Source organism: Phocoena phocoena, chromosome 3, assembly GCF_963924675.1.
Source record: "Phocoena phocoena chromosome 3, mPhoPho1.1, whole genome shotgun sequence".
NCBI classification, from domain to species: domain Eukaryota; kingdom Metazoa; phylum Chordata; class Mammalia; order Artiodactyla; family Phocoenidae; genus Phocoena; species Phocoena phocoena.
The window spans coordinates 39,571,004-39,643,092 of NC_089221.1; positions in this window are offsets into that span (position 1 = coordinate 39,571,004).

Here is a 72,089-nt window from a genome sequence, read left to right on the forward strand (position 1 = left end):
TTTTATTATGGTGAATATAATAACAGAGGAAAGCAAGCAAGCAAGGCTGGAATAAAGTTACATGCACACCTATTCAAGTGTAGTAAGTTCCCAATAATCAATTGACTTTATCAGTGTATTCTAAAGATATTAAGAAATTGCTGGAAAAAAATTAGTATTATATTAAGGTTGGAACTGGCCTCTGAAATTATACAGACCTCAAATGAAATATCAGTTTCCAAGTTTTTTAGCTGTGTGGTTTTGGAAATTTCTCTCAGCTCTCTAAATCTCAACTTTTCATTTGTAATGTGGGGATAAAAATAGTCTTTAACATATGGTTTTGGGAATAAATCAGATAAACACATGAATATGCTTAACATACAACAGCTTGGTACACAAAAGACTGCAGTGAGTAATGCTTATCATTATGATTATCACTATAATTTTTTATAACAGAGCTACCCACAGGCTAAGGGATATCCTTCATCCACTCATTCATCCACTTAATATTTACTAAACAGCTACCATATGCTGGGTGATGTGCTAAGCAGTGAAGGAACAAAAGTGAGCAAAATGAACAGGGTCTCTACCATCATAGGTCTTAGTCTATTACAGGATACAGAAATATACCTACATGACCCTAACAAGGTACCTTATGGAGGAGGGACAGGGTGTCATGGGGGAACACCAAACCCAGATTTTGAAGGTGGGAGCTAGAGTCAAAAAAACGTTCTGGTGAAAGTGATGGACCATGTGAAGCTGTCGACTAGTCAGAGGGCAAGGAGGAAAGTGCCAGGATTCCAGACTCGGGGAACAGCAAATGCCCAGAGATAAACAAGTGGGCCACATACTAGGAACAGACAAGACTTCAATAAGGCTGAAAGGAAAAGCACAGAGGCAGGACTGGCAAGGTTTGCTTCTAGAAATGTAAGCAGCTGCTCATCTGTATTAAGAGGCAAGCAAGCCTGGGTCTTTAACTGAGGAGTGACTTCCTCTCTCTGTTTCCAGGGGCTTCTACTTTGTGACTCCCTTTTCCCTTCAGGGTCATTACTGATTCTTATCCTATCCCAGGTTTTCTCTCTGGGGAGACTTCCTCTCTGTGCCCCACAGTCTACCCCTCTACTTCCTCAAATGTGGAATGGCTCACGACATCATTTGGGTTTAAACCACTTGATTGCCTCTCTTTCTAATTATTTTCTTCTCCTAACATAAAAGGCAATGCTCAGTTTCATCTGTCTGAGATTGATACCAGATAACAACCATTTCTCTTGAGCAATTTTGGGTCTGATGGTTCTGTGTCCTGACTTGAGTGTGAGGCGATCCTGTCCTGGCAGGGATTTTCTGGGAAGTGGCCACTTGAAACCAGTCTGAGAGAGAAAGGAAAATCTCCCAGGCAGTTTATTGTCACGGTGGGGTGAGCTACCAAAATTTATGATTTAAGGGGACTTTCCACTCTTCCAGGAGGACATGGAGTGGAATGGCTCCAGAACACAGCAATACAGAGGTTTTAATTTTGAAAAAGATTTTGATTTGGGGGTAGAGAGGGTAGGGGATTACGCATGTGATAGCTTTTGCATATCTTATGCTTACTGTGTCAAAAATTTTCTGTATATTAATCAACTTCCTTTAGTGTTCTGGACCTTAACGTTACCTATATTAATTTTGCCTCAGAATACAAAAATATTAATATAGGACATGGTCTTCCTTTTTTATATTTTCATTGTTAGAATAAGTATTCATCATTAAGCTATATAAAAGTACTGCCAGAAGATTTTCAGGACTGTGAGTGATGAACAGAATAAGAGTGTGGATAATCTAGTGGAATATGCATTGAGTATACAATGAATAGAAGTGAGTTTTATAAGAATGGAAACAGAGTGAAAAAGATCAGGAATTTTCACCCATCTTCACCATGCAACTAATTTCATCTCATTCTGTACCAACTTTCGTCCACTTTTTAGAATCTTTGTCATTTAATTTCCTTGGCTTAGAAAACTTTATTAGCCTTCTCCCACTCACAGCCATTTTTTTCCTTCTTCAGATATAGATCAAAATCCTCTCCAGAGAGTCTTTTCTCTTACTTTAGGCTAATAACTCCAAATGCATTTGTCACACACATGTACTATACATTCTCTTGCTTTGCTAGTGTGTATGTGTATGTGTGTGTTTCTCTCAGTTCATTGAGAGCATAGAGGACATTCTATGTTTTGATATCCACACATTTTTTAGCACAGAGAAGATGTCATAAAATCTTACTGAATGCACAGGCAAACCTGTATATTATTCCTAAAGATGCTAGATATTTGCTTTGTGAAGTAGGGGACGCTAATTAATTGCTCCATATTTCTGTTTTTACATCCCTAAAGTAATATTTGTTAGCTACCTTGCAGATAAAGCTTTATGATTATTCTAATAACATGTTTCCTATTTGGGTATATGTGAGGATGTACGGGTGGAGGAGGGAAATTACACAGACTCTTCCATTGCATCAACTACTTCCAAATAGAGGTTAAGCTCTTGGGGAGAAAAATTAATTTTATAGTCCACATTGGCCCTATTAGTATAGTCTAGTAATAATTCATTAATTATTTTGTCTTAAGGCTCTTAAAAGTAATTAACGGACCTTCTAAGGAGCTTAACTTACTCAAGTGAGTAAATTGTTCACATCCACATATGGCACACTTATTTGCCCTCTTCCCCAGTAAGTGCGGCAGAGTGGAGATCAATGTGTAAACTTGATTAGGGGCAAACATTTCTAGATGTAGCTGACTGAGAACGTTCCCTCTTGCATAGATTTTGACTTTGCATTATTGTGCGGTGCAGTTTTGACTACTAATTCAGCTCTATCTCACTGAATAGTGGGGACGGGGAGGGGTCTTCGTCATGCAAAGCTGTGTTTAAATCTGGACTCACTCTCTCGAGGTGTTCTAGGGCAAGTTAGAAAATTTCCCTGAACCTCCACTTCCCCTTCTATGAACTAAACATGACAATGATACTGACTTCATGGGTTAGTTGAGAGGATTATAAAATGCTAAGCACAGAGCCTGGAAAACAAAAACTATTCAGTGAAAGAAAACTATGATTACTATCACCACTCCCACTACTATTATGACTTGTATTCCCGCTACAGTCATTTAGGGAGAAACAAGATCTTCTTGGGCTGGAGAGCTCTTAGTGGTCATCTAGTTTAACTCTTCTGTTTTCTACTCCATCAAATACGTAAATTTCTTCTACAATATCCCTGATATATGATTATCCAGTATAGTCTCTTTACTTGTCAAGTTTTACTTGAAACCTGCCCAAACTGGGAACTCTCTAATTCCCATGAAAGCCCATTTTATCTTTGGAGGGTTCTGATTAGGAATAAAAACTTACATGCGGAAAAACATAGAGACATAATGCTGTGTGTTCAGGGGACTCTAAGCACTTGGATATGTCTGGAGAGTAGGATGTTGGTTTGACATATGTATGGTGGGTGCTGGGGGCAGGGGAGTCATGGTGAGAGAAATGGATCTAGATGGTAATCTGTGGCCTGATAATGAAGAAACTTCACCATGTTTCACCTTTATAAGAATAAGATTTTAAGAAAGGGAGTAATGCGATCAGATGGGTGTTTTAGAAACAAATTTGCACTGCATTACTCAGGTTGTATTGAATGTGTCTGAGAAGGTTGGAGACACTGACCTGTTTCACCCACACAGGTTCACTTTGTACAATTCACTATGGACATGATACAAACTTATTCATGGTGACTGCCAAACCCCAAGGTCAAGGGACTCTGTAAGCAGCAGATGTAAACTCTAAAAGCTCAGCAGAGTATTATATAATCTATGTGTGCTCTATAGAGTTTTAAACAACTTATCTTTTGTTCTAGTCGATGTCAACATAGTCAACTGACCTATTGTGAAGAATCACGTAAGTTTCCAGACCTTCTTGGTGATCTCCAAGTGTGAATTTTTGCCAGTTGCTTTCCCCCAGAAACACTTTGAAAAACATGTCTATAAGCTGTTGCATAGAAATGTTTGCAAAACTATTTAGCCTTTTCTGCACATATAACAGGAAAAAACTGTTTGCTTTAATGAATAAATAACATTATCTTTTTCAGACAAGCAAAACTTTTAAATTAAACTAAAGCAAGTAGATAGTTATAATTCACTTGTCTGGAGGCCATTTATCTGGCCTACTTGGAACAGCTAAGAACCTACAGATAAGAAAAAAAGTTCTCCTGAGAAGTCAAATAAATATCCTAATGCTCTACTCCAAAGCTTGTGTAGCTTCCTAAGTCTTCACATCTTTTCATCAAGTCCCACTTTTTGTGTGTTTTACCAAAAATCTAAACAAGTTCGGTATTTATGATTTTCTGATCGTGAATGAGTACATTTGTGTCTGGGGGATGACTGTATGTGTGCTTTGGATTTTTATTGATTTGCATTTTGTAGGCATAGACTAAACAGTACTGATGACAAGAGAGAAGCAAAGATTAGAGACAAAGAAAAAATCCTGAAATGAGACAAAAAAAAATCTCTCAAATGGCAGTAAACTGTAGCCATTTATATCTGCCCCAAACAGGCATCCAATCCATTATGTTGACTTTTTTCCAAGAAAATGTGGAAGTGTCCATTTTAAAAAGGATTTTTGACACCAATTGACCAAAATATATTACAAATATTAAGAGATAACCTTCAGTTAGCTGCTAAGTCACTCACATTGGATACCTTCTCCAAGATACTGAATGGATAAAATGAAGTTCTGCAGTTTTTGCTTAAATAATAATTTCCGTTGTACATGTTCAATATTACTTCTAAGTAACACATTCATTAAACAGTAATTTATTGCTGCATTTCCCAAAGTATTTTTCATAATAAAAATCAATGATTCTAGTAAATGGCAGGAACCCAGAGCTAAAGAGCACAATAATGCTGTTTACCAAGTGCTACTATGTGCTTTTCACTTTGTACTGTACATAGGTGGTTTCATTTAATATTTATAATACACATACGAGGCAGGTATCATATTATTCCTATTTACAGATGTGGAAGCAGAGGCTTGAGAGTATGACCCAAAGTCACAAAGCTAGCCAAGTAAGTGAGCCCATTTCCAAACCTAGGTTTGCCTAAGCCCTATGTTGTCTCTCATTGCACTGCCATATATCTCCAAGGCTTCTGAATTCCAGTGATCGGCATGCCTGCAAATGACACGTTGAAGTCCTTTAAGGGATATGTATCAGGTTGCAATTGGCTGCTTCTCCCCCAGCATCCAGTTATCTACTCAAGTGCCAAGCTGCTCTATCCTTTATCTTTTTAACACTTTCCATTGTCAGAGTGTCTGCAGTTTGCTGCCTGGCACTGGTTGGAATACGAAACAGTTGCTGTTCTTGCAGCCACTGGCCTTATTATAAATCATTTTCCTTGTGTTCAGAGCTGCCACCACTGTTTCTCACCTCCATCGCTTACCATATCAAATGATCACTTTCCTCCCTTCTTGAAACTTCTGTCTACCATGTAGCTTTTGTAGATGAGTTGTGGATTTCACCACCTAATGCAATGGGTCCCACATTATTCCATAAGAATAAGGATCAGAATTCAGCCTCTATTTTTCCACCATTTTGGAACAACTCTTGTAATTGTTAGATACATTAGGACCACTTGACCCATTAAGACTCTTCTTAGGTTGTCTTCATGTCAGACTAATTCTGGAAACCAGAGGGTTTCTGAAGGCTGAAGTCTAGATAGCAAGTAGTGTGTGTGTGTGTGTGTGTGTGTGTGTGTGTGTGTGTGTGTGTGTGTGAATATGTACAGAAAATGAAAAGCATAGCAAAAAAAAGGATGAGGAAATTTAGGGATTTAAGACCAAGATTACTCAAGTCTTAATTAATAGATTGATTAAATCCCAGGAAACTATTTACCTCCTTAATTTACGTGGTTCATTTAAACACAGTTCAATTGCCAATAGTTGACAAAGCAATGCTGTGATTATAAAACAATATATAGGTAAAAGTGAACTCATTCATCAACAAAATCGCAGGGTGTTAAACTGGGTAGAGTTAAGGGTGAGTAGCATTTGAAAGTGTGACACAATAAATAAACAGACTAATAGAAATTCTTTAAAGTATGATCCAGTCAAGATAGTATTCTGCTCCAAAGAGCCAAGGCAACTCTATAAATCTCTCTGAATAAATTGGGTCCGACATAGATCGTCATACCTCTTTTGCAAAATTCTGGGGACAGAAATGGGCAAGGCCAAGTCCAAGCATAGGCATTTGTAGACTTAGAGACAAGAATCCTTTCCATTGGGCATTGTGCTCCTGACACAAGTTAAGGGTCTGTATAATAGGAACGTATTACGATCTTCTTTGATAAAGGAGAACAGGAAGGAGACTCAGTGTTAAATGCTTAAAAGGACAGGGAATGGGCAGAATAGAGACAGCTTCCTCATCCGTAGTTAGCTCAGATTTTCATCAACCCTTTAGTGAGCAAATATTGAAAATTAACACCAAAAACCACACGGTGGTCACATTACCATATCATTTTAGTTTATATACTTAGAATCTCTAGAGAAGATTTCCTCATGCATATTCCTTACCATGACATTCCTTTACTTTGGCATTCGTGTAATGGCTTCACTCAAGTCCCACTTCTCCTAGGGACCTTTTCAAAGCACCCTAGGACATAGTGATTTCTATTTTCCTTAGAGATCTTATGATCCACACTATTTATTTTAGTCCTCGTTTATATGTCGTCTTAAAATATGTGGTATCTTCAAAATTTAATATGATACAGGTGGGACAGCTTTTGATGAGGGAATGATTTGAAGCAAAGAGACTATTTTAAAACATATGTTGCCAAATGCATGATGAAGAGAAACGGAAGAAGGGAGAAAAAGAGTATTTCTATGAATTCTTGCTATTCATGAAATATAGAATTTAAACCATGCTGGTCAGTTTTTTCAGAACTAATTTCTAGAATGTTTTCCATAGCAAGGTCAAGTCCTTAGGAAAACTTCATTTTCTCTGAAATTTAGAACCATCTGCACTGTGGTCTAAAGCTCTGTTTTTTTCCCAAGTTGCTTTCTGTATGTACAATATGTGTCTTGCAAGATATAGACCTTGTCATCTACTGCTGTAATAGGATAGCATTTTCCAACATGTGTTTCACTGAAATATTGTCCAAGTAGACATTCTTTGAATAAAGTCTCTAAGTCATATGACTTTGGGAAACATTGCATAACCTAAGCTTTCTTTGACCAGTATTTTAAAATGTTTGACATCCTCTAATATGATAGCATGCATAATTTAAAACTATGGCAAAAATCTTTTTAATTAGAGACTAATTTTCACTGAAAAAAGTTAATTCATGATCATATAAGGAATTTTTGATATTACACACTATTTGTCAGACTTAAAGTCTGGAAGACATATCACAAAGAACAACGTATTTTTAAGGGAAGAATTTAGTGCCATCACAGCTTTAAATATAACCCATAGAGATAGTCTGTTATCACCACTGTAACCAGTTCCCTTCCTTCTATCTCTCTAATTCTTTAGTCACTTTGGGAAAGCAAATCCCAATAGTAGCACACCATTACAACAGAAGATGATAACAAAACTGCTCAAGTAGAGAAAGCTCAAAGTTTAAACTGCTTTTTCTCTAACTTTTTCTCTCTCTACTGCCTATATGTTGCTAAAACAACTAATTGATTCAAAGGGAAGGAATCCGTTATATTACTTAAATTTTTTTTTAAAAAGTGAGTGAGCTCAACATAAGCAACTTGAAAGAGACGTTTAGGGAGTCTTGGAGCATATTAAGTCCTCTTCTCTCCTGCTCCCACATAAAATATATTCCGATGAAAAGACATTGCAACTTCCATAATATATCAAAGACAAATCGACAACCTGGGCATATTTTGCCTTTTGTCTTTGCTTTCCACAGATTTATGTGAAAGCTGTTCTGTCAGTTCCTGTAGACATGTGCATTATATCCTGGGTGTGGCTAAGTCACTAGAAATCTCCAGATTACACACTGAGAAATATGAGAAAAAGAAAAAAAAAATTTAAAAGATGTATTTAATTCCAACCTATTCAAACCTTGATGTCCAGTTCTTGGTACAATTTTTAGTCTGAAATGCGTTCACTTCTTACACTATCCACTTTTATTATATTTTGGAACATTATTATAATGCTTTCCAGAAGTTAGTATTTTTTCAACTTCAAGCACAGGGCAACATGATACAGAGGCAAAGTTTCTCTATGGACTTAGGGAAGAGCTTTCAAGATTTTAGATAGGACAATGCTTAAATGGATGGGATGGGGATAGAGTATGCTAGAAAAATGCTTTTGGGGGCTTTATTATCTTAAATATACAAAACAGGTTTCTTAGACCCTTCTAAGTGAAGTAAAATATAGGACTATAAAATGGTATCTTAAATTTTTCTAAGTTTAAGAATAAAAATTTCTTTTAAACACACTGTAAGTGTTTCTCAGGCCTCTTCAGAACTGAGGTCATGGCTGTGCTGGCAAACGGTGCAGTTTTAGTTGCACTTAGGGTGGAAAGCCAGGTTGTTAGAAATGCTGATTTTTCTAATTCACTGCTCATTAGAACCAATGGCATGAGTGGCACTCCGAGGAGGTCCATGTGTCTTCTATTCTCAACACTTTATTCCCAGATGAGTAAATAATCAACTATATCTTTTGCTCATATCTACATCAACCCTGCCCAGAGAAATGCTTTATGTTACACATTTTACAAAATATATAAACATATAAAATATTAAATCATTAGTATATTCAACTCCAGTGCAATTCGATCTTTCTAAAATTATCAGCTATGATATATCCTCTTTCAATAATATAGACAGAACTACATATTTGGAGTCCAAATTAAGAAAAACAACTAATTTGCCACAGTTTTACTTTGCTGGTATTTTAAAAGCCAGATGATCTAAGAATACACACATTTACTTATCTCATGAAGACATAATCACACTGTCATCCATTTTTGAACCACAAAAGATGGATAGTATAACATGTGCTTAAAATGGATTCATTAATTATCAGAATAGATAAGTGTTTCATCAGGTATATACAGCAGATAACATTTATCTTTTCTCGTAGAGGAAAAAGATTAAAGTAATTCTTCTATACATATTGGGAAGTAAAAAGCCTGTTCCACTGAGACTTTCATAATGTGACACTAGATAATATACTTTGCTACAGATGGTAAAGTTACACAAACATAGATACAGATGACTTATTTCATATTCAGCTAAGGCAGCTGAATGCTAGAGGAAAGCCATTCATTCCCACCATAAATATTACATAGAGTTTATTTTGTTTCTTTATAAATATGGAGTCACCATAAAAATCTCACGGTAGTTATTAGGGATTTTCTTCTCAAAAATTGCAGAATTCTCCCCAATATTATACAGCAGGTTGTCAATACCAATGGTGAGATGCCACACATCTAATCTCAATGGTGACTACTGTAATATAGGACTTCGGACTTATAAGGGAGGAAATCAACTGTTACTTATTGCTTCCTTCTGTATATTAAGGGTGATAGATTAAAAATAATTTTATGTTTTTCTGAAATTTAAATGTACCTATTAAAATCATTATTTCCTATTCATTTTTTTGTCTATGAAAAAATTTAATTTTTTTCTCATAAATTGTTTAAAGCTCAAGAATTCTATTCATCTATGTGTGTTTAAATGCCTCTGAAAGGAGAAATATTATTACTGTCAATTTTTGCCAGAAATAATTTTGGGTAAAATGAGCTAGTAAGTAAAATGGAAGTGAAATAGATTTTTCACTGGAAAGTAACGATGCTATTTAACAGAACGCATGAACATGATGTATTTTTTATGGATTCCTAAGACTACTGATAAAATAGATTTCACAAGTTCACTCATTTGCTTTCTCATGAGTACCTGAAATTGCTTGATTGTTGATGAGTAAATGCTTCTTGACTATGTTTGTTCCTTATTTCACATTGTTGAATTAAGGAACACTTAGATCACATGACCGAGCACAGCTCTACCCCCTTTCAAGTGCCTTTACTTTGGAACTGGGAATATCTAGCGATGTTTTCTAATAAGTTAAAAACAAATTTTATGTACAAGAATTGTATGTTTCTATTTATACACTTTTGAATTGGCTTATCTTTTGTAATATATTGTAAAATATTAAATTTAGTTTACTTCTGCCATTTGCTAACTGTAAGCCACCTGGTTACACAAGCACCCTATAGGAATGCTCATTAGGAAAGCTGAAAAAAAGATTTTTTTTTTGCTTATTAGTTTCTAAATATCTGATAGATGTAACATTTGTTTGTTCATGGCATTCAGTTTAACTGCATTATCTCACAGTCAGATTTACACTTACAAAATTCTATGAAATCAAGTAAGCTTTTTTAAAGCTAGTGTGATTTTGATCATGCCAAACATTTTGAATCATAACACCATTGACTGGATAACATACTGTTCCCTACGTATGCAATGCACTGAATAATGTATTACTGCTTAGGGTAGAGACACATGAAATAATTCAGTTGTTAGTAAACTACTTAAATGCACTTTGCCAACCTGAGTGAAACAAATGGTTAGAGATGTTAAAAGGAAAATACCAGAAATGAAAGCAGTCAGATTTGTGTGTTGTTTAATTTTAACTGCACTCTACTAGCAGAATGAGAGTTTGTCCTATTGAAATCATTATCAATTCATTTGAGGACTCATATAAACATTGATAAAGGGCTCCAGGGAAACATAAATGGCAAGAACGCTCGGAACAGGAATACAGATGTAGCCCACTGTTTTGGGACGACAAAGCTTTTCTTGCAAAGGTTGTGCTGACAGTTTGTGTTTCAGCAGATTGTTAAGAATGTTTTAATGGCTTAAAAAAAATCTTAAGATAAATTAAAAGTTAAAGAAAGGGGATAGAGTTAATCTCTTGCTATTTTGCTAAAGCTGAGGTAAATTTCTAAAAATATTATTTTAAAGTCATTGAACATTAAGTGCACAATTGCTACTGGAAACGAGAAACACAATTCCAAAAATTTAAGAATTTTGAACCATTCTATGAATAATCAGATATATTTTGGCTAATACCAACCATCTCATCCAAAGTAAATTATCCATGGTTTACCTACCCAACAGTATTGTCCATGTTAGTTTAATTGAAAATATTCAAAAGCTAATTTTGGGAAAAGTGTTTGTTAAAAATAAATGTTAAAATAAATGTATTTAAATATAAAATTGATAATGAACCATAAATATAAAATAATAAATAAAAATAAATTCACTCTGGAAATAATCTTTCTAAAAACATTGGAACTTTTTTCTTTTATAACAGCAAGTCATACTTACTATTTTTATCCATGTGTACATAGCTGAATATTTTAGTCCTAATTCAATGGTTAACGTGCATGAGATTGTGAAAATTTAGGATGAGAGTTATTTTACTGATTTAAATGCATATTTATCCACAGCAAGTATAGTCCTTCACTCTAAAAGTCAGTGTAAATAATGAGCAAGTACTCAGTTCTCCAATTATGTTAGATTTAGCTTACAGCCGATTGAGTGACAGCCGTTTTTCTGAGTCTCTCTCCTCCAGCCTCACTCCAGATTAGAACTGGCAACTTCCCCTATGCAAATGAACATCTAATTAGAGACACCTCCCAGTCAATGAGCCACTTTCTTATCACCAGTTATATTACCTGACAAGCCCTTTCTCTCCAGTCCTGGCCCACCAAGAATCTTCATTCATTTTCTCTTCTTCTTCTCTGCAAAATGAACTGATCCCGCATAATCCCTGGAATAATGTAGTTTCTCTGTGGAAGAGCAGCTTCCCTCTCCCTTTTTTACATCAAGCTAATGGAGCCAGTAGGTATCTTATTGATCTTTTCTCTATATGGTTTCCACAAGGATTTGACAGACTTCCTTACAGGTTAATCATCCAGGCTTTCTGAAGTGGCTATAAAGCTTTGTTTTTGATTTTTCTAACATTTTTTTTGAAACCCTTGCTCCTCTGTAATCTTTAAAAGCCCAGTTGATGCCATGCAGAGCAAAGCCTTATTTCTTTGCAGAACTAATCTAGACACTGTCTAGTGTTGAGTACAGTTGTCTGATTCAAATCTTCTGTTACAAAGCAGATGACATCTAGCTAGATGTCACGAGAAGAGCCTAACAATGACAATTCACTTATCCTTTAGAAAGAATCAATTCTCCCACAATGCATCTGTCAGAGAACTCTCACTCAGTAAAAGCAATTTTTCTAGCTGTCTGACACTGTAATTGCTCTTAAATTTTCAATGAACGTTTTACAAGGACTCCCCTGAACCATGATGAAAAACTTAACTTTTTTCTAAAAATGAGAAGCTGACAGGATGAAAGAGGTCTTTCTCTCTAAAGCCTTGCTTGCTTGAGTAGGAATTCTTTCATATCATCAACAAGCTGTTGAATAGAGGATAGATTACTTTCCATTTATTTCATCAATCAGATTAAAGGCTCTCCTTCACAATGCCCTTTAAACAAGAGCTGTTTATGATGTCCTCGCAGGTTTGACTTTAATGTAGTATTAAATCACTACGGACAGTGGAGTCGGTAAGGAATATAAATATGACGAATATCTGACAACATTTAAGCATTGCATATACTATAGTCATTATCTTCATTCTTGTCATAAAAGAGAGGTAAACAGAAGAAGAATAACAGCTATAGATTTGTTATACTTCAGTCTGGAAAAAAATTCAACGCAATTTCCTTTTATGGATCAGAAAGCAGAAATGCCAAGCATAGCAGTGACTTTTTTTCTCAGACGAGTAATTTAAATGAAAAAAAAAATTGAAAAAGAAAGTAGAGATTTCTTCATTTCTATTCTTTTCTCAATATATATTTACAAGCTTTAAAAATAGAACACTGAGTCCATGCCTTCCTGGTGAGTTCAGACTAAAGATGTTAGGTGGTATAGATAATACTCTATTTTAAGATTTTCCCAAAGTAAAACAAGGCCAAAGAGCTGTTTCTGATTTTATCAGTAACATGATAGTCTTTTCAGAGAGAGGTGTATGTGTTAAATAGGTTAAAATAATTGCTTTAATATGTGTGTGTGTGAGTGTGTGTGTGTGTGAATGTGTGCATGTGGTGAGTAAATGATTTAAAAAAAATTGAAAGGCATCAAAATTCCTTAATTCAAATGTATGACATACCTGTGATCAAACCTTCTGTCTGAGGTGCATGGTGATACTGCAGTTGTTTTAAGATAAAAATACAGTTTAAATTTCAATCTCTAATATGAACTACACCAAATAAGAGGGAAATTATATTGTAATTGTAGAATAAAAAAATCAAATGGTATAAAGGAATTTCATAGCTATCTTGCCCCATCTTCCACCCTATACATGCAGCCTTGTATTTTTCCATCTTCAGCTGGAATATCTTTAATAACTGGAACCTCACTACATCCCCTGCAATATATCCCCAGACAATTCTGTTTGTCAGAAAATATTTTCCTAATCTTGAGTCCAAATTTTTATTCTGTGATATATTACCCATTGTTCTATAGGCCATTGTTTCTATCTAAACTAACTTTTAATATATATGATACTTGAAACAATAAATATTCAAGTATGCAGACAGTTGCTTTTTTGAAGACAGTTCTCTTGTCCTCTCCAACTTCCCTTTATGAAGCTAGTCACTGTCAGTTCCTACAACAGTTTTTCATGTATTCATTGCAACAGTTTCATAGGCTTGGGTAAGCCATTTGGAGAAATCAACCTCAATTGACTATTTTCCTTCTATTAATCTGTTCAGTTCTTCATTGTTTCCTATTTTACTAAGAAAACTGAGAATTTCAGGTGAGAGTTTCCTTTATCAATACCTGCCAAGTTATATACACTGACCTGTCTGAGACTCATTCTGCCATCTTCTCTTATGGCCACCATTCCTCTTTATCTTTGGGGTACTTGTTTCGTTGATGTTCCTCTTTCCTAGGTCTGCAAATTCCCCTTATGACACTTTATTGCTCTTGGCAAATAAACTGGATTAAATTTCTACCATTAAAAATATATAAAACCTGGGGTTCCCTGGTGGCGCAGTGGTTGAGAGTCCGCCTGCCGATTCAGGGGACACGGGTTCGTGCCCTGATCTGGGAAGATCCCACATGCCGCGGAGCGGCTGGGCCCGTGAGCCATGGCCGCTGAGCCTGTGCGTCTGGAGCCTGTTGCTCCGCAACGGAAGAAGCCACAACAGTGAGAGGCCCGAGTACCGCAAAAAAAAAAAAAAAAAAAAAAAAAAAAAATATATATATATATATATATATATATATATATATATAAAAACCTATGCAATGAAAAGTCCACTTCCTCTAATTATTCTCATTTCCCCTTCTTCCCTATTACAGCCAAAATTCTTGAAATAGTAGATGAACCTCAGTATCACTACCTTTTCTCTCTCTCTTTCAGTCTTCAATCTATTAGAATCCAGCTTTAGATCCAGGTCACTAAAATCTTTATGTCCATATCCTTCTCTCTTCTTACCTTAGTTAATTTTTCTTTGGTATTTGACACCATAACCAAGGAGGTTGAATTCTGAGTTCCTGTGTTCTAGTTACTTCTTAGGAAGCTCATCTTTTTCTCCTCGCATTTCAAATAGGAGTTTTCACTAGGGTTTCATTGTCAGTTCTCTACTTTTTTTCACACTATAGCTTTTCCCTAGATGATCTCATTTAGTTCAAAATTTTAACCACTAACTATGAAATCTTTGTCTCCATCTCAGGCTTCTCTTTGAGCTCTAGATCCAAATATCTAACCATACATACTGTACAATTTCCCTGATTTTCTACTGCCAGAAAGAATAAAGCTGATACTTCTTTTCCTATTTGGCTTCTTGTTTCTATTCTTCCTGGGTTTAAACCCAGAAGAGAAGAAGTATGACTGACACCTAATGAGCATACCATGGAATTCTCTTGAAATTAAACCAGGGGCTTACATTCCTGGCCCTTAGGATCAGTAGAAATAATAAAATGAAATTCATCTAGTTTTTCCAACCATACTATACCCATCAATCTACCCAAATTTGCCAAAATCTCTGCCTTCTATCCTATTACAATGGTTAGTGGATGACTTGTGTCAACTCCGATCCAAAGCAATCAATCACCTTCATCACACTCTGAGATATCAACTGCTCTCACCATCCCAACAGCTTTGTTCCTGCACATTTTTCTTTTGTTTTGCACCATCAATTTCTTTCTCTCCACACTGGATCATTCCCAGTATCATGCCCACCTTTTTTGTACCTTCCAACCTTAGAAAATGTTACCTTGGCTTCACAGCCTTCCTCAATAATACCTTCAGTTTTTTGTTTGCTTTGCAAACTAATCTTGAAAAATATTTTTCTCCTGTAACTATTTGTATTTTCTCATTTTGAAATTTCTCCTCAACCTACTCCATCTACACCATACTCTGAAACTACTATGTAAAAGTCATCAATTAGTTCAGTGTTTGTTTGCTATAGCTAGATGCAAGTTTCATGAAATCAGAAACTTTGTCTTTCTTGCTCACCACTGCATCTCCGAAGTCTAGAGTAGTTGTACACAATAGGTACTCAATAAAATTTTTTTAATAAATGCATGAAAGACTTTTTTGTTGACCACGCTGGTGTGTTAATAGCACTTTTATTTTTCCCTTCTAGTGTATTCTAAGTGACATTGTCATAGTTTGGACTCCATTTCCACATGCATTAGGACTCCTGATTCAATCTCACAGATCATTAAAACTCTATTTTCCTTTTCAGTCTTCTATTCTCTTTGTGCTTTCACTTGTATAATCTCTATAGATCTGTATTACTAGGTCATTGATTCTTTGTGTGTGTATAAAGCCCACCTAAAGAATTTTTCAGTTGCAATACTACATTTTTGTGTTCTAAGATTTTCATTTGGTTCTGTTTTACAGTTTCCATATCTGCCCTGAAATTCAGTTTCTACACCCATAATATCCATCTTTTCCTGTAGGTTCTTTAATATATTCATCTTAGTTATTAAAAAATCTTGTCTTCTAATCTCAGCATCTCAGTTATCTTGTCTGATAATTTCAATATCTTTGTTGTCTCTCAGACTGCTCCTATCTCTACTTCTCACCCTGCTCCACTCTTGTCTATAGCATAAATTTTCCTGTTTCTTTCCTATGTCTAGTAGTTTTTGATTATATACTGAACATTGTGAATATGTTACAGAAACTGTGAATTCTATTATCTTTCTTTGGAAAATAGCGAATTTTGTTCTAAAAGGCCATTAAATTACTGGCAGATTACCTTAATAACGTGAAGGCTTGCTTTAGGCTTTACTAGAGAGTGTCTGTTTCAATTGTGCCTTTATTCTTAGGCTAAATTCCTTTTTCTTAGAATTTGGACTTTATTTCTTACTTCTGTGCCTCCAGAGTTCAATGTTAAGTCAAGTTTATCATTCTCCTCTAACTTAGTGAAATTTTAAATCTAAGCTCTGTCTTTTCAACAGATTTTTGAAATCTCTTTTCAACTCATTCAGGTTTCCAGCTATTATTTTATCTGGTTCTTGGTGTCTCACCTCATGTATAGATCATTCAGGTATATTAGCTTTGAATTTGAAGAGAGAATTTTTGCAAATCCCTTCCTCTTTCTGGCTTTTTTCTGGCATCACCATTTCCATTTTCTACCCATCATGGCTACTTCAAATTCCACCTCTGGCTCCTCAAACTCTTTCTGTATGCATATATGAACTAGCAAGTATCCCTAGGTGCCAAAAAATGTATAATTGTGCATCTCACCTAGTTGGTCCTCTACTTTTAACGACTGTATTACCTCCAGTTTCTATTTACTGCTGGTTGATTTCCAGGGTCTTTCTAGAATTTTTATAAAACATATTTTGTCCAGAGCTTATAACTATTATCAGTGGTTACTATAAAACAAACTACACTCTCATTATTCTGTTAATAATTTATAAAATTTGTGATTCAGTAACTGTAACTTATTATTAGGAATCACTTTTAGTTTATTATTTTTGTATTATTAATCTATAATACCGTATTACAATAGGTAATTTTACCATATGTTTTTTGTTTTTTTTGTTTTTTTTTGTGGTTCACGGGCCTCTCACTGCTGTGGCCTCTCCCATTGTGGAGCACAGGCTCCGGACGCGCAGGCTCAGCGGCCGTGGCTCACGGGCCCAGCCGCTCCGCGGCATATAAGGATCTTTCCAGACCGGGTCCGAACCGGTGTCCCCTGCCTCGGCAGGGGGACTCTCAACCACTGCGCCACCAGGGAAGCCCTATTTTACGTTATTTATTTACTCTAGTTAGTGTGGATGTCTATCTATCTATTTGTCTATATGCTAAAGATATAGTAATGCTTTTAATTACAATATCCTGCTTCACACTTTGCTGAGGGGATTCTGAAGTATAGTAGATATGAATCACATTTTATCTCTAAAATATAGAAAACTCCAAATTTCTAAACATATCTGGCCCCAAAGTCTTCAGGTAAGTGATTGCCAAATATATCAAGTTTGAGCAAGAAAAAGAAATGTTCTGCTTTTGATCTAGATTAGAGACATGGTTACAAGTGTCTTTGGTAGAAAGTATTTTTAGTTTTGTCTGAAAATCAGCAAGTACTTGATTTGGAAAAGGGCAGTGAGGAGCTGACAAAAAGCTAGTGTTAACATACTTGCCCAATAGAACAGTCTTTGCTAATAGATGTTAGTTGTGAGCTACTCACTTGAGTCAAGCAATTTGTCCATACTTTATTTTTCTGATTATGTGACTGTTTACATAGACTAGGTAAGTGAAACTAAGTCCAGTATAACCAGCTGACCTTTCCCTTCTAAAGTCATTAATTTGCCACTCAGTGAGCTACTGTCTGTTATCTCATATTACTGCCTGTGACTGTATTTTTAGGAGTATCATTTTCTCTTTTCTTAGGCAATATTTAATCTAACTGAACAATCTCAGTCTGCTAATTTTTTTTTTAAATCACAAATTTTAGAGCATCTCTAGTATAGGCATTTCCAATTGTGAACACTCATAACAAATATTTAGGGATCATAGATTAATCCTGTTGATGGCTTTTTATTTATTATGGGATGAGGGACGTTTCTGAGATGTCTTTTTGAAATTACAGATGTGTTTTTCTGTTTTAAAATTTCCAAAGGAGATTCTTGGTTCATTTACGTTAGGGTACTTTCAAAAGTCACCCAGGAACATTCTAGAAATGAAGAATGTGTAAGTCCAAATCCCCTTATATTACTGTTAAAAAAAACCCAAAAAACTGCAGTCCAAGCAATTAGAATGCTGCAGTCCTTAAAATATGAGGCCATATTTCTACTACAGCTAATTGATTTTACATCTGGTATGTTAAAAGAATTTATGAAACTTGAATAGTGTCTTTGTTTATACCCTAAAGGCTCAAAATGAATTCTCTAGATCATCATCCTTAAGCAGAAATAATCTGCTTTAAAAATGTAATACAATTTCGGGGCTTCCCTGGTGGTGCAGTGCTTGAGAGTCTGCCTGCCGATGCAGGGGACACGGGTTCGTGCCCTGGCCTGGGAGGATCCCACATGCTGCAGAGCGGCTGGGCCCGTGAGCCATGGCTGCTGAGCCTGCGCGTCCGGAGCCTGTGCTCCGCAATGGGAGAGGCCACAACAGTGAGAGGCCCGCATAATGCAAGGAAAGAAAAAAAATGTCACACAATTTCAAAAGTAAATCTAACTAAATTTTTTTAAGATTCTAAATAGGAATGATTTCTTTTAAATGTATGGAGGTTTAGGAAATCTTTTATGTATAGAAAAATAACAATAATTTAAATTGTGATTTAAAAAAAGACCAATGTGAAGTATCCAAGGGAAAAATGGTATTTAAGTGTATTAAATAGTATAAAAGAAGCCAAGAGTTTACATTGATAATTAATTATATGACTTCTCTTTGGGATAGCAGGAAAAGGCTAACATTTATTAAGCACCGTGTACATACTAAGTGAGAATCGCTAATATTTACTGAGCCCTTGTAATGGGACAGGTGCTGCTCTAAACATTTAACATGCATTTAGTATTTTAATCCTCACAACTACCCTATGAAGTAGCTTGATTATTATCCTCACTTCACAGATGAAAAAAAAGAAAAATACGTGAGGCACAAAGAGGTTAAGTACTTGCTCAGAGTCACATGGGGAGATGTGGTAGAACTGGGACTCACACCCAGGCAGTCTGGCTCCAGAGCATGTGCACTTAAACTTTATGATATATGGCCTCTTCCAGTATTGAATGCTTACTCTGCCAGAACAGTTTTAAGGGATTTACATGCATTTATCTTTTAAATTCAATAGAAGAGAGGTAAAGCACAGGATCACTGGTCTATTCTACATCAATGCATTAGTTAGCTGCCTATGTCCGTCAGAGCTGCCACTCTGGCTTCAACCACAAAGCGATTAGGAGAAAAGTAAGATGTTTGTAGAACGAGAAGTTTCTGGCACGCTATTCTCAAGAGCCTTTCCTGAACATGGATTGTGGGTAGTTCTAGTAAAACATATACAATCTTTCCAGGTACCTCTTCACTAAAAACTACCTTGAACTCTGTTGTAGAAATCCAACCATCTTGATTTGGAAAAAAATTGTCTTTGACTCAGTCAAAGAAACAGACATATAAGATTTCTTATTTTTCTTGACATTCTTTTAAAAGTTGTTTAAAGATAAGATTGAATGATTCACCAGGTATTCACTGGATTATGGTGCAAATTCTTCATACCAAAAGTAGAACATCCTGATCCACCAACATCTTTTCCTAAATCTTTTTATTTGGCTTGAATATTCCCTGGAACCATGTATCATTAACATAACTTATGAGTACTGATGGTATGTGCATATAGATTTTTATAAACTTTTATACGTATAAACTATGTTGGTAGCATTTTTTGGTCTTCTGCCTTTTATATTCCACAGATATGAAAAATATATGACAGTTAAAGGAAGTTAAATGATCTTTCCAATAAATTACTCATTCTAAATAGTTTGTAATTTTTACTTCAATTTGTGAAATTCATTTTTAGCTTTTGATTACAACTCAATAAAGGAGTGTCCCTTAAACTAAAGAAAAGATTTAAATAAATTCCCTCAGAATAAATTTCCAAATAGAACTTTAAAAATGACATTTCTGAGGGTAGCCAATCATGATAACTATTATTGCATTAGAAATAAATTAACTTTTGATAATGACAAAGTTTGAATTTTAAACTGTTTTTTGACATTGGCTGAACTCTCTGTGTTAGATCTCAAAAACTAACACTTCCACATGGTGTGGAGAAATAGTAAGAATATATCCAAATGCTCTCACCAAAATCAGTGACTTTTCAACCTTCTAAACTTGAATTTAGGTAAAGTTGACTGAGATCATAATATGCATACTATAAAGGCTAATAACTTCGAGATGATTCAATATCCTGAATACCATTGAATCACATATTCTAAATTTACGATTTTAAAAATTTAGGTTGAACACTATCTTAATTAGAAAAAAATAGCTGCTGTGATAAATAGTTCTTTAAAATTTCAGTGTCATAACAAGCACTTAAGTTTGATTGTTGCTCACATAATATATAGTGAGGTCCATGTGGTGACTCAGAGACCTAGGCTCCCTCTAACAGGAAGCTCTGCCATGACCCATGGCCCACATTTAATGAAAAAAAGGAGAAAAAGAGTGTAGAGGAATCTTACCCATTTCTAAAAATACCTCAATTCATTGGAATAATTAGTCATATTTCCACATCTATAAGAGAAGGAAGCTTCAAAATACAATGTCTGTCTGGCCAATCACTTCCCAGCAGTGACTAAATAATAGAGGAGAATGAGTATTTGGAGGGCAGCTAGCTGTGTTTATCAAGAAACCCACTGAAATGTATAATCTGTTTTGCAATTTTCATTCAAATATTAAATAATATTCTTTCATTGCTTACTTTTATTTTTTGGTGCCTTCTATATACCAGGCACTCTACCAGGCGTTGGCGATATAAAGATGAACAAAACACGAAGCTTACCGTATATAGTAGTCCCCCCTTATCGGTAGTTTTGCTTTCCAAGTTTTCAGTTACCGGCGGTCAACCTGACCCAAAAATATTAAATAGAAAATTCCAGAAATAAACAATTCATAAGTTGTAAATTGTGTGCCCTTCTGAGTAGCATGAGGAAATTTTGTGCTTTCCTGCTCCATCCCACCCAATACGTAAATCATCTTTTTGTTCAGCTATATCAGGAATCCCCTGCTAGTCATGCTAGCCACTTAGTAGCCATCCGGGTTATCAGATCTACTGTCCCTGTATTGTTCTGGTAACTACTTGTGTTCTGGTAACTACTTTTTTTTTTTTTTTTTTTTTTTTTGTGGTACGCGGCCCTCTCACTGCTGTGGCCTCTCCCGTTGCGGAGCACAGGCTCCGGACGCGCAGGCCCAGCGGCCATGGCTCACGGGCCCAGCCGCTCCGCGGCATGTGGGATCTTCCCGGACCGGGGCACGAACCCGCGTCCCCTGCATCGGCAGGCGGACCCTCAACCACTGCGCCACCAGGGAAGCCCTGGTAACTACTTTTATTTTACTTAATAATGGCCCTAAAGCACAAGAGTAGTGATGCTGGCAATTTTGTCATGCCCAAGAGAAGCCATAAAGTGCTTCCTTTAAATGAAAAGGTGAAAGTTCTAGACTTAATAAGGAAAGAAGAAAAAATCGTATGGAGAGGTTGCTAAGATCGATGGTGAGAATGAATCTTCTATTTGTGAAATTGTGAAGAAGGGTAAAGAAATTCATGCTAGTTTTGCTGTCACACCTACAACTGGAAAAGTTACAGCCACAATGTGTGATAAGTACGCAGTTAGGAAGAAAAAGACGTTAAATTTGCACAATAAGATATTGTAAGGGAGAGAGAGACCACATTCATATAACTTTTATTATAGTGTATAGTTATAATTATTCTATTTTATTATTGTTTCTGTTAATCTCTTACTTTGCCTAATTAGTAAATTAAACTTTATTATAGGTATGTACATATAGGAAAAAGCATAGTATATATGAGGTTCGGTATTTGAGGTTTCAAGCATCCACTGGGGGCCTTGGAACATATCCCCCATGGATAAGAGGGGACTACTGTATTAGAAAAAAAGTAGCTCTTAATGCTGCAATTGTAAGCCAGTGTGATAGTTACTATGATAGATGTAAGCCATGAGGGATATGAGATTACATAGAAGGGGCAGCTGTCTCAAACTGAGAATAATTTGAGAAGTGTGTTAGTTCGGATTCATTAGAAAAACAGAAACTATTCTAAGAAAAAACAAGTCATGGCAAAACGTAGACCAGAATGGTGGTGGTTTGAGTGAAGTTACTGGCAAATTTACTGAAGGGCTGACAACAGATTAAAAATAGACAAGAAATATTTGTCCAAACTATGCATGAGTGATTCGGGGAAAGGCAGGGTGTCTGGTTTGGCAGCTGAGTAGGTGGAGCCACTCACCTACATTGGAGCAAAGGAGGAGAAACAGGCTGGGAAGGGAGTGGAAAGGAAAGCAATTTGGACATGAGCCTAAGTCTCCACTTGATCATCTGTATGGAGAAGCACAATAGACAGTTAAGTATCTAGATATGGAATCAGGAGAAAGGTAAGGGCCGAAACTATAGATGAAAGTCATTGCTATACGAACCAGTCAGAGTTCTGCAGAGAGAAACAGAACAAACAGTGAGTAGTGTGTGAGTGTGTGTGTGATTTATTTTAAAGAATTGGCTCACACAATTATGGGGGCTGGCAAGTCAAACATCTTTAGGGCAGTCTGGCAGGCTGGCAATTCAGACAAGAGTTGATACTATAGTCTTGAGGTCAAATTTCCTCTCCTCCAGGAAACCTCAGTTTTTGCTCTTACGGCCTTTCAACTGTTTGGATGTGGCCTACATACATCTTCTAGAGTAATCTCCTTTATTAAAGTTGACTGATCATAGATGTTAACCACATCTACAAAATACCACCCCAGAACACCTAGAGTGAGTACTAGAGCCTAGCTATAACTAGTACTATAACTGAGTACTATAGCCTAGCCAAGTTGACACATAAAACTAATCATCACCTATGTAAGTGACAGATGAAATCATCAAGGAGAGAAAAGAATAAATAAGTGGTATAAATACCAAATAAATATTAAATGGCCTCAAATTTCAGTTTTACTACTTTGTGAGTGTGGTTTATTTCTACAAGACCATTTTAGTATCTATAAAGTGACAATACTATTATACATCTCTGAGTTATTGTGAGGATGAAATGAAATAAGATATGTAAAGGACTTGTTCCAGAGCCTGGCATGTATTAAGTGCTCAATTAACATTTGATACAAAATGGATTCATTTTATGTGAAATTTATAAAGATAATTATATTCTGATGAGAAAAAGTCAGTATCAAGAAAGAAGTTGAAGAGAGCTAAGAAATAACTGATCGAGTAAAGGTTGATGTAGGGGGTGGAGGGAAGAAGGTGAAACTTGAAAGATACCTGAAAGGAATTAACCTTGAACAAAAAGATGGGGAAAAAGTTAAATATTTTTATACCTGCTGGCCTGGATTTTTCTCAGTGAAGAAAGGTGAAAGGTCATTTGCTGAGAGATCTTGATGGCTTCAAGAAAGGTGATGTTTCTGTGATGAATGGAAGAGAGAGTTTAATAAAGATTGATTAAAAATAAAAAGGGCTGTGGGCTTCCCTGGTGGCGCAGTGGTTGAGAGTCTGTCTGATGATGCAGGAGGCACGGGTTCATGGCCCGGTCCGGGAAGATCCCACATGCCGCGGAGTGGCTGGTCCCGTGAGCCATGGCCGCTGAGCCTGCGTGTCTGGAGCCTGTGCAAGGGCTGTAAAATAATGCTCAAGTCAGCTAAGCTAAGATCTGCATGCTGTAAGTAATTGGCAAATATTTGCTCAATTGAAATTCTATTTTCTCTACCTGCAGGCAGTTGGGGTATGAAAATGGCAAGGCTAAAGGAGTGATTGATCCAACTTTGAGGCTTTGTCAGATGGGGCAGTTGGAGAATACAAAAATGAGGATATTGAACATACTGGTTCTTGTCTTTGAAGGACTATGGTATAGGGTTGATAAGAAAGGAAAAACACTAAGGAGGGAGCAATGAACATAGAAAAGGGCATTCTATGAGTGTTGTGTTGGAGACCAGTGTTGGAGACCAGGAAAGATAGGAGACAGTAGTTGGAAACTGGTGTTGGATCAAAAGATTTCAGAAGGAAACAAAGTGAAGGAAATCAATAAGTAATGCTATGGTGAACGTGGGATTGAGAGAAAGGAAGGAACCTGGTGTCCAGAAAGTCAAAAACTGGAGCATAAGTCCAGCCAGGATGAAGGGCAGTGGAAGGCAGAGGAGGAGCCCTGTCCAGTGATGGCCTAGCAGGGAGAGCAGTGGAATCGGTAGCCTGGTACATGGCTCCAGGCCTTTCGGCACCAGGGTGAAGGGCACTTGCTCAATCTCAGTCTTGCATTCCTGGGTGCTGTGGATTGTCTTCACTAGTAATGCCAAAATGGACATATCAAAACAATGGAGAAGAGACCATATGATTTATTACCTAAAAGTAATTTGAGATAAAGTCAGAGGGAGCATTAACAGGTCCCTCAAAGTTCTATATCCTTCTAACAAATGTTCCCTGAAATTACTGATTTAGCTGCTTCTGTCTCACGAAACCAACCCCAAAGCTCTTCCCTCCTAGAGCTTGAGTACCATTTTTAGCAATCGTTCTTGCACAATGCTAGGCTTTGCAATAAAAGAAAGACCAGTGGCTGTGTTTCCACTCTGACATGAATGAGGGTAAGTGGCTGGGAATAATACAGAGGAGTTAATAGTGAAACAAGAGAGGAGGTTTTAAATAAGGGAAGAAGAGTAAATATAAGATGCCGTACTGAGAAATGAGGAAGATCCTGACTCTATGGTAGGGAAAGGTCCTCAGAACAAGCTAGGCTTCAGTTAAACAAGGAGCTGGTGGGGGTAGTCTGACAGGACAGTGACAATCAAGGAAATATTATTTTTAAAATTAAATTTGGGCTCAGAGAGCATAATAAAAGCAGAAGGCAGCAGTGGAAGAAACTGGGGAGGATAAGAGTGAAACTAGTGTTTCATAAATAGTCTTATCATCATTTCAATAATATTGTAAAACTATGTAACTTCACACTAACTGCTATTAACAGGAAAATTACGTGTCAAGATTAATGGTCTACACAGACAGTACAAAGAGTCGGCCTGATATACTTTTATGTAGAATCTTCCTTTGATTAACAGATATACTTCTTATATGTATGAATGCTGATGGATATATATATATATATACACATATATGTCAACATGATATTATTGTTTTCATACCTTTAAATCATCATTCAATGTATCATACTTAAATCCATTTAGAATATTATGGAATGAATTTCCATTTGTTAAATAGTACCCTAGTGACCTGAAAGAAAATCAACATAGCCTGCAAAAGTACTTAACTTACAACCAGGAAGTAGCTAGAAGAATTTGCTAGCATATGTTATCAAAAAAATATTCATTAGGAGAAATAAAAAAAGGAAAACTACATAATTTTCCAAAACTTGACAGGCGATGATAATCAATTATATATAAATATATATAAATTTGCTCATCTTATTGGTAATAAAGATAAAATTCATTGCTCATAGAAAAGATTGATATTCCTCAATTGATTGGTCACTTTTGTTATTTATAATTATTTATGTGTTATCTATTTATCTTTCTATCACCATCATTTAATAATTTTATCATGTTTTACATATATGTAATCCACCTCATCAAAGCAACTGTAAGTTTGTGAAAAATCTAATAGAATTCCTGGAGTTTAACTCACAGAACTGTGGATGGAGGTAAAACTAAAAAAGACATGAAGCATAAGGGCATAGTTAATTTCATACTGAATAAACGTGGCACATTCAACCTGATATTCTGTCTCTGGAAGTAATACAGCTGATTTGTAGAAAGCCAGATAGATATTCATGATCATTTAAGAATTAAGACTATATTACTAAAGTCCTCCTACTTTCTGTTAATAACTGTCATCCTATCCATATACATTTTTCTCATTATTTCATAAGGTGAAGAGTTGCATCTACAGGCCTCTTTAAACTGTTACTTTGTTTTATTTTCCAACTGGCTATTTTGAGTTGATACAAGTGTCTCTTCACTTTACTTTTCCCCAGGAAAGGATATGTAAGTCACACTGGATCCCCTTTCGTAAGGTTCTGGTGATAGCCCGTCTGCATCCTTGCCTTCTCCATACTTTGGAGTCCTAGTATGATAAACCTATCTTTTCATGAACGGTTCTCCATTCATTGGTCACATTATTTGCTTTTCCTTGGGATGTGTCCAGTTATTCTAGGTGCAGAGGCATCATGGGAGAGCAATGTTTTGTCTTCTGTTTCTATCGTCCTTCCCCAAGTGCTGCTTAGGAGTTAGAGAGCTGACATTTTCACTTAAACAGGCTGACATCTTTGGGGGTAGCCTATCTCCATTGTTTCCTAGGTAGTAACTGATTACTTGATCCCTATCAAGTTAGAATGAAGTTTGAATTTTAGTCCCCTGAATATGTACCCTGACTTTCGCCCGCCTTGATCTTATTTTTTGTTATCTTGTTGTTCACAGAGCATCCTCATGAATGAATGTAGTAAAGAAAATTTTCCATCAGTTTGACTTTTCTCAAGATTCTAAAATGGTAAATTATGTTGAATAAAATTCTATGATAAAGACTATATGTTACAGAATGAATTATCTTTTTTTCTTGCTCCATTTTGTGGGGCAAGATGACTCTAAGAATTTACCCACAAAGATTCTCTATTTCTATACTTTTGTCTCTTTTCAAATGTGTCCTTCAGTAAAAAGAACTAAATATTAAAAAAGAATCTTTGATATTATTATGAAACCTTTCTCCTTAGTATTTCATTACAATATATCAAGGGATTACATGGTTTTGTTTAAGTGTGGACTTGAGTCAATTGCCCAGCTCCAAATTCTGGCCAAATGACTATGCATCTTTGAGGGGGGAACCTACTTAACTTCCCTGTAACTCCATTTCCCCATTTGCAGGAGAGAAAGAGGTAGGTATGAATAGGGACGCTATGAGGCTAAAAAGAATTGAAACATGGAAAGTGCTTAAAACTTTGTCTGCAATGTGGTTAGCACTCAATAACTATAGCTCTTACTAGTTCAATGGACTAATACAGACTAACTCTATAGAATAAAAATATTTATGAATACTATGTATACAATTTCCATGTCCTTGTTGTCTTTGTTTCCTTTTTATAGACAAAAATATTTCCAAGTGTGAAATTTCGAGAGTATTCCAGGGTATTTTATTGACAAGAGTATATTTAAACAAAAAATAATGTAACTCACCTTGAAGTAGAATAAAAATTATAATAGTGATGGCTATGAACTAGGGGTGTCCAGAATAAACTCTCTATAGGTTAGCAAGATGTTCATAACATAATATGACAAAAATAATCATTAAAATGATTAATAAACTAATAAATTAAAATAATTTTGGAGTTATGCTTATAATATATAACAAATAAGTGATTAAAACATTTATAATGTAACTGCAAAAGTAATGCCTTTTATTTAACTGATGATACAGAAAACATGGAAATGATACTTTACAAAAGGGAGGAAATGAGATTTGAAACAATTAGCATGGAAAATAGAGCCAGTATTGAGTTAATATCAGCCTGCAGACAGTTTTAGACAGATTGCTTTTTAAGCATAAAATAGCACCATAGGATTTAAAATATTTTATTAATGATCAGGTTAGGCATTAATTTCTGTTTTTTTCCCTAATAGCAATAAATCAAAGGGTTATTCTTGCCTCCAGAAAGTTTGAACACATTTTTAGTGGCCAGTTAGAGTTTGCAGATTTTCCTTAAGAAGTTAAAAATATATAGAATATATATATATTAAAAATATTATCCTCTTTCCTAAGGTACTGCAAGGACATCCACAGGTGTCAAAGACAAGAACAATAAACCATTTATTTGAACCGATCTGTGCCTCTTCCTAATGTCTAGTTATTTTTCTTAAGTCATGGGATCATATTTGTTACATCAAATAATACAAGCATGGAAGAAAATATGTGGATAGAGGAAATGATGATGAATCAGCATCTGCATTTTTAATTGTGACAGTGGAAGAAGATATCTGGGAAAATGTTATTTAGAGTACGTATTTTTCTTAAAGGTATAAACAAAACTATGTAATATGGTTTGGAAACTGAAGAAATTCTGCTTTACTGTAAGCATCTTACAGATATTGGCACATTATTTACACAAAATGAGTACTTGTTAAAACACTACCATACAATAGATTCATACATCTCAGCTTCAATTAGCAGCCTCATCTATTACCCACCAAGAAGTGAGACGGCAAGGTGAGGTCAAAGTGTCGTCCAGGGTGGCTTCATCACTTCAATATCATTGCCTTAAAAGGCACTGACCAGAAGAAGCAGATGACCTCATTTCAAAATTATTACAATGCAGAGAACTCAGTTTCAACATGATAATTCATTTTCTCATGGAATATTTCAGATTCATTATCACTTTCCTGACACATAATGGCTAATCGTTAAGGAGAGCCACTTTAACATAATATGAATACGCATTTCTCCATAGGTAATACAACAGTCCTCACATTACCATTATTGACTAAGGTGCATTTAACTTCTTCACTAATACTTAATGGAAGGTTAATGTATAAGTCAGGAGATTAAGTGGCTTTTACTTAAAACAAGTATATTGATTAAAATAACTTAGTGAGGATTTTTAAGGCCGATGATATAAAAACAGTCACACGTTTTAATATTTTATTTAATATTAAGAGCAAATTGTAGGGCGTAACAGACCAAGATTAGTGGGAGTTATTGCACTAATTACTTGTGGAACTAATTCTTTTTCATAGTTAACGAATGGATATTGTGTATCGAAAGGCAACAAATCATCCTGGTTAATTCTAGTGTTCATGAAGTCCCTCTGTTTAAGAATTTCCATTGTTTCTTGAATTGTCCTTCAGGTATGCCTTCTATGTATCTTACACCTGGAACCACTGAAAGATAAAAAGACCTTCCAAAAACAAAGCTGCTATTCAATGTCATTGAAATGCAGCTCTATTTCCTTTTTTTTTCATCCTATTATTATTTAAATCTGCTTTAAACCAATGCAGAGAATGCTTGCAGTGAATTAGCTAATGTTACTTTACATTTCCTTTCTTTGCTCAAAACCCAATATTACACCACATATACTATACTAACAAATTGGCCCTGTAATAGTATGACATATGATGCCCTAGCCCATTCACTTCTTTGATTCTGTTTCTGCCTAGAAATACTCGGCCACCTCTTCCATTCAGCTCTTCTGTTTAGGTAGTACATCGTTACACCTGCAGGGGCTTGACCAATTTTAACCTGACCTTTGTATTAGAGGGATTTGATCTTCTCAAGAAAAAGTGCCTAGGGCCCATGTAAACATTGTACCAGTGTGACTGCAGAGTAAAGCAGATACAGCAGGTTTGCAGTGTATTCAAGAACTGAAAGCAAGGTGGTAAATTAAGCAATAGAAGTTGAAATGCTAGCTATATAGTATAATATGAATGCAATCTATAGTGATAAAAATGCTCACACTTACATAGTACTTACTATGGTCCGGGCTTGGTTCTAAGTGCTTTGAATGTAATAAATTGTTTATAACTCAACGCCATCTCATGAATAGTTAATTGCTACTGTCTTTAATTTACAGGTGGGAGACTAAGGCACAAGAATGTTAAAATACTGAATCTTATTGCTATTCCATAAATTGCCCAAGTCCAGGCAGCTGAGAGGAGGCAGTGCTGGGGGTCCAACCTAGGCTGTGTGGCCAGCAGACTAGGCTATAGCTATCACACTATCCCAACTCTCAGGCTCTGAGAACAGAAAGACTTCTGTTCAAATCCTTGTACTGCCATTTACTAACCACTTCAAGTCTTGCTATTTTTACCTGTCAAATGTGTAATGATAATATCTCCGTTATAGGTTGTTGTGAAAAGAAAGCAAAATAATCCATATTACCATGCACCTGGCACATAGTAAGATCTCAGTAAATTATACTTGTTACTACTATAATTATTTTAATTCATGTATTCATATACTTGTTCAGCATACTTTTTACTTAGTTAATGCTATCTGTTTGTGTTAAGCTTTGGTAAATAAGAGTGGGCTCATAGTTTAGTGAGGGGCCACAGACATGTAAACAATTAATTGCAATTAGATAGTGTGATAGATGTATTCAGGCATAGCAGAGAAAGTCAAACATCTGATAACATCAAAGAAGGCTTCATTGAAATGGTATGTGGCATATTTATATGGTTTCCCATCCTGTACATTTTCTCAGGTTGAATAATGGGTAAACCAGCTGGAAACATTATAGATTTATTCAGTTCACTTCTTGATTCGAGAAATCATGGAAAAAGGGGAAAAATTAAAATCCATGTTTCGTGTTATCACAAGAACAAATTTGATGGATATATTTTACTTAAGATTCTAGGGAAATCGACCTACACCACTCTGTACTTAAAACGTGAGAATCTGTGAGATATATGAACAATTGCTTTTCCTTCGTAACATTTTCTCTTCGTTGTGATGTAAATTGTATTCTGCTTTGTGAAGCATTTTCTTATTTTTAGATGAGCATTGCTGTAGGTGAGTTACATGTAGAATAAAAAACATACACGCACCATAAAATTGTATAAGATAGAACTTTTAAGTTGTAAACACACACACATACACACACAGAGTTTACATTCAAGGTAATTAATGTTGAAATCTTATTAAATCTTCATCAAATTGTTTTAACATTTTTTTCACAGAGTATAAGGAGATAAACAATGATTTGATTCTTAATGTGCCCTAATGAGCACGACCAGGATTCTGTGTAATACCAGGATGATTGTTCCAAAGAGGGTAGAGATTAGCCCCCTGAAGAAAAGCTTTGCTTTTCTAAACCAAGACTTTAAATGAGCATTTTAGAAAAAAAAATCACTTTCATTATTCAAAGTGAATTTCAATGCATCCATTAGGCATTCTGGATTGAAAAACATTTTAAAATATGATTGGAAATTCAGAAAGAAATTCTTTCTTTTTTCACATTTGGTCTACATTTGAAGTCATCATTGAATATTAGAGAAGAAGCTGAAATAACACCTCTAGATGCATAGCCATCTGACACACATGCTTTCTTCTATTTGTTACACTGAGATATAGTTCACAGAGAGTAGGAATCTTGTCTCCACTGAAATTTCAAGTAAATTTAAATTTTCAAATTTAAATTTGAGAGTAGCTGCTAAATGTCCTGAGTAACTAGCTCTTAAAACTCATACTGGTGGGCTTCCCTGGTGGCACAGTCGTTGAGAATCCGCCTACCAATGCAGGGGACACGGGTTCATGCCCTGGTCCGGGAAGATCCCACATGCTGCACGGCAGCTGGGCCCGTGAGCCATGGCCACTGATCCTGCGCGTCCAGAGCCTGTGCTCCGCAACAGGAGAGGCCACAACAGTAAGAGGCCTGCATACCACAAAAAAAAAACAACTCATACTGGCAAGATAAAAGCATATTTAATTTGGAACATTTCCTATACGTAATGTAAAAGCCACACTCTAATTCTTATTCTCTTCCATTATCCATATTTTGTTCACACACTTCTCAGTCTTTTTCAATTCCCCTTCCCAGTGGCTTTGGGCTCAATAGTGTCCCCTAAAATATCATATGTTGAAGTCTTAACCCTTAGGACCTCAGAATGTGACTGTATGTGGAGATAGTCTTTACAGAGGTAATTAAGTTGAAATGAAGTCATTAGGGTGAGTCCTGATCCAATGTGACTGCTATCCTTATAGGAAGAGGAAATGTGGACACAGGCATGTACAGAGGAAAGAGGATGTGAAGGCACAGGGAGAAGATGGCCATCTGCAAGCCAAGGAGAGAGGCCTGGGAAGAGCCTTCCCTCACAGCTCTCAGAAGGACCCAGCCCTGCTTATACTTTGATCTGGGATTTCTAGTCTCCAAAAAATGTGAGATAACAAATTTCTGTTGTTTTAGCAACCCAGTCTGTGGCAAACTAATTCACCAACTGATGCATTTGTGTTTTTCTTTATGAATACATATGTTCATGAGCCCCATATTGTATGCATTAAAAAAAGAATCAGTGTCACTTAAAAAGTACCTTTACTAGTAGTTTCTACATTACAGAAACAGTCACAACTGGAATTTAACACTCCTCTCTCTCTCTCTCTTGCTCTATATATGTGTGTGTGTGTGTGTGTGTGTGTATACACATACAATAATATACATATTACTGATAGGGTTGCCAGCTAAAATGCAGGATATCTAGTTAAATATGCATAAATAGCAAACAGATTTTTAGTATAACTATGACCCAAATATTCACAGAACATGCTTATACTGAAAATAATTTTTGTCATTTAACTGAAATTCAAACTTAACTGATGGTCCTGTATTTTCATTTACTAAAGCTGCAACCATATTTACTGGTTAGGCATTTTTATAGTGAATTTATTGATTTTTTGTGGTTTTATTTATTGATATTTATGACCTGTCCCAAATAGAGGTATTTCTCTCTTTTTCTTGGTGACTTTCTGCAACAAATGAGTCTCAAATCCAGTCATAGTACTATCTTTGCTATTTTTTATATCATGTTCAATTACAACCTCTACATTTAGAGGATCAGATTTGCTATGTCTAATTATATTTTGTAATTTAAAAACTCCATTTTAAAATAGATGTTAAATTAAAACAATTAGAAGACATTAATAATGTAGCTTCAAAGTGGAAAAGTATTTCTCCATAGATTTCCCAATGCAATAAAAAATCTTGGAACACAATGCCTGAATGGAAAACTTCAACTCAAAAGATGAATGGGAATATACATGATAGTGACATTTGTTTATTAGTGAAATCATAGACTTAAAATATACCACATTAGCCTGGGACTTATCAAGAGGAATTAAAGAAAAAAAAAGAGCAATCCTTTAGGGAAAGACTTCATGTTTTATTCTATTAAAAGACTGAAATAATATAATAAGATGCCCCTTCATACCAACTAGAGTAGCTATAATTAAAACTGAAAACACTAAATGTTGGGTGGATGTGGAACACCAAGAACTCTCACATGTTCCTACTAGAAGTTTATGATTCAATAACTGTAAAATTGCATGTTTCTTATAAAGTAAAAAGTACGGGTACCTTGTGACATAACAATTCCACTGATATTTAATCAATAAAAATTAAAACATATGGCTATACTATAAATGCTTATAGTTCCTTTATTCATAAGAGCCTAGTACTGAAAAAAACCCTCAAATATCCAGGAAAATTAATCAACAAATCATGGTATGTTTATAAAATGGAATACTACTTAGCAATAAAGAAGAATGAGCTACTCATATTCTCAATACTAGGAGTGAGTCCCCAAAATAATGTGTTGAGTGAATGCAGACACAAAATAGTGCAATTTGTTGATTTCCATTTTTAGGAAATTCTAGAATATGTAAAACTAATTTACATAATAGATATCATAAAGTAGCTATCAGGGGCAGTTAGAAGGGGGATTGTTACTGACATCGAAGAAGTAGGACTGATAGAAATCTGTAGTGACTGGAGGGATGGTTACATGGGTGTACACATTTCTTACAATTTATCAAACTGTACACTTAAAATCTGTGCATTTTACTGCATGTAAATTGCACCTTAATATTAAAAAGAAGTATTGGGGTAAAATAAATCAAAACAAAAAGGTTTAAAGTATTTCAAGCTTTGACTTTATTTACCCACATTTCCAAACAGCCAGCTTTTGTTTAAAAAGACTCATAAACAGCTTAAAGAATCAAACTGTAAAGCATACCAATGGATCTTTTCTCTGCTTATATTTTCTCTGGTCAAATCGATAGTGATTATATGCTAGGGTTGAAATAAATGCTTTCTAAGATGTGCTCTTCAAATGTTTTAATACATTATAAAACTTGCCATACCTGTGTAAAAGGATCTTGAAGCTCCAGAATGCCTTTTCATGGAAAGTTTGTGTTCTGAATAAAAAGAATCTTTCTGGTTTTATAGGCACTCTCATTTAGTCACTCTTCCTGCTATTTATTTTACCAGGTCAACATAATTCAATACTGTAAAAGTAGGTCTTATAGATTGTATCTTTCTTTCTTGTGATATATACAAACATAGATGTGTTTGCTCTCAAGTAGTATTTAAACATTACATATTCATGAGTCTATTCAGAGTCCTGTGTAAAGCTGCGTAGGTAAAACTCTGACCTTTAGGAGTTCATAATCTAAAATAAATAATAAATATTCAAAACTACTTATAAATGAAGGTGTGAACATAAAATTGAAAATGTTCCAAAACAACATAGCTTAACAGAATCATTCTGGACTTTATTCCTGGGAATTCCCTGGTCATGAAAACTAGGAAATTGCAACACTCCATTTGCCTATTTTTTAGTTGCTTTTGGCAAAAACAAAAATAAAAACAAACAAAAAAAGCCCTAACTCATAAACTACTCCAAATTTCTACATTTTTCTGGTATTACAGCCAAGTGATACAATTATTACTTTGTGCTAGGCACAGTTCTAAGCAGTTTACATGTACTTATTTGTTTAATTCTCTCACCAAATCCTCATCAGGAGATTTTATTGTCTCCATTCTAAAGATTTGGAAAATGACGGGTAGAGAAAGAAAGAATGAAGATGATATTATCTTCTTTCACCTACAGTATAACACAGGGAACTATACTCAATATTTTGTAATAATCTATAAGGGAAAATAAACTGAAAGAAAGATATATATATATATATATATATATATATATATATATACACACCTGAATCACTATGCTGTACACCTGAAACTAACAAGATATTGTAAATCAACTATGCTTCAATAAAAATAAAATTTTAAACTATATTATCTTCTTTCGAGGAGTACTGGGGTAAACCTAATCCAAAAATTGTTTTACTTTGCTCAGGCTGCTCTAACAAAACACCATAGACTGGATGGATGACTTAACCAAAAGATACTTATTTCTCACAGTTCTGGAGGCTAGAAATCTGAGATCAGGGAACCAGCATGTTCAGGCTGTGGGATGGCCCTCTTCCTGGTTTGCCGATGGTCATTCTCACATAGCTGACAAAGGGCGAGACGTGGCTGGGTCCCTCCTTATAAGGACACTAATCCCATCATGGAACCCCACTCATGACCTCAGCTAAGCCCAATTACCTCCCAAAGGTCCCACTTCCAGATGCCAGCATATTAGAGTTTCAGCATATGAATTTTAAACTCAAAATTTGTGATAAAATTTTCTGTATTCGGATGCTACCTGGGTGAATGTGGGTCTGGTTATTTTAAAACTACACTCTAAAAATAGCTTTGAGTAAAAAGATATAATTACATTAAAGAGAGATACCTAAGCAGGTATATAAGAGCCATAACTTTATTTTTAGTGTAAGGACTATCTGGGATGATGGGAGGATTTTTACGGCTGGACTCTTCTAAAAGCATACTTCTCATGCCATATTGTGTCAGAGTAAAGATTTAAATAATTGTTTAAAAATAATTTTTATAAGTGATTTTTTTACCCATGGCCTGAATGTGAGGGTCTACTGATGTTTATTTTTCTACAGAGGTACACATTAACTTGCCTTAAAATTTAATATTACATAAACTCCTCCAAATGCTCCAAATATTGTTTTTACTTTTGTACCACATTCATGATTTTTAAATTGATGCCATATGGATGCCTTTTATCTTTCCTTTGATTTAAAGCCTTAATTACCAGTAGGAAATGATTGTCATTAAGAACTTGACACATAGAACTGTAGCTTTATGTTACTTTTGTTCTGGCAAAAAATGTCATCAAGGTAAAATTTATAATATTCTATCACCAAAATATCACTAAAACATTAGTGACAATTTGTATTTATAAAAACTTTATATTTTAAAAAATTACTCCCATACTTGATTGATATGTGATATCACATTTTAGAAGTGATTGAGAATACGTTATAAATGTTATATTGAATATATTTTAGTAGCGAATTCATTCTGAATGAAAAAGAGCCCAAGGTCCTTGGCTGATTCATATATCCTTCCTTAAGATATAGTTTCTCTGTCCTATGAATGATGTGTATCCTCTGTGTCATGGAGGCACTGTAATGTAGAGATTAAGAGCATGGTCTCTGGAATCAGATTGTCAGAGCTCAAAGCTAGCTTGTACTTTTGCTGTATCTGCAAATAACAAATAGTTTAACTTCTTTATGCCTCACTTTCTTCATCTGTAAAATGAACATAAATGAGATAAGTTCAGAGGATTGCTGAAAGTATCAAATTAGATAATACCCATAATGTGCTTGGATAGTACCTGGCATAGAGTGACCCCACAGAAAGTATTAGCTCTTATAATGACGCAAAACTGATTGAACAACTTGCCCTTTGTAACGTGTATCATTAAGTTAAAATTGAAGAAATATCGGTAGAGGTGGACCAACTTTAAGAATAAAGATTAAATTTTACTTAAAAGAAAGAATGTTATACTAATAAACAGGTAGGACTAAAACATTTAGAATGCTCCATCTTTACCTTTAGATTCATGAAATGCTAATTAATAAATCATGCATTCAATTAAATAGTGATAGTACTTATATTAAATTCAAGTAATATAAATAATTCTTAAATTCCTAGTAGACTGGGATATCAGAGATGGTTGGATTGGTTAGAATGAACAAGCACTGGGAATTTGACTGAAAGCAAGAGACTGGTATGTAAAATGATTTAGAGGAATCGACTCCCAAAGAAATGAACCAAAGATGAGACAAATAGCATAATCTGAGTTAGGTAAGAGAGAGTCAAAGGCAGAAGGAAAGGCAATCGGGAGATGGAAGACCTATAGTGTTTGTTCTTAGTGCTGTTTCATTTGGCCTTAATGATCTGAGTGAGTAGTCTTGGAACCATATATTGGTAATTCCAGCAGTAAATCTCTCCATTGATTGAGTTCTGGATAGAAAATTTGACATTATATCAATTTTAACCCTGCCTCCTATTAGAAACCCATTCTGATTGGCCCCTGCCCCTCATCTCCATCTCAGTGTGGAGTTGTCCCTCCTTAATGTCCCATGGCAGCCACTGCATATTCTGTCAGCCTATCAAGTTGACCTCTTTCCTTGTTTATCTCTTCTAATAGGACATAAGCTCATGTCCATTAGTTGTTGTTTGAGACCCCGGGAAGTACCACATCGTCTGGAGCATAGAAAAACTTGACTAATACTTGTTGAATGAACACAAGTTATTTCTTCTCAAACCAACAGAACTTGTGTCTTCAAGTTATGAGCTTAAGATGACAAACATGACAGTGATGGGTATGTGGGTTATTGACACTTTCAGGCTTTACTGGCCTTGTGAACAAAAAAACCCCAACCTTCTGTGAGGTAATTTGGGGGAGGAACTCATGCCCTTTATTAATACCTGCAGCATTAAAGTTCCATTCCTTGGGTTCAAATAATGCATGTTGGATTTTTAGGAGACCTCTGTCAAAATGTAAGGTGAGAAAGTTCATACACCAGTCCCTTTTCAGCTAACACTTCAATGTTTAGTTTTAGCAGCTAATGCCTCAGCAAGGATTGCAGAAATGAGGTGGCAGTCAGAGTGAGGTGTGTGTGCATTTTAGGTGGGGAGATGCTGTAGAGAGTAGAGGGTGTTACCTGGTGCCAGAGAGAGGCCAGGCACCCAGATATACAATAAAGAAGGATGCCAAGACAATTTTCACATCCTCCACAAGTTAGCTCAATCAGGGTCTTGTTTCCAAGCACCTTACTCTACATGGAGTGTGTATGAATTCACCTTTTAAACTAAAGCATCTAATTTTTCAATTTTGGTAGAAAAAAAATTATTTACTTTTCTTACCTCAACCTCATATTTGTAGATGTTATCATCATATCTACATATAAAATCTTTATCTCTTACCAGGCCTTGGTCTCATGGCTCTAATTAGCTACAATAATATTTTCAATGAATGTAGCTCTCTGTCTTCGAATCTAAAATGAATAGAAGCAAACTTGCTATCTTTTTCTGCCAAATAATTTTTTTGATCAAGCCACTCAGACTAGAAAACTGTACATTTGTGTTCTTAATTTCTTTTTCTCAAGCTCCTATCTCTAGTATTATGTCCTCCTTTAAAAGAGCTCTTGATTTCCCTCCTTTATGGTTCCAATTCATTGTCACCATCCTAAGATTGCACACCAAAATGCCCCCAGTAGCCAGTGTAATGAGCAATCCAGTCCATGTAAAAGAGCAATGCATGTTTTATTCAAACTGAAACTTCAATTTTTTTTCCACAAACAAAACCTATTCGAAAGGTGAATTTCGCTCTCAGGGGCTCCGTTGTGTGGAAACATTGTTTTGCACCCACTTACAGGACCTGCTTCCTGGGTATGTGCCTTGTGGTGGACACTCAGTGCCCCACATTTAGAAAACACTTACATTTAGAAAGTTCTGCTGTCACCGTCTTGAAATTATTTATAAGTTTTGAATAAGTTAAAACCTACAAATTAAGTAGCTGGTCCTGACTGATCAAGGTCATCATCATCTTCCAACTGAATTACTGAAACATCACCTCAGCTGTGTCCCTAAAACTGGGGTTTCTGTCCTCAAACCATCCTACATAGAGCTATGGGACTGATTATCCTAGATACCATTTTATTATTCTGGCCTCTGTTATGTAGTTCATGCTCTAAGCTCCTCTGTCTGGCACAGACCTCTCTTTAGAACTTGGCTCTTCTCTATATGATTTCTAGCAGTTTCTAACATGAATCCTCTACTCTAGTTAGGCTGGTCTCACCATTATTACTAGTTAGTGAATCCTAACCATGTTATAGTTCACAGTTTTGGTTAAATCTAAAAAATGTGATCTATCTTCTTTTCTGCATATTTAGAACCATCTTCTGCTGGTTAGCCCTAGTTGGGCTTCTCCACAAAATCTTCCAAATTATTCTCATCATTAAACATTTAACTTACCTCTGATTTTCTAGAATATTTTATCTTCATTACACTAATTAGCAAATGTGTTATCAAATATCAATATACATGAGAATCCAAAGCTCAGAGGAAGTTCCCAAGGACCCTGCATTTTAAATAAACACACGAGTAATGCTGATATAGAGAATTCAAAAACTACATCTGTAGAAACGAATTCTACAAGTTTTTAGTATATGCTTCATGAACTTTGGCCTTGTCTATCCATTTACATTATAAGTTCCCAGAGCAGAAGTACTGCACATGCAACCCCTATAATTCTCAGCACGGTGCTAGATTTATAAATACTTTTTCATTTGATAATATTTTAATATTAGAAGTATTGTGGCAGGTTAAGAACCTTCTCTAAAATCTCAGTTCACCTAAAACTCAACTGAAACCCCTTTTAGAAATTGTACCTAAGGTGAAACACAGTTTTCTGATTCATACAAAAAAGAGCTAATGAAAATAATCTTGAACTTTTAAAGAATATCCATAAGCTCTTGTGAAATATCTTGATGATTTGAACGTAAATTAATTAAAATCCTATGAATTAAAGCCCCATTGAAATATACATGTGGACTAATACTTGGAAAACTATCTTTCAGAATTGTCAGCCTTAAAATGTTCAAAAAATAGTTCAAGATGTTTTGGCAAAATTCAAGCACCAGTGAATTGGCCAGTTTCTTGTTAGGGAATACTATTTGCCAGTATTATATTCCTGTTACGTGGTCTTTATCCAGAGTCAATATACTAAGTACAATAAACCTGTCCAGGTGGTCACTGAAGAGCCCATAAAGTCTGTACATTTAGTTGCTTCTTTACTTTTAAAAACCTGTTATTAGGGATTAAGTGTAAGATGTATATAGTGACCAGAAATTGAGGGACTGCAATGCAATCCTTAAAGCTAGTACTTTTTGCAAGAGTTTTATAACTGTTTATAGACAGCATGTCTTTCTAGAAGAATTGGGTGGGTGTGAAAAAATGTAGAGCATGAAGCAGAATGTTAGACTCAAGTTTCTGCTCCAGGACTCACAACAGGTGGTCCTGCCATAAGGCGTACATATGGCTGAGATACAGTACTACCATGAATTCTGCTCACAGAAATGCATCTTGTAACCCATGGGGAATAGAGTCTCTGGTGCTGTGACCAGACTTGTGAATCTTCTTATAGCAACAGATGCAACATATTATCACAAAATCTTAGCATTGAAAAGATTTCTATTCTAGTCCAGTCCTCTTTCTAGTAAATAAATTTCTCCTATGACATTCTTATCATATTGAGTACTTCAAATTAACTAATATACATAAATCTTTTATTCTGGTATGTCAAATATTAATTATACCCCTTTGCATAAGATTAGTCTTTTTAAGTCCCTTATTACGTACATAAGTTACTGATTATTTGCATAGATAATGTATTTTCTACACAGCTGCAGTTAACTGAATACCCATGTGTATTTACTTTAGAAGATGTGATTATACATATATCTGTATATATGATTTAGAAGCAAACAAAGTTTGTATTTTCAACTGCTTACCCTTAATGAATAATCTTTCTCCTGTTGCATGTGTTGGTCACCAATGTGTACAGCATCATCATCTTCTTCAGTTCAAGGAGAGTGGCCATGTGTGTTGTTTAAATCTGTTGTCTTGATATCATTATTAATTGTCCCAGTTTGAACACTACATTATATAGTCACCTAAATTTAAACAAGCATGATTTCATTTGTTTGACAAGCATAGTCACCTATACTTTATATCTACTTTTTTTATATCTTAGTTTGAAACAACTACTGAAGTGCTAATTGTAGACTTGGCTTACCTTTGTTTTACAGTTTCAAAGTAGCCATCTTAGACACTTCAATTTCCCTTGAAGTATGTTAGTGTATGTCAGTAGAGAAAAGATGGCAATGCAGTTTCTTAGCAAATATTTTAATCAAACTGCATTATGCTGTAGTAATTATATTACATTTTAAACCTATTATGATGAAGGATAGAGAATTGTTTTTTAAGAAAAAAAATTAAGTTGTGAAAAAGAAAATAAAAGCATAAGAAGAGCTGACAACTAGGGAGCCCAATTCTCCCTAGTATACTTGTCAAGTATAGTTGTCATTCCTAGTAACATGTTGAGATCATATGATGATAATTAACTCTTTCAAACCACTGAGGTTTATATTTAAATGCATTTCTTCTGCAGTTTTCTTTCAAAACTTGTTAAATCTCCAGAGGGATTTGGAATTTTTAACTCTGTCGTTAATGGTCTAGACATCCATTTGTCTGAAGACAAAGGCCTAGAGAAGATGATTTTCTCGAGAGCCTTTTGGTTTTGCATTACTATTTCAGCTACCCAAGGAAGAAATAGTAAACTGTATGCTTGTTCTCTAGTAGCTTTCTCTCTCACTCACTAACCTGTACATACTATTGTCTATACATTTTCATTTTATTCCTTTCCTTTCAGGATTCTCTTCCATTGCTACTGGAGTTTCATAATCCACTGCTTCTTTCCTCATTGTCCATTCCTTTTGTGGCTTCCTCCAAAAGAAAAAGAAAGGAATGACTAAAAAGAATGAGTCCTTTCAAAAACTGAGAAAGAGGCTAATAATAGTTCTCATTTCATAACCTCAACCATTAAATAATATAATCACCTAATGTAAAGTACAAAAGTTGAAGAAAACTCGATGTTTTTTTCTTTTACCACATTAGGAGAGAATAGTAAATGGGCAATAAATTCTTTTAGTTATCCTTGTATTCGTTCACTTTACTCCAGGAAGAATCAGTTACATCCTAGGTCAGCAAACTACAGCTCTTGAGCCATATTCAGCTTACCTCTTTTTGTGAAGAAAGCTTTATTGAAATACAGCCATCCTCATTCATTTACAATTGTCATGGCTCTGTTCCTATTACAGAATTGAGTAGTTACCCCAGTGACATTATGACCCACAAAGCCAAAAATATTTACTATCTGGCCCTTAATGGAAAAAGTTTTTCAACCCCTGAATCTCATCAAGCCTTGTTTTAAGAAGACTTTGTCATGTCTTGAACAGGGTAATATTTTAGTATATTTGCAAAATTTTTTCCTTAATTTTTCCCATAATTTAAGGTAATAATATTTCTTGTTTTTATAATTAATGCTACTTAATAAAACATCTTATTACATTTATACAGAGACTTTTTCTTTGAAGCAACTCATTTTGCTTTTAAATTAGTTCATGCAGTTATAATTATGAATATTTTTTGTCAGTATGCCTTTCTTGGCTTTCTCCTTTTCTTCAGTATTAATTTTTTTCATATTGGTTCATCCATAAATGATGTGGTCAGTGGTAATTGAACTGACTATCAAGAATGTGATGTTTGTATTAGTTTATAATTAGTGAATAAACTAGACTCAAACGTTTCTTCAAGTTATGGTCATTTATTCAATTTGTAGAAAAATATAACTGTTCATTTTCAGCCTATGCTACTACAAGCCATTCTGAGGTATATTCTAAATGTAAATTATTAATGGATTAGTTTTGATATTAATATTGGAAAGAATTTGTTCTCATTTTTTGTAGTTTATGATTGAGCATTCATGTGTGTTTGAGAAAAATTTATAGCAATATATTCCTTTAACTATAAACTAATTCAGTGGGTTAGAAATCTACTGATAAATAAGTATCCTACTGGAGAAGACTTTTCTAAATGTCATTGGATACTTTGAGAAAGATAATTTGCCTTATTTCCTTACTTGGCTTTCTAGTCTAGAATGTCAGCTAAAGTAGAATGTATTGGTTTATGTTTTGTTTATTGTTATTCCTATTTGACAGTAATTTATTTGTGAATCACCCATACATATGTGACCATCCCTGTTCCTTCTAGTTCCATGAGATTTCTACTCTTGATAATCCTCAATGTGAAATTATGAGATAGCTAGCAGTTGCTGTAATTAAGTAATATGCACGACTTCTGGTCAGCTGTATAATTCTAAAAGCCATATATATTAATTAACCTTGTTTTTCAAAAATGAACTGTAAAAAGTACCTTTTCTATCATTTGTTGAATATGGATGATAAAATTATAATTATTTATTAATAACACATTGAGAACATGTTATGGGCCGAGAAACATGCAATATGCTCTTTATAGTTATGGTGTAGACTATTACAGTTGGTGCTCAAATCGTCTATGCTAGTTAGATATTATTATCTTTAACTCTTGAAGAAAGAGTCTTGGAGAAGATGAATATCTAAGGTATTAGAGCTAAGGGATATTAGAGCTAAGAATGAAATCTAGTTATCATCTATATTTCATTGGCAAGAAAATCTCCAGTAAAATGTTCACAGCTCAAAGATTTGTAAGTTGAATGTATAATCTCATGAAATAATAGAACTAGAGACTATTCCTTAGCAAGCAACCAGCTCAGTCGCTCTATTTTACAAATAAGGATGTTGAAGTCCCTTCACTTGTATTGAAGTGTTAAAGAAATAAATTTATCTTTGGTTAACAAGTTAATTTCTAGCCCAGTTAAACTAAAATGCAGTTCTCTTGTCTCCCAATGTAGCAAGTGTCTCTCTTTCACAAATGTCCTTCTTCCGTATTATCCAAGGTACTTCTTTTTAGAAGTACAAAATGTGATTTGGGTCTTGTTCCTGTTTGTTAATAAATTTAGGATGTGTATGCTGATGCCACCAATATGTACTTACTGGAAAAGTAATTTGTACTGCTAAACACTTAAATGTCATACTTCTGTGACTCACACAGTGAGGACAAATTGTTTGTTTTTAAAATCTTAAGCTGAGAAAAAATAAATGTGATCTTCAAATTTCTTATGGAAATCAGAAGAATGTCTAGAAGATACTTCTGACATTGTGATTTTTGAACTCAAACTAAAGGAAAAATGTGTTACCTAGACAAATAGAAGCGTATGGAACACCGCTGAAAAGTCTGAGATTTTCTTTCCAGGACAAAGAATGTGCATTGTTTATATTATTCAGTTGTAGAATGGTGAGGCTTTGTAATTACTTAGGGACCCCAAAAATATTTAAGATTTTCCCTTTTGTAGTTCTATTTAATGACCATTGATATTAACACTGGGTAAGTTGCTTAGGCTTTTGACAAGTTGGTTTTTAAAACATGATTTAGTGAAATAAATGAATAATGAACTGATAGCTCAAGATTCCATACCAAGTTCAGGTTCCTTGAATCTTATTATGTGAAATAGAACCATAATCACAAGTCATTATGAACATAGAAATACTAACTCTCACCTCAGAACACTTCTTGTTAATGAGTCCTTTAAATACAATGTTGTTTGTTATACTACTGGTGAATTACATAGTTGAATACACGAATAATATAAGTTTGCTAGCTATACACATACACTCAATATAAATGTATGCTAAGCATCAGTTGCAAAGAATTAAGATAAACAGTCTCCATAGTTCCCATTTTATTTTCATCATTGTTCAAGGTCCTTCTCCTGTTTTACTTATGTATTTTAGTCCTTTATCTACAATCCCAACTCTCATATCCTTTCCATTTATATTTATAGGCAACTAATTTAGTGTGTTTAATATAATGTGTGAATATATATATATATCTTTTATATATGTAGTTTGGTTTTATTTAATATGTGTTCCTTTTAAAAAGTTATTAAGTCTTGTGCAAAAACTCTTATTTAACTTTTTATAATATTTTAATAAAAATATAGTTAGAGTCATATATTTAAGAAAGGTATAAAATGTATTATAGAAAAATGATACTTAAATATACAGATGTCATACCATCCTGGGGTATGGAAATTGAAAAAATATAGAGATGTTAATTCTTCAAATTTCATGTGAAAGTTTGCATATACTGAAATTGCCCACCTCAACTGGAAACATTAAAAAAATGAAAGAAAATATTGAATATAACATTGAAAATATTAAAAAGTGTATAGCCATGTTCCAAAACTAAGGAAAAAAATCTCTATAAACTGTAAATAGAGAGGAAATCTAAATAAGTTCTAGAGTAAGCCAGACCACTTGGTGGGAGCTAGCTTTCACCCTGAGAGGGAACAGGTTAGAAAGAGCCTCAGACAGGAATAGGATCAAAGCTGGGTTTCCAGAATGCCTTCCTTCTGTTTTCCAGGGAGGAAGATGAAGATAGTGATTAACACTGGAATCTTGTTATAAACATAAACTCATGTATTTTCGAAAAGAACAAGTATATGTAATTTAAAATTATCAGAAAATAAAAAAAAAATTAATCTCAATCATACAGAATGCAGAAAATGGTTTTTGAAAATGTAAAGAAGAAAGTACACTTAAAATAAAATGCAGGGCTTCCCTGGTGGCGCAGTGGTTGAGAGTCCGCCTGCCGATGCAGGGGACACGGGTTCGTGCCCCGGTTCGGGAAGATCACACATGCCGCGGAGCAGCTGGGCCCATGAGCCATGGCGGCTGAGCCTGCGCGTCCGGAGCCTGTACTCCACAATGGGAGAGGCCACAACAGTGAGAGGCCCGCATACCACAAAAAAATAAATAAATAAAATGCAAAATAATATGGCAGAAATAAACTCAAAATTTTAGTAATCACTCACCATAAATATAAATGGCTTAAAATTAGCTATTGAAAATTAAGGAATATCAGATTAGATTAAAGGAAGTAAAATCTAAACACGTACATTTTTTGGCAAAACAAGTAGGGTTTTTAGAGAACACGGAAAGAAGTCAGCCCAGCCAAAATACAGGATGTAGCAATATTCCTTAGGGGAGACAATGATTTACGTTTCTGAGATCCAAACCTGACCCAGGAGTCTCCAAGCTGAAAGTGATTACATCAGGTCAACAGGAAGTACAACTGTCTTCTCTAGTTTCAGCTTTAGGTAGATTGGGCTAGAGCAGTTCTGCATATGGGATAGACTAATATATTTGATGGACCACCTTATTTGGAGCAGGTGGCACTTTATAAATTTTCCATATGTCTCATAACATTCCTGTAGATGCTTTTCTCATCTTATGGCAGTTCTTTTTGTAAAGGTATTTTAAAAGAAGACTTTTGGAGTAAACTTTAAATCTTTCATGGCTTCCCATTGTTGAGCCCTTATTATATTTAAAGGAAAATTTGGCTATATATATAAAATTCTAACTCCAAAGGTCTTTTCTTTATAAACTTTATAAACAAGACCCCAAGTCTTCTTGTCTGTAGTATCTCTGTTGAGAAGTTTGCCATCAATCTAATTATGTCTTCTTTCTAGGTCATGTCTTTCTTACTAGAAATTTTAGAATTTCTCCTGTTTTTTCTTGTGTTTGTATTACACTCTAATCTGTCTACATGAGAGCTTTTCCATCTATTCTGCTTGACACTGTATCTCATCAATATTAGATATTCATCCTTTAATCTTTTAATTCTTTGAAATTCTGTCATTATTTCTTCATTCTATCTGATCCTTTGTTATATTTTTCTATTATTCTGGGTCTATTATAACTTTGCTACTTCTACTCCTATACCCCACATTTGTTAACATTTTGTTTATATTTTCTATCTTGCCTTTCCTGACTGCCTTCTACAGTTTTATCTTCCAGGTCCAAAACTCACTCTTTGGCTCTTATCTTGTTTCCACTTAGCTCATATTAGGTTCTTTATTTCAACTATCATAATTTTTATACCTGTGTACCCTCTTTTTTTTTTTTTTTTTTTTTTTTTTTTTTTTTTTTTTTGCGGTACGCGGGCCTCTCACTGTTGTGGCCTCTCCCGTTGTGGAGCACAGGCTCTGGACACGCAGGCTCAGCGGCCATGGCTCACAGGCCCAGCCGCTCCGTGGCATGTGGGATCCTCCCAGACCGGGGCACGAACCCATGTCCCCTGCATAGGCAGGCGGACTCTCAACCACTGCGCCACCAGGGAAGCCCCTTGTGTACCCTCTTAATGACTATTCTTCAATATATCAGTAGCTTCACAGATATAGTTTTTAAACAATTCTTGACTTACCTGCTGTGTTAATTCTGGTTTATCCAGTACAGTATATAGTGTTTTGTGTTTCTTTTATTTTGGTTATGCTCTTCTGTGTCTGACTATTTTGTCTGTAAGATTATTTCCCCTGAACATGTCAGTCATTTTGACTAGGATTATAAATGGTAGCAGTACCAAGCCCTAGCTTGTGAAGTATCTAATGGGTTTGGAGGTGAAGCATGCCCCTGGAAAATATTCCTAAAATGTCATAAACTGGGTTTTACAAGCTTCTTCTCTCCTAAGTGAGTCTGTCCCTCAGGGAACTTGGTTACCCCTGCCTGACACTGCTCTACATTGAGTTTTCTCATTCACTATGGTTGCCAAGCTATAGTTTGGAAGGAGGGGAAAAGGAAAGAACACTCAGTAAGCAGCTGGTCTTCACTCACCTGTTACCTACTTGGTAAAGGCTGTGTTGGCCTGATACTGTTCTCTTAAGTAGTGAGGTAGTAGGGGCTTCTCCACATAGGAAATACGACAGTGAAAAGGTCACTAAGACGTTCCCCCACCCAATTTCCTGCTGACTATGACACCAAGCCTGCCTCTGCCTCTGGCTGCCATTGCTCTTCCTTTGGAAATTAACAACCACTCTCCCCTGTCCACTTCCTTAAGTATTTATCAGAGCTTTACTTTAGTTCTTCAAATCAATATACTTTTACTTCTGTGAGATTTCTAGGTTGAACTAGAGAAGAAGAGTCAGCAGACTGTGGCATAATATTCTTATCAGTAACTGAAAATCATTAAACACGTGGAAACATGCACACACACACACACACACATTCAGAAATAGGCCTTGTAGCATTATTGTGAAATAGAAAAAGAAAACTCTAGAAGCAATTTAAACATCTAACTGTAGGTGTATGGTGAAATTAATTAGATTACATCCATTTACTGGAATAAGATAATTTAGATATCCAAGTAACTATAGATAACTCTCAAGAAACATTACTAAAGGGGGAAAAATCCAGGTACAGAACATTATGATAAATATGGAAAATAAAAGATACATATATAATGATGAAGATACTTTTTATTATCTAACATATATCCATAAAAGTTAACTGTGCTGACCTTTTTAGGGGAGTAGGGTCTTTATAAAGTGACATATATGTATTATAATTTAAAATACTATATACACAGATATATGATTTTTAAATTTTAAAATTTACTTTGCTAATACCTTATGAAGAAATCAGTTTCATAAAACATAGTATATGTTCTCACACATGCACACAGAGAAATACTTACTTAGATGTTACATTCCGGTAGAAGACATTACAAAGGATTGTAATCAAACTTTTATGCAAAACAGCAAAAGTCACAGAAAGAAAAGTTAAACAGAAGGACAGTTTAAAAATATCATTTAAATGATTATATTGCAACAATGCCCATTTGTTTTATTAGAAGTTATTAAAGGTTAGCAGAAGCTAACACATTGTTTCATTTTAATTATATGTTTAAATTCCACACTAAATAACTTATTCATATGATATAAAATCTGTGTAGAGTAGCAATCTGCATGCTAACGTAAATGAGCTTGCGAAAAGTGTCAAGTGATATTATTGAGCAGAGCAAAAAGAGATTTGTTGAGATTAGATAAACCAAGGCATCATTTGTCAGTTCATCTATTTAGAAAAGGTAGACAGAAGGGAAGACAAAAGCCAATATTCAAATTATCTGCGTGATTTGTTCTTTTTTGACTACAAATTGTCAATGTAAGAAGGACGGTGAGAAGAGACGGTAAAATCAAAACGTCACTTTCGTTAGCAGATCAAAATCCCATTTTTAATGGTTTGAGAGCTATAGCAAGCTTTAACAATCAAGCCACACTTACCTTTTCTCAGCTTGTCAGTTTCCATTTTGAAGTATGGTTTTTAATGACCTATCTAGAGATTTATTTTTTGAAGAACATGAATATATTTAGGTGTTTCATCTATCAAAAACTTCCTTTCCTATTTCGTGATCAGACTGTATTTTATAAGTGTGCTGGACCTTGACACAGTGTCAGTTCACACTAAGGCTATGTTTACATGGCTAGCAACACATTTCTGAAAAACGTTCCAAATCTAATCTGCAGTCAAATCAATTAGTGCTAGCTTGCTACATGCTGATTCAATCAGAACCTATAATTCAGAGTTTTCACACTAATTTCACCTGTAAATTTGACGGAAGGCAAGAGTTATGGAAAGATTCTCAGGAGTGTTTGCAAACACAAGCAGACACAATAAAATTAAGTTAAAATTCAAATAACTCTAAAGTCAACTCATTTTCTCAAAGAGTGTATGGATAAGGGTATAGGAATAAATTTTTTCCTGAGTGGTTTTCTGCTCCTGCTTTCCCAGTCTTCATTCTTAAGAGATAAATTACTTTAGTAACTACGTTAAATTACTTACTTTATTCTAGAACCTTGGGGTTGAATTCTGAATTTTGAAATGTGAACTTAACATAGAGCAAAACCAACTTGAGAAATGAGAAAATCTGGCGAACGAGTGGGAGAGTGAAAGTCAGAGAGAGAGAGAGAGAGAGAGAGAAAGATTTTGAGATTCCCTGCAAAATGTTTAAACAACTGGCCCAGACTTGTCTGAAGCCAGAAAATTTCTGGACTTTTAAATCTTCAAGCCATTATTACCTACATATAAACACCTACATTTTAAAATGCAGAAATATCAGCTTGTTCTTTTCAAAATTTGTTTTGTTTTGCTTTCAGGAATTACAAAGAAGGGTGCCTGTGTGCCCTTGAATCAGTACTGGTTACTGCTCACTCTTATCAACAAACTGAGGCAAGACCCATGGCTTGAAGCTCTTGTTCCGTTAAAGGTGAAGTTCTGAGTTGGAAATCTGCTCCTTTCCCATCACCCTCACAATCACAACAGTAGGATTTTTATGCCAGGCCCCAAAATGTCTATGGGGCTGTAAATAGGGCACAAAACCAGAATGCTGCCTTTGGTTTCCAGTGCCAGAGATCTGGATCTGCATTTGGGGGAATTGCACAGGCAGAACTGCTGCTTTGGCCTTGCACTTGGCTGGGGGTAGGGAGGTTCTGCAGAAGAATTTCTAAAGCACCTGCTCCTCTGGTGTTAGTGACCATGCAGCACTTAAACACTCCACCATCTCTGGCTGGACCAAAGCCTCCAGGATTGCCAGTTCTGCAGAAGGACTAGCCCAGAGCAGAAGCTCTTCCTCCAGCATGTGGAGAGCTAGTGGTGCTGGACTGTTGAGTTGGTAACGTGCCACTGTACTTGAGATCCGTGGTAGACTTCATTTCCCTTGTGAAGTCTAAGGACTATAATGTTCTCAGTTGTGTGTAGTTAGAATGTGAACGGATGCCCCCTGCAAGGTTATCTGAGTGCTCTTGTCCTTTTGGGGAAGCAACTCTTTCAATTCACTTACATGACCCCTTTTTCTTCAGGGCATGTGCACACTGCCAACCAGCTCTAGTTAGTTTCATCATCATTCACCAGAGGGTATTGAGAACTAATGCTTTTGGGCAAATCATTTGTAGTATTTTCCTACATACACCCTGCCATTGTAGCATTGCCTGGTCTCAGCTTCTTTTCTTTCTCATTTTCCTCATCTGCCAAGCAGGGGTGGCAACAGTTCCTAACTCATGGGTGAGAATTAACGAGTTAATATATGCAAGGTATTTAAAGCAATGTCTGATACATAAGAAGTACTCAATAAATGTTAATTATTCCTATTATTGTTATTATTTTATTGGTGTTACTGTTGTTTTGTTTTGTTTTGTTTTTTAAATCACTATTGTTAGTTCTGAATTACTGAAATCCAAGAGGTATCTCAACCCAGGTTTTTTAGAATCCAGAGTCTGAGAAAAGATTCCACATGATAGTGCTTTATTTGGGGGGGAGAGAGTCAACAAAATAAGAATAAAGAAAAAAGGAAATAAGGGAGGGAAGAAAATATAGCAATAACAGGGTTCTATACTAAAGAGTTGTATAGATCTTTACAAAAAACATAGTTGTTCTCTTGTGATGATTCTCTCTTGAGGGAGACCTTATGAACTGCATCTCCAGACATTACATTAGGAGAAGAAGAGACAACTGCCATGTGCACTGCCTTGGTCAAAGTTTCCTATACATTATGTCAGCCCTCCTGGGTTGCACCATCTGTCCCCCATTTTGGGCAACTGATAGGGAAACCTCCCAATTAGCAGTAGTAACAGCAGTATGGGTCATAGGACACAGGAGAGCCAGTAAGCCAGTAGTAGCTCTCTCCTTCTGGCCTTCAGCCTGCATCTGGGAACAGCCTGGTGAGCCCATATCCATGAGTGGGTGTTGAGTGGGTTATAGGGCATTTTGAGCTTCAGAATCAAAAGAAGCCTGAAGTAAAAGGCAAGAGGTCTAGAAGGTGGAGATAAGGTTCTGACATGTTGCACCCTAGCCTAAGTGACGTGAGGGAATGGGAGCAGCTACCACATTAGTCCTGATCTGTTAAGCGAGTGGCATTCCATCCCCTCTGTCCAACCATGGTGACCAAGGAGCCTCCAAAGCCTCCATTCAGTAAAGAACAAAACCATTCCTGTGTGGTTACCAGAATGTGGTTTGTACCAGGTGATCTTCCCGGAGGAACATAGAAACATCATACAGAAAAAATGGCCAAGGAAACCTGGAAAGTCAAAGAATTAGGTCCAGCAAAATCAGATAAGAGCAACACACATCTGAACTCTAATCATGGCACTTGACACCCAGTTCTTTGTACCTTTCAATCAAAGAAGAAGAGAGACAGTTTCTCTCCCAGATCTCTAATCTATCCTTCAAAATGACTTTGTGGAAACCCACTTGGGTCAAATACCCACTTGTGGACTAATAATTTTATTCAAAGGATTGGGGCTGTTTGGCCAGACAGATTGTTTTGGGTGCTCAAATTCAATGGATGCAGAACTCTGATTAACAAACACATGTAGAAGGGCAAGTGCTCAAAAAAAAAAAGGACATAATGTAGAACAACAATAAAACCTGTTTGAGTAATTTCTCCATTTCTCTCTGACTTTGACACTCTCTCAAGGTTTTGTTTGTTTGTATTTCTACATTTTTAAAGATCAGTATTATTTTTTAGATTTATCAATAATTATTTTAAAATATGTAAATTATTTACTTTAAAATATTTAAAGATATTTAAAATATTTCTATAAAGAAATGGGTGGGTCCTTGCTACCTAAACAATCAAGTATTTCAGGGAAATTTTGTATTCTTTCTTTGATTATATCTTCTTTTAGTCATCTCTTTCTGGAATAAATATAACGGCATTGTTGGGTTTCCTGCCTCTGGCTTTTGTGTTTTCTACGTTTCTTTCCTCTCTTTCACCTTCATTCATTCTTGGATTCTGGGAAAATTTTTTCAGCTATGTTTTTCAGCTCAATAATATAATTTTCAGTCATGTCTATTCTCCTATTCAGCCTATCAATTGAGATTTTAAATTCAGCAATCATTTTCAAAATTCTTTTTCATGTGTTCTAAATGTTATACCTTAATGTACCACTCTGAGTTTACTAATTATTTCTATTATAATTCTTATTATTTGGTCCCTTTTATTTGCTCTGTTTCCTTGCAGATTCTTTATTTGAGATTTCAGCTATTATGATTTTAATTATTGTTCTTATAAAGCTGTTATATTTTTGTGAATCTCTCTGAATTTACCTACTATTATGGTGTCTATTTTTAACTCCATTTGCTTGAAGATATTTCTATCTGTTCAGGCTAGTAAATATCTTCTGTTCAGACTGTTAAATGATATTAAAAAAACTTCTAATGTTTCCTGATTCTTGGTTATTTATTTCTATTTTTAAGTAAAAGTCTAGATTAATCAGTATTGGTAGCTGGAGAGTATTTTCTCAGCACAAGCTAAGCACAATCGATAAATAGTGATTATGACTATAGGTACCCTAATTTTAGAGACTGTGCAAATGAGTCGGGTATACAAGTAGCTTGACTTCTAAATGTGTGAGCTCTTTCTGCCTTCCTTTTTGCTATCTGCAGCCTTTAGTACATGCCCCAATTCACTTAAAAACTCTATTACTGTACTTCATCTTGAGACAAATGCCATAGCAACTCCTGTGAAAATGGATACTAGTGTAATTGTTACACTGTCCTTTAATTCCATGTAATCCATCACTTATCACTGATCACTATCTCATCAGCTTTTCACTCATGGAATATTTTTATGTTTTTGTTCCCTATGAAAATCCATCCATTTGGAAGATCTGTTTGTTCCCTAGGTAAAGGTTGTTAAGTCCCTGAGCTCTGTGGAGTTTCACCACTAGTCAGAGTCCATTTGCATTGTATCTTCCAGAAATCCCTTAATATTCCGGTTTGCCTTTGGCACTGTTTTTGACTTTCCAGAAATACATGGTTTTCTTCTCATTTTTTATATTGATCCTGTCATCTTAATAGGATTTAAGAGAGGAAAGGGGTTAAATAATTGTGCTCAATAAGCATCATCAGAAAATAAATTTGATTCATCTTTGAAATGCAACAGAAAATTTCTTTAAAACAAGTGCCCAATAATAAATAAATACGTTGTTAAGAAACTTTTGTAACCCAAATGAAGAAGCACTTTTAATTTCTGGATTTTTCTGACTGTTAAATTTAATACTGATTAACAACTAAGTAAACCAATAAAATATTTTAGCTTTTCATTTCTCCTTCATGCACAGAGGGTCATTCTCACCAGCAGAATCACAGTCAATGAGTGCAAACAGATATCATTTCATCACTAATGATTGTTATTATGTTTTCAAAGCACTGTTCAACAACCATTTATTTCTTCATTCACATCTATACAAAAATGTAATTATGAAAAGTCCAGCTTCAATGATCTGGAATAAAAAATATAGATTTAATATAGATGATATTTTTACAAAATATTCTGTAAATCCTCTAGGTAGGAAAATAATCAAGTTTCTCTTTGGATCTGCCCTTCAATAGATCATGCTGTTTAAAATCTTTTAAAGAATAAATTGTGAAAACTTTTTGGAATATATTTAGGTGACAAAGCTATATCAAAATGGATTAGAACACATAAAAAAGAAATTTGTATTTAGTTGAAAAAAAAATTGACATCTTTGTTGAAGATTTTTATTTAATATTTCAGCAAAAGATTTTGTTTTGAGATGTTGACTTCTTATGTGTTGCATTTCATACGTTCTGGGATCTATATCATAAAATTGGAGCAGAATAAAGTGGATTGCATTTTCTGTAGTAACAATTTTGTAATTTCAGGTTGAATTCCAGACCAAGAACTCAAAATTAAATAAATTAAATTTAAAAAATCTTAGAGAATGATTAATAACAAATTGTTATTAATCCAGATATTAATATAATAAATAAGTCATGATACATTTAATAACATTAAAGAATCTCAAAAACATTTTGATAAGTGAATGAAGCCAGGCACAAAAGACAACATACTATAGGATTCCATTTATATGAGATTCTAAAAATGAAATTACTATAAAATGGAATTTGGGGGAGATGGAAATGTTCTACATCATGATTTTAGTGATAGTTCCATTATTTTATACATTTATCAGAGTTCATTAAACTGTACACTTAAAATTGGAAAATTTATAGTATTTAAGTTGCATCTCAATCAAAATAAAAAGAAAACACAATAAAAATCACCATGGATCTCTTAGTCATTCTTACAATAAAGATCAAACCCACTAACATACCCCGCATATATTTGCACTGTTCATTTTGTGTCATCCTTGAAACTCATCTTATTTACTTTTCCTTTTTGGTTTTTGTCCTATTATACTAGCTGTTTTTCTAAATCACCACATTCCAGCCACTCTGCTACCTCTCCCCCATTATGGGTAGAAATATGCTGTTACCTCTGCTTGCCAAACTCTTCCCTGACTTTTATCTACCAGGCCCATCATTAGTACTCTTTCTTTAAGATAAGAACAAAACTCACTTCCACAGGGATCTTCCTTGACCACCTGTATTAGATTAGTTTCCCTTATAAAAAGATCCTCAAAACACCCTCTTTTACCTCTGGAATGTTTTTCATAAAGTGTAAGTTGTATACATTTTGTTTTTCTTCTATCTTGTACACTTTCCTGCATCCTAACATTTACAGTGTAAGAGAAGAGGGTTTGGTAATGAAAGACAGCTAATCAAAACATAAATTTCTTTAGCACAAAACCACCAATGGGAGGCTAATCCTGGTTCAGTGAAAGGTTCACCCTGAGGCTAAATTACAGAGAAATTGTCTTGCTTCTCTCCTATCTTCTATGCTGAGGCCCTATCTGTTGGTGGAAATGATAAATAAGTGATAACTCATATAAGAAGCTGAGCATAAAAGAAGTGGGAGTTTAGAAGAAATAAGTGATAAGGAGGAAAGGAATATAGAGAGGGCTCCAGAGAATTTTTTTTTTTTCTAGCAACAATGATGTGTTTGTTACATGGGAGCATCCCCAGAATCAAGAATTAAGGCCTGCCCATTGAAGGAGCTGAGGCATTGTAGTGCAGGGGAGTAGAATCAAGTATTTGAATCTCCACCCACTTTTTTTCTGAAAGCAGAATGTTTTTTTTTGCATATGGTAAGACTGTGCTGGTAGACCATCCTAAGGAATTTATAAAGAGTTACTAGAACTAATATGTGAATTTAAAGAGGTTCAAAATTATAAAATATACACAAAATAATTATATTTCTATATATTAATCAAAAACTGTTGAAAATTAAAATTTTAAATGCCAAAAACATGGAATAATTACAAGCAGATTTGACCAACTATAGGTGCAACATCTGTAAAAAAAAAACTACAAAATATTGCTAGGAAAAAGAAATTTTTTGTTTAACATCTTTATTGGAGTATAATTGCTTTACAATGTTGTGTTAGTTTCTCTTTATAACAAAGTGAAGCAGCTATACATATACATATATCCCCATATCTCCTCACTCTTGTGTCTCCCTCCACCCACTTCTGATTATGTATAACATGTATATAAGACTCATATGTGAAGGAAGGAACAGCTTGGACAGTGCACAGGATTTTCTACTTCTGTTTGTCAAGCAAGTTAATGTCATGAAATATGTTATTTCTCCCTGTATTAATAAAGGGCAGAGTTCAAGTGTTATTAAGTAAGTACTTGTACAACGGGTAGATTATTTATCTCCCCGAAAATACGGACCCAATCTTTCTTTGTTGTGGTGTCCTTCATGCCTAGCACCTTGCCCTGCAAGTGGTAGGCACTACCCAATGAATATCATTAAATTAACAAATTATATTTTGAAGGAATAGAAGGTCATTTTTAACACTTCTCAAATTTTGTCTGGCTGCTCCATATCTGGATTAGACTATGAATGTTCAAACTTGTCTCACTACTGGATATCTGAGAAAAGATGTGGAGAATCAAAGCAAGTCTGGTTTTAGTCCACTATGGTTCAATTTTGGTTGTGATTGGGCTAGTCAAAACCTGTCAACAGTGATGCTTATTTAAATATTCAGGAGGTATATTACTTAAATCAAACAAATGAAGCAAATAAACAATATCTCTGGGAAAAATCAGGTATTTAAAAAAATATAGCCTGAAAAGAGGAATATGAATAATTTGTGTTTTTAATTACACAGTCTATATTGCATATCATGGCTAATTATGATGACTTTTTCTTAACTAATGTGTAAAATATTATATTTTCACTGATGATAATTTTAAGAAATTTAAAAATTGGAAATTTTGTAAAGCTGGGATTGAAGAGATCATAATTTTTAAGTGCAACATTGAAAAACTCTCTTTGTAGGTAAAAAATGGTGAAAATAATCAATTTCATAAGATTCTATCTATTACTCTTGCTCTTTCCCAGAACACCACTAAACTGGCAAGATATTTTTTAATAGGCAAAACAAAACAAAACAAACATATAAATGAACAATAACAAAGGCAGAGAGAATAGGGTCAAGATTTCAGCAGAGAGGCAAGTGGTGCCTCTCTATTATCACAACGGAGAAAACTGAGTCTTAAATCTGTATTGAGATTATATGGTGAAAATATGTTTAGTTTCGTAAGAAACTGTCAAACTGTCTTCTAAAATGCCTGTACCATTTTGCACTCCCGCCAGCAATGAATGAAAGTTCCTGTGGCTCCACATGCTTACCTGTATTTGGTGCTGTCAGTGTTCTGAATTTTGGTCGTTCTAATAGACCTGTATTAGTAGCTCATTGTTTTTTTAATTTGCATTTTCCTAATGACATGATATCATGCATCTTTTCATATAATTGTTTGCTATCTGTATATCTTTTTAGTGAGATGTCTGTTCAGGTCTTCTGCCCATTTTAAATCAGGCTGTTCATTTTCTTATAGTTAAATTTTAAAAGGTCTCTGTCTATTTTAAGAAACAGTCCTTTATTAGATGTTTCTTTCTCAGATGCTTTCTCCCAGTCCATGGTATGCCTTCTCATTCACTTGACAATGTCTTTTGCAGAGCAGAAGTTTTTAATTTAAATGAAATTCAATTTATCAATTCTTCCTTTCATGGGTCATATCTTTCATCTTGTGTCAAAAAAGTCATCACTATGCACATATTAGGGAATTTCTCTCACTTGAACTCAATGTGGCTATATGACTTGATTTGGCCAAAGTAATATGAATAGAAGTGATGCATATTATTTAAAGACAGAAGCTTTGAGACCCAGAATGTTGCTTTTATTTTTAAAACTAAATAAAACTGTGACCAACAATTACTCTAGGCCATCAAACCATGTCTCAGAGTGAGAGTAAGCCCAATATGGAACAGAGGCCTCTGCTACCCTTCAAGGGACGTATAGAGTTAGTGAGATATAAATCTTTGTTACTTTAAGCCTTTGAGTTTTCTGAACTGACTGCTACTGAAGCATAATCTAGTCTCTGCTGACTCATACAGAAATTTGTTCAGAAGTGGAGTTCTACCATTTAAAAAATTAAAATATGTGGCATGGCTTTAGGGTAGGGAAAGAGATGGAGAGAAATATGAGGCTTGTTAAGTTAACCATTCATCTTATGCTAAGTTGAAATATTTGGTTACATTCTTATAATAACTTGAAAGGCAAATAATGACATAAATATCTTGTCATTTTAGTCAAAGATGTCAGAAAATAAAATATTGATAGCTTGAGTTTATTGTTATTACTTACATTTGAGAAAGTACTACAAGGAAGAGAGGAAGTCAAAGAAAGTTGTCTGCTTTCCATGTGTATATAAAAGGGAATATCAAGAGTCCAAAATTGTGCAGTTGCAAGTCAGAATTTATTCTCAACCTTAATGAATAAAACTAAGAACATCTTTGAATAACAAAGGCCAATTAGAACTTAGTCTTGTGGCAATGATAAAATTAATGGTACACATCTTGTTACAATTGCTGAATAACTTAAGATGCTTCACAATGAATCCTTGCAGTTGGAAAAAATTTCTCAGGGAAAAAAGTTTCTTATTGAAAAACGACTTCACTCTCTTCAGACAACTGATTCAGTCAAAGTAACAAAATGAAGCTGAGACAGAGAGAGAGAGAGAGAGGAAAAAAAGAGAAAGAAAAAGAGTTGATCCATAGATGGATCAGATAGATAGATAGGAAGAGAGGTCTCAAAAAAGTTGCAGAAGTGACTAGTGCATGGATTGGATGAAATAAAACACATAGGAAGCTGAATAAGTTTTTAGAAGGTATTGCCAAAGGGAAAATGATAGGGAAACAGACTAATAAAGGTGTTCAATTCCCAAGGACAGCATATTTCCCAATACCCATTCCATGTGTAGTCTGGGAAGATAATAAAGAATGATCTTATTTAAGGTTAAAGGTAAGGTCCATGAAGAACAATGGCCATTCTCACAATTTCTGCCTGGGAGATCTTTAAATTCTTTCAGATTAGTGACCACTGTGTTTCTCTCTTTCTTCCCATTTCTGACAGTGTTTTTGTTCCTATTCCACAGCTGTATATTGGCTGCGTGTGTGTGGTAGTGGTGGGAGGGGAAGGGACTAAGTGGAGCTGATAACTTGTCTTTTTCATTATTGTTCATAGATTTCTGGACTAAGAGAAGTCATATCTGGACCTCATGCACACACTATCACAAGATTCTTCACTTTATGCCCAGTGGTATGATTGAAAGAAAAGGGATTGAACTTCGCTTAGTGATTGCAGTATGCCTCTCCTTTCCCCACAGTCAATGGCAATGCCTGTTATATTGATCCTCCACCTGTCCCAACCTGTATGTGAGTACATGGGCAGAGGTTAAGTAACATGTTTTTTTATTCACAAGTCTTCTGATCAACTTGAATGATACCCAAAGAGCTGTATCCAAGGAACTATACCTGAGAAATCTCATCTGCATCCAGACCAGATTTAGTTGATAAGATCCTGGATCTCAAGCCTGAGCCTGATGCTGTGATACAACGAGAATTTGGGAGTGCAGGGTCTTCCAAGGAGTGAACATATTTTACATATTGTGAGGACGTAAATAATTTGTAGCCACAGGGCCAGCTGGAGAGTTTAATGTAATGGGTAAAAACTCTTCGCTCCTCTCTTGAGCTTGTTTGGGCCGGGGATGGCTTTGAGCACTAAAATATGGAGGAATTGATGCTATATGTCTTCTGAAGCTACGTCATAAAAGCCATGCAGTTGCTGCTTTGTCCCCTTCTCTTGGGACACTTATTGTGAGTCAATCCAGATGTCATATAAATAGTTTAGACCATCATTCTGGAAAGACCACATGGAAGTGTTTTGGTTGTCAGTTGAGCTCCCGCCAACAGCCAGAATCATCTTCCAGACACGTGAGTGAGGCATTCTTTGATATCCTGCTTAGCTGAGCCTTCACATGAGTGCCTTCCCAGACATTCTATGCATGCAAATGCCATGAGAAACCCCAAGTGGAAACTAACCAACAGAAACCGTCCTGAATTTCTGACCCACAAAATTATGACAACATAAAATGGCTTAAAGCCACTAAGTTTTGGGACAATTTGTTATAAAACAATAGGAACCTGAAAGCCTCTCTAGAGTTTATTCTCAAGGGAGCAGCCAGAATGATCATTTTTACAAATTAAGTGAGACCATATTACATCTACACTGGAAGAACCTGTGATAAAGTGGCTCTCCATTTCATCAGAGTAAATGTCAAGACTCTTGCAATAGGCTGCAAGACTGTACCTGAAAAGTCCCATTCTCTGAGCACGTTAACTCCTGTCTTCCCTGAGCTCACTCAGCTACAGCTGCACTAGCTTCCATACTATTCACAAATTCTGCCCCCGATAGTCCCTCCCAAGGGCCTCTTCTCTAGCTGTTTCCTTTGCCTGGAACTTACTACATCCAAACGTCTATTTGCCTAGCTCCTATACATCCTTTGTGTTATAACATCTCACCTTTCATTGAAGTCTGCTCTGAGCCTCTCCGTCCCTCATCTATGGCACTCCTGGTCCTCCAGCTGCACTCCCTTCATTTTATTTACTTTTTATAGCACTTATCTTTTATTTTTATGGTATTTATTTATTTATTTAACATCTTTATTGAGTATAATTGCTCCACAATGGTGTGTTTGTTTCTGCTTTATAACAAAGGGAATCAGCTATACATATATCCCCATATCTCCTCCCTCTTGCATCTCCCTCCCACCCTCCATATTCCACCCCTCTAGATGGTCACAAAGCACCGAGCTGATCTCCCTGTGCTATGCGGCTGCTTCCCACTAGCTATCTATTTTACATTTGGTAGTGTATATATGTCCATGCCACTCTCTCACTTTGTCCCAGCTTACCCTTCACCCTCCCCATATTCTCAAGTCCATTCTCTAGTAGGTCTGTGTCTTTATTCCCATCTTACCCCTAGGTTCTTCATGAACTTTTTTTTTTTTTAGATTCCATATATATGTGTTAGCATACGGTATTTGTTTTTCTCTTTCTGACTTACTTCACTCTGTATGACAGACTTTAGGTCCATCCACCTCACTACATATAACTCAATTTCATTTCTTTTTATGGCCAAGTAATATTCCGTTGTATATATGTGTCACATCTTCTTTATCCATTCATCTGTCGATGTACATTTAGGTTGCTTCCATGTCCTGGCTATTGTAAATAGTGCTGCAATGAACATTGTGGTACATCACTCCTTTTGAATTATGGTTTTCTCAGGGTATATGCCCAGTAGTGAGGTTGCTGGGTCATATGGTAGTCCTATTTTTAGTTTTTTAAGCACTTGTCATCTTCTAACATATGTATTCATTATATCTATCATTCACTTTCAATCTCTCCTTGCTAAAATATAACAGCAATGAAGGAAGAGGCATCTGTGTTTGTGTGTGTGTGTGTGTGTGTGTGTGTGTGTGTGCATGTGTATATCTCATTGTATCCCAAATGCTTGTAACAATGAATGCCTGGAACATATAAATGGCTGAACAAATATTTGTTGAAGCACAAATGAAGAATATAGAAAGAATTTTTAATGGGAAATATATTAGAAGATCAGAATTTCTTCAGACTAATCTATTTTTTTTCTAAATTTTCCCTGAGAATTTTGAAATTTAAAGCCTACTTAGTAAAATTTTACATTACTAATTTGTCATAGCAAAAGCATGTTTTAAATAAATATGTACTGAATATAATTTTGTTTTAAAAAAAGGAAAAGAAATACTCAAATCTCAAGATCAGAAATTATTCAGGGTTTTAACACAAACTTAAAGGATGTCATTTCACTTTTGAAACTTCTAGAGTTAAAGCCTGCTTCTAGTTTTATGGTAAACTTGGAAAAAATAATTGTCCAAATTTAGATTTTGGATGTTTTCAAGAGTATTATTAATCTTCCATATATAAGAAAATTCCAGATAATACTAATATATTGTTCTTTTTTGCTCCATTAAGTTATACCCATGTTGTCATTTTAAGCTAAACTTCTTCTCAGTCATGATGTTCCCCAAGGTGCATCTTTACAGAGAATCCCTATTTTTATGTTTATCTAATACAATCAGTAACTGAGTTTTTTGTCATTTACACAATTATACTTTAATGGCTGTGTATAAAAATATTTTTAATCAAGCCGAGTGAAAAGCTTTTACATTCTTCACTAATTTATTTACTGACCTCACACACTAAAAAGTTGCAAATGTAACTCTCATGAATTTCAGAAATATTTTTAATTTTAAACTAATTTTGAAACCTGTGTGATATGTATGTGATTATTACTTAGCAAGATTGTTGGTGAGTTGACTTGAGTATGAGCTGGGACTAATGCTTCACCCTATAAAATAGAAACATCTATCAGATATCTGAGAGTATCCATAGAGAATATCCACTTAATTTACAAGAGTTCAAAGGATATCCCTTCTTAACTGAATGACATCAAAAAGAATTGTGAAAATATCCTGTCAAGCAGCATTGTTGTACCATCTAGCTTTTTAATAGTAGCATAATGTTAATGCTATTAATTTATCTGCGAAGACACACAGAGGTCGAGGATGCAGGGAGAGAGAGCAATAGAGAAAGAGAAGGTGTGTGTTTATATTTTCTGAGAGTTTGGAAAGACGATGTAACTGCGTTTAGTAAACTATATTAATACTGTATTTATAGGCACATGATCTGATTTTAAGACAATTCCTTGAATATAAATAATTCAAGAGACTGGCTGGACAAGAGTACTCCAAGGATAACATATAAAAGATTTAGATTACTTTTTGAAACTATAAGGAAGTACACATAAAGAAATTGAACTGATAATATTGAGAAAGAGATCTGGTGAGTGAGGTGTATACTTGGCATTTTATTGTTTTCTAGTTAATTTTTTGAATCACATCCTTTAATATTATAACTAATATATATAATTAAGAATGAGTCTATTTATCAAAGTGATTAGAACTAACATTTAGAGTAAGCATCTAATATGTATCTACATATGGATACATATATCCAAATCACTGTCTAACACTCAAAAATGTATAACATTTACAAACTCTGGTACACATGCTATGTACAGACACAATTTAACCTCACTTTACTCAGAGATAAGTATCAATTATAAGTGCTTTTGGCTTGCATTAAGATACTTTATTATCTCAACCTAAATGAAACAGCACTTCCCTTTTACTAAAAAGTCTTTATACCTACAAGCATTAATTCTAAAATATGTTCATAGATCTTTAAATATATATGCAGTGTCAGATTTTCCCCTGAGTACCATAAAAGCCTCTAATATAAATTTTGTATTCATGCCTAGAGTATTTTAACACCGGAAGTAACAAATAACTATCACTGTTATCAAATATATGATGTGGCCTAGAGTTAGCATCCTTGAATATTTAACTTTCAATTGTAAAGAAGAGACACCTTATTTTTGTCTTCTTGGATCAAAATTTTCAAGCTCTATAATTTTCTTGCTGCTCACAGAAACAAAGCAAGCCAAACTCATACAGCAAGTGTATTCTGAAAGCTACAAATATTTGCTATTCAGAAAACCTCAATGAGGGTTTAGTTATTTAAAACTAAAGAAAGAAAATTACTATTAATAATTGGTTTCAGCTAATGAAATGTTTTTATGCAAATAGGTGAACCCTAAATATGACCTGGAAACAAAAGACTGCTTAACAGTTACTATTAAGCAATACATTAGTAGATCAATTAAACAGAACTTCTTTTTAATGAATGTGCTGTACCCTTGTTGCCATAGAAACCTGGAAAGAAAAAGCTTCAGAATGCTAATAGCATGAGAAACACAACAAAATATTTGTAAACATACACCTTGAAATTTGTATGATCAGTTAAGTAATAAAATGATGATGCAAAGAATTTCCCAGCACAAGAGGAAGGACACAATTCAGAATTCAAGGTATTACGTTAATTTTTTTCATTATGCAGATGAGCCAAGAAGCTGCCAAACATGATTATGGGTCACACTCACATGCATTAGCTAATATAAGGAAATAGTCTGCTTTCACAATTTGAAAGAAATTATATCTGAAATCATCTAACATTAAGGGCTAGTGAAAAATTCATGTAGGTTATTTTTCAAAGTGAAGATGAAGTCGAGATAGGGTTAAAAACAAAAATATTAAAACCATTATGACTGTAACATTTCACCCAAAGATATAATCTATAAAAGGCTTTTTTTTAATTTATTATTTTCTTTCTCTAATTCTCTTGTTTGAAACCTCTTTTACCCCTTTGTTTTGGTGCATACATTAATAATATTTGATTTGGCTTAAACAATTCCTAACAAACTGAAATGTCTGGAGCTCTATAGACAAATACTCTTATTAATGCAAGTACAATTACTGAATTGAACAAGAAAAATAATTTGGGCCACTTTAGGTTCCTGACTTCCAATGATAATTACTCCAATTTGGGTGATACTTTAAAGAGAAACAAAGCAGCTAAATAGCAATTCTATTCAGCAAAGAATTAATTTCTTCCCTATTCACTATTATGACAGAGTATTGGATGCTTTTAGAATCTAATAAATCAGAAATTCCACAACCATTTTGTACCGAATTTCATTCATAATTATTGCAATAGCAATTGGGACAAAGACATTCCAGTGTCAGTGAAAGAAAAGATAAGATAAAGAGCTTAGCGTTGCCCAAGGACATAAGGTTTGTATCCTGTGCTTAGGAACCTACAAATCTGACAAAGCGTGATTCTTCCTGTACAGGGGGCCTTGGCTATTCCCTGATTAGAGAGGAATAAAAACCCTTTCTGTATCCCCTCCGTTGTGTTCGCTCAACCTGAGCTAATTACCAGAGTATAGTTGAGTTCCTGCCAATTTCGTGAAGGTGGCTGATGTGTTTTCTGCTTCAGAGAATATTGACTAGAGATGAATGTTCCAATGATACATTCTTTTTCTTATGGAAAATCATGGTATTTCTCCAGAATTTTGTCTTGAGATGTAAGGGGGGTATTATATGTACCATGTTCTCTTGTCAAGGGGTCCATACTTTCTTCCTGTCCCCATATTTAGTCAGGCTCTATCCTCTGAACATTTGATTAGAAACTGGGGCTATTTTATAATCACCATATATTACTTGATCATCCCAGGTATTATGAACTGGGAATTAATCTTTCAAAAGTCTGAGGGAAATAAATTATGTGAGAAACTTCACATTCAACCTATATATTGAATTAAAACAGCAGCCAGTTACCTGCAAGTGTATTCTCTTTAAAATAGCCACCTACCAAATACCCAAAATAAGAGTTAACTTTTGTCATATTTGCTTTAAATGTTTCTTTTTATACAAGAAAGAAGCAAACCATTACACTGTAATTAAATTACTTTTATCTTTCTGAGGCTTAAACATTTCTTCCATCCCAAGAGACAGCCATGATCTTGAGCTTGTTTTGTATCAATTCAAAGCCAAAGTTTTATATAAAATTACTCATAAATAGCATAGAGAATATTTTGTGACTAGATATTGATCTCACTGTATTTTATTGTTTTACATTTTTTTCACGTTTAATCATAGAAATCTAATTAGGCCATTCTAGCATAGTACTTCTGAACCTGACATACTATATTTTATTTATTCCTTAGCCTATAAATAAATAGATAATTTTCAGTTTTTCCTTATGCAAATATTCTGCATAGAACATCTTTTGTAGATGTCACTTTGTGACCTGTTTTGTAGGTCAACTGGGAAAAACATCTAGAAGTGTAATTGTTGGCCTCATGTAATTCAACCTTCCTAAATATTGTAAAATTCATCTTAAAATGCTTGTACCAATTTTTAACTCCATAATCAGTGAATGAGAAATCGAATTCTACCCTTCTCCCTTCATAACACATGCACATAATCATCAATTTTTATTATTTTCAGCTTTTAATTTTTGCAAATCTGTTGGTCGCAAGCATGACACAATTAGTTGTTTTAGCTTGCATTTTTGTGATTGCTGGTGAGGTCAATTATCTTTTCCTGCTTTTTTGGCCATTAGGTCTTCTTTTTCTGTTTATTCATGTTTTTCTTTTTGTTTTCACTCTAACCAGGTTCCTATTTACTGGATTGTCTATCTTTTTCACTTTTATTTATAGGAGTTATTTATGTCTTTTGGAAAATTATATTTGTACATTATATATGTGTCAAATATAATTTAACATCCTGAGTTTTAAACATTGTTTGTGGTGTCTTTTATGACACCAGACTTTTAAAAAATCATTCTTTTCTTCATGTGATTTTATTCTTTCTTTGAGAAATTCATCCTATTAAAAAAAAAAAAAGCATTGTCCTACTTTTCCGTCTAAGAGTTTAAAGTTTTGTTTGTCATTTAGGTTTTCAATATTTCTGGAATTCATTTAGTTTCATGGTGGGAACAAGGAATCTAATTTTATTTTTTATACCACATGGATAGGTGATTGTCTCAACACCTCTTGAATAGACCATCTGCTTTCAAAGTCCTCAGTCCTATTCTGGCTGCAGGGGAGGCTATCTTTTCCCCAGGAGGCTGCCCATATTCCTTTCCACATGGCTCTCTCCATCTTCAAAGCCAACAGCAGCAAGTTGAGTCCTTCTCGTGCTTCAAATCTTTCTTCCTTTCCTCGCTGTCTTTCTTTTCTGCTTTTAAGGGCACATATGATTAGGTCAGGCCCATAGAGAATTCCCCTATTGTAAGTCAAATGTGCTAAATAATATGACATAATCATGGGAAGTGATATCTCATTGTATTAACAGGTTCTAGGGATTAGGTGGCACATGTCTTGTTGGGGGGAGGAAATGGGTGTCAACTTTTGCCTACCACAGGTGTACTTAAGAAAACTGATTTTAAAAAGTCCATGAAGAAGGTAATGTTTTTGACCCAAAATAATTATTATAGAGTACTATTTTAAAGTGAATGTGGATGTAGTTCTTTCCTGGAGAAACACCAAGAACTAGTGTCTTGATTTGCTTCTATTCTCTGTACTAAACTGTCATTTTATTTATAGAGAAACCTCACTTTATTTCATGATTAACTACTCTCATCACAAGTAGTAGAATATAGTGTTTTCTCAGTAGGAGATAAGTGTAATACTTGAGAATACTTGGATGCTTTCTCCTGTGCAGTCAGGGCTTGGAATAAGAGGTAGAGAGACTTACTGGCAAGTGTAAAGCTACAGGGCTATATATTGTCTTTCTGTACTAGAACCGCAGTAGAGGTAAGAGTCTCTGAGCCTGTAGGACCCCCATAAATGGTATTTGACATGGGGGTTGTTTATAATGAAAACACATTCTCTTTTTAAAGCTTTGAACATGGAACTATTAAGATCAAGAAATGTGTGAACTGTTACTCTCAAGCACACAATTGGGATTTATAAATAAGAAAATATGTATAATAATGGTATCCAAGCATGTTTTGTAAGCTAAAGTAAAATTCTCTAATTTCAACTGGAACAACTTCAAAAGCCAATAAAAGTGTCAGCAGATATAAACAGATCTTTAAAATAATTTTTTACATGTAAAATTATGAAATTAGTCATACCTTGAATTTATGGGTGATACCTGATAGGAAAAAAAATTAACTCTATATTAGTTATATATCAATTTTAAGTACTATCCATCATGATTTCTTTACATATACATCATCCACTTTGTGTAAGGGCTATGATACCTCAAAGTTCCTGAGGCTCTTTTCCTTCTATATTTAACTGTAGTATGAACAGGAAATACAAAATTATTTTAACAGCAATCTTAGAAACTCTTAATTAGTATTAAAATTATACAATACTCTTAAAAAGTATAAGGTCTGCATGCATAATGTAGTAAATTTTTTGTAAACATCCTAGGACTTAGGTGTTCAAGTGAGTCTTCTTCAAATAATTATTTAGGATATCTATACAATTTTCTTTATTGATGTTGCAATTAAACAGCATATTTTTTTAAAGTTGCAATTAAGCAAATACTTTTCTAGCAAATTCATTCAAGTGGATATTTACTCCCAATTATATATTTTATTTTACTTTATATTATTCATTTTTGCTGTTGGGGTAGGTGGATGCTGTACTCAAAGCCTAGACAGAGTTTGTGTTAGACATTCTCACTAGTAGCAATATTTTTTTTTTGGAGAATTTATTGCCTTTATTACACATGTTTAATTTAACTTGCTATTAAGCCTGATTTGTAAGGTTGATGGTCTCAATATATTGTATAAACATCTTTCTCTTGTCCGAAGCGACTTCCAGATAATGTAACTTCCAGCTTTGTATAAAATCCATTATTCCTTTGTAACCCATGCTCCTTGGCTAACCCAACTGCTACTTCCCCTTCTATTTCTACACACTTCAAAACTTACTAGCTGTGTGATTGTAGACAAGTTAACATTTCTAAGCTTCATTTTACTCTTTGTACCTACCACATATAGTTTTTGTTTTCTGGAACATGGGTCTTTTTTCCAGGATCCAAAACTAAGATGAAGAGTATTAATATGTTTGTCAGTTTCATTATGGAGTCCATTCAAGTGCTGGACAACACCTATGGACCACTCATATGTCTTGCATGAAGTGCACTTGAGTTTAAAACAAGACTTACAAATAAATGCTTGTTTTACAAAATTCTAGTAAGTAATTTCTTTACTGGATCTCTAACAGATTAATTACCAGCATCTTTTGAAAGAAACTTTTATAAAGTTAAGAAACTTCCATTATTTATCTAAAACTCATTACTTTAGATCTAAGAGTCTATGTGCACAGCAAGAAAGTCAATTAGCTCCACAAAGAAACCACTATCTGTCCTTATTAAAGAATAAGTAGTCTTTGCCAAAGAAAAATATAAGCTATAGTGTTCCTCCATTTAACACGAAAAGGAAACCATGGAGGTAAAATGAAATAGTGGAAAAGGCAAGTCCTCAGGGAAAATAATAACCTTACTCTATGAAAACAATTTAATTAAAGTCCTGGTTATTTTTTTATTCTAACAGCTGATTCTCTCATTCTCTTATTTATCAAGTTTTTACTATAAAACTTTCTGCTTCCTTTGGATTCTTAAGTTTCAACTTGATCTAAGTAGAGGATAATAGTTTCAGGTTTTCATAAACACATTCATTATTACAAATTTTATTCAACTGTTCAAAAAAAGCATGAAAGTGTTTATAACTCATCCAAAATATATTTTAACCCTCTTGGCCTTTTATTAATAGATACTGAATTGAGCCACTTTAATAATCCAGATATAATGCTATGAACATTTGCATACTGGAACAGAGAGAGTGTTTTTCTAGAATATGACAATAGATATGCCCTCCTTCTCAAAAATCCCATAAGAACAGCTATAGGATACAGAAGAGAAATCCTGCTACCACAAAAAATAGCTGTGATAGCTTTCTACATGACAGAAGTCCCAGTAAAAAGCAACACTTTTCTGTTACACATCTGTTCATTTAGATATCAACAGGGAATACTCAGACTGTTTCATATGGTTGGATATATAAAAGGGCTTTGGATCCTCTTTTTCAGCTCTCAAGGGAGACCAATTTCTTAATACAGAAATTTATGAAGTAGGATCTAGAAATTCCTCTCACACCTCAGTTTTATGCCATTTAATATCTTCTAGGTAAGTTAAAATGAAGTAAATATTTTGTTCAAACATAGTTCAACAAGCATTCTGATTCACTTCCCCGTCCTGTAATAGGCAAACAGAAGTAAAAGGAAAAAGTTGTATATGGGGGAAAAAATTCTTTCATTTTCAATTAAACAAGAAGATATCCATAACACCAAACGCCAAACTGGGAAAGGAGACTGGCCCAAACTATGAATTTTAAAATTGAATAAATGAAGATGACAAGGGACACAAGCAGACATTATTAACAGTAGCAGCACTTGTTTGGAAAAGTTTATCCTGTGATATGTTTATTAAAATAATAAGATATATGATCTTGAGAGGCCGGCAGGAGAAGCTGTGCACGCCCATTTAAAGATTCCACTGCACATTTCAGAACAAGAAGGTATATCTGTGGAAGAAACTACTTTGTCTCATCATTTGTACAGTCTATGAGCCAACATGCTGCTAATGGAGACCATTACAGGTACAACACAGTAGAGAGAAGGGAGAAAGCAGCCAGTGATAAAGGGATTCAATGTGAGATGCTTGGATCACCAACCCTGTATACATGATTCTAAGAAATACATTCCAGCCTTGACTACCATGTTGAATAGCCCTGAATCCTTTATTTTTTACTGAACAGCTCAACGAAAGCAACTCAAATTTATATTCTTTAGCCCAAGGTCATCTTGCTCTAACTATATTTTCCTGTAGGGCTTAATGTTATCACCATACTTCAGAGTCTTTTGGCTCTCAGCTATCTTTGACTCCTTTTTCTGTCTTGCTCCTTAATCGTCCACTAAATGTTATTACTTTATCTGCTGCTGTATCCTTCTTCGTGTTCCTTCCTTTTCTCTTCATAGCACTTAATTATTTCCTAGTCTATATCTGTAAGTTTCTTGGCTCTGTTATCTCCTCTGCTTAATCTGTTTTGCATAGTGACACCCAATTTGAGTTCCTAAAACATTCTAATATTTCTTTCTCTCTCTCAAGAACTTTTCTTAGGCTACATTAAAAACCAGAATGGGGGGCTTCCCTGGTGGCGCAGTGGTTGCGAGTCCGCCTGCCGATGCAGGGGACACGGGTTCGTGCCCTGGTCCGGGAAGATCCCACATGCCGCAGAGCGGCTGGGCCCGTGAGCCATGGCCGCTGCGCCTGCGCGTCCGGAGCCTGTGCTCTGCAACGGGAGAGGCCACAACAGTGACAGGCCCGCGTACTGCAAAAAAAAAAAAAAAAAACAAACAACAAAACGAAATAGTTCATGTGCTATCAAAGATCAATCTTTTGAAACTTCCAAATCATCCACTCCAATCTGTTCAGCCCTTTGTCGGGGAGTAACCCTGTATGGCACGTTTTTCAGGTTTTCTCAGTTTTTCTTGTTTAATGTCTATGATTTCTTCATGAAGTCTTGCCCAAACTTTTGCATTCAAAAATTGTCTTCCATTTCTGAGTTCCAATAGAATGTTTTGTTTGATACTATTCATTCAAAAGCTGTACTAGATTTCATTCTTTAAAAAAAAATCTTTATGAAGGACCTAATATAATTGCCATTGCATAAAGAATAAATGTGAATAAGACACCATAACTGCACTTTCGAAAATCACTTTTGAAGTGCAAGTAAGAGCGCAACAGGCAAATGATCTAGTCATTAAAATTTAATGTGTTGTCTTTTTTCACATATATATATATATATATATATACATATCTACATTTGTGTCTATGTAAATGTGTATCAAAATATACTTTGAGTCCATTCAAGGCAGGAACTATATATAATAACATTTGTGGTGGTGAGTGATGATAACGGTGATGATGATATGTTTTGAACTAATTGAGAAAATGAATATTTACCATGTATGAAGTTCTGTGCTAGGTGGCTTAACTGAGCTATAGCAAAAGGATAGTGTCTGTGTGTGTGCTTTTGTTTTTGAAATTCTAATACTATATGAAATTTCTTTTGGGGGTCTTCCTTTTAGTTTACTTTTAATTGAGCAGCCCAAGTGTTGGAGGAGAGTGAGAGGAAGAAAGAGAGAGAATAATAACTAAACACCCCAGTTTGCAGACTGCAGACTAAAGCACTCCTTTGACACATCTGTAAGAACATGGCGTCTAGTACAACAGGCTACTCCTGCATCATTCTCTATCTCTATCAAATACATTACTAGCCATCCTTTTCCAAGTTTACCTTGTGAGCCAGGGGATTTCTCCAAGGAGGTGCCTAGGAAGCCCTGCTGGTTTAGGGGAAGCTCAGGCTGTCACTGAGATGGTGCTTGTCAGTTTCAGCAGGTCAGACACACACGACCTGTCTGAGTCATGTTCCTGGTGCAGATCTGCCCTACATTTTCCTTGCTTTTTTTTCGTTTCACTGACTTCTCAGTTATTCTTATGGTGATTGCTCCAGATCCTGAAAAGCCCTGGAGACCCAGGCTGCTATGGGGGTTAAACAATTCTAGTTACCCATTAATTATTGAAAAAAGAACTGTGCTGCCAGCAGATTCTCAGAAAGAAAACATATTCTTTCACTGACAAAGGGCA